The following is a 69,713-nucleotide window of genomic DNA, read 5'->3' on the forward strand; positions in this document are numbered from 1 at the left end:
TGTTTGTTGTTCTGAGATTAACCTTTACTTTTTCCTTTGTCTTCCCCACCAGTTCTCTTTATAGTCCTTACGCTCAGAGTGAGTCCAACATGAGGCTTGTGGATCGACTGTTGAACTGCAGAGAAGTGAGAGACGCCCCCAATATCTTGGTCCTTCATGTGTCTTCCTTTCCCTATGAACACAAGGATCAGTCCATACAATGAAAACCACTGGCCTTCTTCGCACAGTCATGTATGTATTGGTTATGTTAATACCTATATATCTCCTCTTAGGCTGGGGCTTGGCTCACCTGGAAATCCTCAGATGCTGTGGTAGGTTAGTCCAACCCTGAGAAAGAAAACATGGGTGTAACAGCTTAGTTTATGCTGATGTATGTATTCAGGCAGGGCTGGTCCTATCACATGTGGGGCCCAATTGGGACCATGTTGGCGGGGCCCCTAGACAAAGTGTTGCTGGCTACTGACACACCAAGTATTTAGGAAAATAAGGGCATACAGGCACAAAATAGAAAGGAAAGGGGCAGACAAGGTAACATAATAGGGGCACACAGGGTAAGAGAGAGAGGGAGGAAATAGGAGAGTGGACTGGGCCAATTAGTTTGGGGCTGGGCCGATTCAGCTTGGGAGCAGGCTTGGTTGGATTGGGGGCAGGCAGGGCCTATCAATGTTGGAGGAAAGCTGGGCCTATGAGAGTTGGGGGCAGGCTAGACCTATGGATTTGGGGATGGGCTGGACTCTCAAAGTTGGGGGCAGGCCAGGCAGCATCATGTGCTGAGGGAAATATTATCTGTGGTGCCCTGTGGTGCGGGGCCCCCCAGAGGTGCGGGGCCCAATTGGGCCCAATTGGTCCAATTGGCCTAAGGCCGGCCCTGTATTCAGGGCCGCCATCAGGGGGGCACAGGGGCTACAAGTGTACTGGGCATGCGCCTGAAGGGGGGCCCAGCAGTGCTGAACTTTTTGAAAGAGCCGGGCCCCCCTTGACAGCCCTGAAGCCGCGCTGCCTCCTTCCAAAGTCCCAAACCGACGAAATGCCAAAAAAGCAGAACAGCCCAAGTCCCGAAGCTGCAATAAGACCTGAAGCCACGAAAACAGCCGTAATTGAAGTCCTGAAGCGCCAAAAAGACCCAAAGTCACAAAAACAGCTGAAATTGAAGTCCTGAAGCGGCGAAAAGACCCAAAGTCATGAAAGGAGGCGAAATTGAAGTCCTGAAGCCGAGAAAGGACCCAAAGCCATGAAAACAGCCGAAACTGAAGTCCTGAAGCAGTGAAAAGACCTAAAGTCATGAAAGGAGGCGAAATTGAAGTCCTGAAGCGGCGAAAAGAACCAAAGTCACGAAAGGAGGTGAAATTGGGGGGCCGTGTTGTACGGGGCCCCGTGGTTTCTAATGGCGGCCCTGTATGTATTTCAAGGGAATACAGTATCTAATTTTTCAAACTTTAATGCAGTTGCTTGCCCTTAAATTCTTGTTGTAGAGGATGGAGTTTTACCACGAGAGCAGGAAATACTTTGGTCTGCCTGAGTTTATTGAATCAACTGTTTCCGGTCACAGCCTTCCTCTGATCCGCCATGACAGCTGTTTGAAGCCATCGTAGTGGCACTAGGAAAAAAGTAAAGTGTCAAATTTACTGTATTTGTGGATTTCAATTTATACCAGGACTCATTTGCTAATGAATGTATCACTGCAGTGATGTTTATTTGAGTTTGGATCTGTGGCAGGAACCTCTGCTTACTGCTTGGATTAATGGTGATTATAATCTTAATTAGCCCACTAATAAGTGCTTAGCTGCTAATTTAGTCCGCTAATGTGTACTTATATAGTTGGTAATTTAGGCCTCTGAAATGTACTTATATAGTGGGTAATTAGGCATTTCAGCCTTTAAGACTCTTGTCGTTTGACATTGCTTCTTAGCAACATCTCTAGGATATTCAGCATTTGCAGATGGTGAATTAATTAGTCCCGCTGTGATTTATATAACTAAAATAGATACAGGGTCTTTGAAAACTTGTGTTAGTCAAGTGTCTTTCCTTGAAGGAATAGTGCTGCATATTTGCTAAGCTTTCTAAGGAACAGAAATGTATATGTCAGGCCTATGGTGCCCAACTTAATTGGACTACAACTGCCATCGTCCACTGGCAGCCGGGGGGGGGGGGTATGTTGGGTGAATGCAATTACCCTTGTGCCTTTTTTATTTAAGGGGAACTATCGTGAAAATTAAAATGTAATATAAGCTTCATAATACAGAAATAAGAAACTTTCTAAAATTCTGTACTGTTTCCGAAAAAATCAAGTTTATGTTCACTATTCCTCTCTCAATATCTGTTTCTCTTCATTCTGTTTTAAGAAGTTAAGTTAAGTCTCAGATATTCATTGACAGTTAGATCCAATATATATCTTATAGGGGGTTTTCCTTTCCTAGCAGATGAATTAGAGCTCACTCAAATAACTGATTCCAGTACAAACAAAATCTAACAAAATAACTGCCTTTTGCACAAATTCTGCATGTAGAGAGACAGGATTTCTGGTGATTTTAATAGAGTGAGCTCTAATACATCTTCTAGGCAAAATGAGCCCCCTATAAGATATATTGGATCTAACTGTCAATTAATATCTGACACCCAAAATTTTCATGTTCGTGATAGTTCCCCTTTAAATAAATCTCCACTCTCCACCGAAGGGATGATAAAAGTCATGGGGGATTACATCTAAATAACCCAACTGGTATGATACTAGGGATGCACCAAATCCAGGATTCGGCCGAATCCTCCGAACCGAATCCAAATCTGCATATGCAAATTAGGGGTGGGGGAGGAAATCACATGAATTTTTGTCACAAAACAAGGAAGTAAAAAATGTTTTCCCCTTCCCACTCCTAATTTGCATATGCAAATTAGGATTTGGTTCGGTTCGGTATTCAGCCAAATCTTTCATGAAGGATTCGGGGGTTCGGCTGAATTCAAAATAGTGGATTTGTTGCATCCCTATCTGATACATTTGGCAAGTGTACTCCAAAAACACACCACTGGGAGGCAGTGCTTTGTAAATAGACACCCTATCATTGATATATCCCATGTGGGTGCAAAAGGAACTCCATTGATGGAGCAGCTTCTGAGTAAGCCCGTCCAGCAGGTTATTTTTTACCCAGGAAAATGGTATTCCTTTAATTGATATGGAGTCCTTGCACGCTGGGAACAGTCCTTGACTTATATACAACCTCGACAGGTCTGATTCAGACTTTTCCATCCTCTGGGTTTAATAAATTCCGGAAAAAAATGTAAAAGTCAGATTTTATAAAAAAAAAAAGAAATCACAAATTTTTCGTGATTTTTGCATTCGGAGTTTAGTAAATAATCCCCATAATGTTCATTTTCACAATAGTTTCCATTTAAAAAATATTTCCTTTTTCGCTGTAATAATAAAACAGTTTCTTGAACTGTAATATATTTAATCCTTATTGGGTTTATTTAATATTGAAACGATTTTCTGGCACGTTGAGGGGATTATTTACTAAAACCCAAATATTTCTCATTATTTTTTTAAAACGACTTTGACCAAACTCCCATCCACAATTTTACCTTATTTATCAATAAAATAATTCAAAAAATTCGGAAAAGACTCTGTAAATGTTAAAATCATGAAAAAAATGGAAACGTGCGTTTTTTTTCGGTAATATTGCTCGTAAAGCACAATTTTCTTGTATTGTCATACGAAACCCAGCGCAGCTCATTATATCGTCAATTTGTAAAAGCGACATCTGCCATTGACTTCTACAAGACCTCAGCAGGTTTGAGATGGAATATTTTTTGGATTCTGAATTATTCTTATGGAGAAAAATGTAAAACTAATGGCAGAAACTGCAGCGGGGCACAGGAATGGCAGCCTGTAAACAGACATTCAGTCAATATACTTGGTCAGGGTCGGACTGGCGCTTTTGGGGCCCAGCGGGTTCTAAACCTCGGGGGTCCTATGCGCATGCGCAAAAACTTGCGCTGTGTCCACATGCAAAAGAAACAGCGCTCCACGTGCATGCGCAAACGCCTGCGCACCGCGCTACACAAAAATTTTTCCTCCCAAACGGGGAGCTGGTCCGGGCCGGCGGGGTGCATTAAATACATTTGCTTTGTCTTTTCTCTGACCCCATCACCCCAGTTGTAAATTTTTAATGATATTGCTGGGCACCTGCTAGTTAAATCTGGGCCTGAAGACGCAAAAATGGATCCTCGAGCTACATAGGGTAGATCTCTATGAACCCCTTAAAGGACAAGGAAAGTCTAAAATAGAATAAGGCTAGAAATACTGTATTTTGTATACTAAACATAAGCATGAACTTACTGCACCACAAGCCTAATCAAACAAATGATTTATACTTTTAAAGTTGGCCACTGGGGGCTGTCATCTTGTAACTTTGTTAAACATCTTGGCCTGACCCTGACCTTGCACATGCTCAGTGTGGTCTGGGCTGCTTAGGGATCATCATAAACAAAGCTGCTTGAGTTCTGCATGGCTGGGAAGTAAGGCGGGGGCTCCCCCTGCTGTTCATAAGTATGATTGTTTCCCTGCAGAGCAGTTAGGGACCGTCTGACAATTCCTATCCACAGCAGTAAATGAAGGAATAATTTCACTACATACAGTCAGGTTTCTTATAAAAACGGTACACATTTTTTAATTAAAGTATATTGGAGATAGGTTTCTTTTTCATTAAAGAAAGTAAAAATGGGATTTCACTTTTTTGCCTTTCCTTGTCCTTTAATAAAGTAAAATGCCTTCCTTCAGTAAAGAAATACTGAAAATTGGAATAGTAACAAGGTTCTAAACCATTTTTAGGGCCACAGAACTGTTTATACAACTTCATTTGGGTTCCCTTGAGGATAACCTTAATAAAATGATTGAAGGCGACAACTACCAAAGACTCAGCTTGCTGAAACTTCAAAATCTAAAATGTTACATTAGCATGATTCCAATTATCTCCATGACAGACCATTTATATAGTGGGAACAGACACCTTTATGGCAACGGTTTATTTACCAGGTGTAAGTATGTCTAACAAGATGCTAACTGGCGCATTGTAGCGATGCACTTATACTGTAGAAATCAAATGCAGCATAGAGTTTTTACTAGCAATTTGATATTGTCAGGTCTGTGCTTTTATGCAATAAGAGCTGGCCAATTAAACTTACAATTAAATGAGGTATAAACTACTGAAAATACTTTTTTACAGAAGCCCAACTTCTGCAACTTTCTGTTTTAGGGCAGAGACACACACTCAGATTCGGGGAGATTTTGTCTCCCCGAATTGCCTCCCGCTGGCTAGAATGTAAATCGCTGGCGGGATGGCACTCGGATCGCTTCGTTTTCCGAAGTTGCCCGAAGTTTCCTCGTGAGGCGATTTTGGGCGACTTCGGAAAAACGAAGCGCAGTGCTGCCATCCCACCAGCGATTTACATTCTAGCCAACGGGAGGCAGTTCGGGGAGATTAGTCGCCCCGAAGAAGTGGAGATTTGTCGCTGGGCGACTTATCTCCCCGAATCTGAGCGTGTGTCTGCCCTTAGGTGTCCTTAATTACCCCTAGAAGTGGAAAGAGGGAGAGAGAACAAACCAGCTAAAACTAATGGCATTAGGAACATTAAGCGTATTATAGAACAATAGGAGGTGAAAAGGAAGGCTGTGGAGAGTTTGCTCGAGACAATGACTGCTGCTTAGTAAAAAATAGGGCTGTGTAGAAGCAACAAAAAAAATATACTGTCAATATTTGGTATTAATTGAATTACCCTGCATACCACATGTTGCTAGTGGTTTAAATTTCTCTGACCGAAGGCATAAAGCACAGTGCTCAGTAATGTAGTGCGTGAGCCTTGTTCTCTCTCCTGTTCTTCTGTATCCAACATATGTGACGCTTAGTTATGTGATGTACATGAGGACACATGATGCAGACGTGCTAAGTGCTATAAAGGCACAGCAAAGTACATTTATGGCTTCCAGTTAATAGGACACAACACATTTTCCTGATCAACTGGAACACATCATCACCTATACTGTATTAGCAGTGACAATTGTGTGAATAGTAACAGTGGGATAATAAACTTTGGTAAGGGAGTGTGACTGTCAGATAGCAGGTATAGTAGGGAGAGATGGTGCCTATAGTAACAGTGGGATAATAGTCTCTGGGAAGGGAGTGTGACTGTGGGATAGCAGGTATAGTAGGGAGAGATGGTGCCTATAGTAACAGTGGGATAATAGTCTCTGGGAAGGGAGTGTGACTGTGGGACAGCAGGTATAGTAGGGAGAGATGGTGCCTATAGTAACAGTGGATAATAGTCTCTGGGAAGGGAGTGTGACTGTGGGATAGCAGGTATAGTAGGGAGAGATGGTGCCTATAGTAACAGTGGGGATAATAGTCTCTGGGAAGGGAGTGTGACTGTGGGATAGCAGGTATAGTAGGGAGAGATGGTGCCTATAGTAACAGTGGGATAATAGTCTCTGGGAAGGGAGTGTGACTGTGGGATAGCAGGTATAGTAGGGAGAGATGGTGCCTATAGTAACAGTGGGGATAATAGTCTCTGGGAAGGGAGTGTGACTGTGGGATAGCAGGTATAGTAGGGAGAGATGGTGCCTATAGTAACAGTGGGGATAATAGTCTCTGGGAAAGGGAGTGTGACTGTGGGATAGCAGGTATAGTAGGGAGAGATGGTGCCTATAGTAACAGTGGGATAATAGTCTCTGGGAAGGGAGTGTGACTGTGGGATAGCAGGTATAGTAGGGAGAGATGGTGCCTATAGTAACAGTGGGATAATAGTCTCTGGGAAGGGAGTGGGACTGTGGGATAGCAGGTATAGTAGGGAGAGATGGTGCCTATAGTAACAGTGGGATAATAGTCTCTGGGAAGGGAGTGTGACTGTGGGATAGCAGGTATAGTAGGGAGAGATGGTGCCTATAGTAACAGTGGGGATAATAGTCTCTGGGAAGGGAGTGTGACTGTGGGATAGCAGGTATAGTAGGGAGAGATGGTGCCTATAGTAACAGTGGGGATAATAGTCTCTGGGAAGGGAGTGTGGACTGTGGGATAGCAGGTATAGTAGGGAGAGATGGTGCCTATAGTAACAGTGGGATAATAGTCTCTGGGAAGGGAGTGTGACTGTGGGATAGCAGGTATAGTAGGGAGAGATGGTGCCTATAGTAACAGTGGGATAATAGTCTCTGGGAAGGGAGTGGGACTGTGGGATAGCAGGTATAGTAGGGAGAGATGGTGCCTATAGTAACAGTGGATAATAGTCTCTGGGAAGGGAGTGTGACTGTGGGATAGCAGGTATAGTAGGGAGCAGGGCCGCCATTAGAAATCACGGGGCCCCGTACAACAAAATTTTTGGGGCCCCCTGGGCCCCGCCCACACTGACGACCAAGCTCCGCCCCATATCCCGCCCACATCGCAGTTAAAGACCACAGAGACATCAGCGCTAAAAAAGTAACCCCCCCCCACACAAGTTGTAAAAAGCTATTGATGGTCAGGGCCCCCTTATAAAAAAAATTGGGGCCCCAAAAAAAAAAAATTAAAATTTTTTTTTTTTAAAAACATTGGTGGCAGGGGCCCCCTGTTAAAAAAAAACTTGGGGCCCCAACAAAAAAAAATGTAAAAAAAACGAAAAAATAAACAAACATTGGTGGCAGGGGCCCCCTTCTAAGTTAAAAACAAATTGGGGCCCCAAAAAGAAATGTGAAAAAAAATAAATTTTTTTTTGAAAAAAAAAAAAAACATTGGCGGCAGGGGCCCCCTTATAAGTTAAAAACAAATTGGGGCCCCAAAAAAAATTTGAAAAAAAAATTTTTTTTTTGAAAAAAAAAAAAAACATTGGCGGCAGGGGCCCCCTTATAAGTTTAAAAACAAATTGGGGCCCCAAAAAAAAAATTTGGAGAAAAAAAAAAATTTTTTTGAAAAAAAAAAAATGGTGGCAGGGGCCCCCTTACAAGTTAAAAACAAATTGGGGCCCCAAAAAAATTTTTAAAAAAAAATAATTTTTTTTTGAAAAAAAAAAAAAACTGGTGGCAGGGGCCCCCTTACAAGTTAAAAAAATTTGGGGCCACCAAAAAGAAAATTAATTTTTTTTTAAAAAAAAAACCCAAAAAAAAACAATGGTGGCAAGGGGCCCCTTACGAGTTAAAAAAAAAATTGGGGCCCCAAAAACAAAAGTTTTAAAAAAAAGATTGGTGGCAGGGGCCTATAGAATATTAAAATAATACATTGGTGGCCAGGGGATTAAAAAAAAAAAAAAACACAAACTGGTGTTCAGTAGAATTGAACTCATGGCTTCAGTACTTCAACTTCGCCTCCTTTCGTGACCTCGGGTCTTTTCACCGCTTCAGGACTTCGGCTTCGGCTGTTTTCGTGACTTCGGGTCTTTGCGCTGCTTCAGGACTTCGGCTTCGGCTGTTTTCGTGACTTCGGGTCTTTTCGGCGCTTCGTGACTTCGGGACTTCGGCTTTTTCCGTGACTTCGGGTCTTTTCGTCGCATCGGCTTCGGCTTTTCGGCACTTCCGCATTCGGCACTGAAGAGGCAAGACGTACGGCTCGGGCGCTCGTAAGGGGGGCCCGGATCTTCAAAAAAATGCAGCGCTGCCGGGCCCCCCTTCATGCCCGGGCCCGGTACGCTTGTCCCCCCTGTCCCCCCCTGATGGCGGCCCTGGTAGGGAGAGATGGTGCCTATAGTAACATCAAATCATCAGATTCGGCCGAATCCTTCTGCCCTGTCAAAACGAATCCGAATTTGCATATGCAAATTGGAGGCAGGGAGGGAAATCTCATGAGTTTTTGTCACAAAACAAGGAAGTAAAAAATGTTTTCCCCTTCCCATCCCTAATTTGCATATGTAAATTAGGATTCGGTTTGGTATTCCGCCAAATCTTTTGAATCCCTAATTTTTACCGACCAGTGGTGGGGTCGGGAACACAAGGGGTGGGGGTGGGACGTAAAGGGGGTGTGCCCTGACCCAAAAAGGGGCACACGATTGGCAGAAGACAGAGAAGAGGTAAGTTTCCAGCGGAGGGTCAAGGGCTTTTGTTAACTGTAGTACAAATTTACCGGTAATGTAGTTGTAATTTGTAGCCCTGGCCTTGGCAGGTGTTTTACCGGCTAGGCCGGTAAAATACCGGCCGGGTGGCAACCCTAGGTACTATCACACATATACACATATGTTGGAATAAATATACTCATGATATAGCTTATTTAGTAGGACAATGTTATAGCTGCCTACATGGTATGATCAGTGATGGGCGTCAATTTTTGAGTAACACATTTTTCACTGTTTAGCGAATTTCGCTGGAAATTTGCTCATTTTCCCTTGAAGCGAAACGGGATAAATTTGCCCATCACTAGATATGATACATAGTAGCAGTTAGAGTTGGAGGAAAGCCATTCCATCTCTACATCAGCTAATGTTCCATATGCAAATTATATCATTACTGAAGAAGCCTAATTGTTAAGCTACTATAGCACTGAATACTATTACCTTGCTGTTTCAGAGTTTTCTACATGAGCTCCCACCCTCAGTCTACCAACATTAACTGCCCAGGAGAGCTGTTCAGAGGGCTCCTCCTGCACCTCTCGGACTCGTTTGTGGTTGCTGGGTTCTTGAAAAGATTTCAGTTTTTTTGAAAGGTAAAAATACTAGTCTATGGGTTGTCTATGGGTGATACCTTGGAGGAACACTGTGTGCCCTACTCAGAGGCTTGGATCCACTCCACTGGGAATATTCTCCTCTGGTAGAACAAAAATGTCATTCTAAATCTTTTGGAGGCACATTTATCAAAGGTCAAATTTTGAATTCATGCAAATTTTTTTAAATCTATTAAATTCGAATATACTCGAAATTCAATCGGGCGGTTATTTAATAAAAAAAATCTAATATCTAAAACTTGAACGAATATTACCGACTCGAAAACTCGAATCGAGTTTTTTCTCCAATAAAAAACTTGAATATCAGGAAGGCTAATAACATCTTAAATTCGTTCACTGGACCACTTATACGTGAACTCGGCAGGTTTTAGGTGGCGAATAGTCGAATTTAAATTTTTAAAGGGGCAAGGTTTGATAAATCTCGAAATTTGAATTCAAATGAAAATTCTAATTGAGTTTGGATTATTCACCATTTGAATTTGAGAGTTTTGACCATAAAAAAAAATTGAGAATTTGAATTCAAATTTAATTCGACCTTTAATAAATCTGCCCCCTAGTGTTGAAGCTGAAAACTCTGATACACTGTTAATATGTTCTACTTACTGTATTATTCACGGGCTTATTCACATTGTGTGTGACATGTCAGGACCGCAATTCTCTGTGCCAGACTTTTGTTCGACTGGAACTGGAAGAAGAATGGCAAGTTCAGTTTGCGAGATGAGTTCCAAACAGCCAGTGCTAAAGAAGTCAAGCCTCTGTTCATCATTACTGGCCGCCACGTTTAAAGATCTCTTAAAGGGGAACTATCGCGAAAATGATAATTTAATATAAGCTTCAGCATACTGAAATAATAATTTAGAAATATTCAATTTATAAACATAATCAATTAAGTATTCTGTACCATTTGTGAAATAATCAAGTTCATCTTCACTATTCCTCTCTCAGTATCTGTCTTCATGCAGGAGTTGGGTGTCAGATAATCATTGTTCACAATCACAGTTAGATCCAATATATCTTATAGGGGGCTCCTTTTGCCTAGAAGATGTATTAGAGCTCACTCTATTTAACTCACCAGACATCATGTCTCTCTACATGAAGAATTTGTGCAAAAGGCAGTTATTTTGTTAGATTTTGTTTGTACTGGAATCAGTTATTTTAATGAGCTCTAATACATCTTCTAGGCAAAAGGCCCCCTAAAAGATATATTGGATCTAACTGTCAATCAATATATGACTCCCAACTTCTGCATGAAGAGAGAATGAAGAGAAACAGAAGCTGAGAGAGGAATAGTGAAGCTAAACTTGATTATTTCAGAAACAATGCAGAATATTTTATTGATTGTATTTAGAAAGTTTCTTATTTCAGTATGAGGAAACTTACATTAAATTGTAGTTTTCGCAATAGTTCCCCTTTAAACTTACAGACTAATGCTCTTTTCCTCCGGGATTTATTCCTACATCCTAACTTTCCAACTTTATAGGGATTCATCTTTTGCATTGAATGTTACATTGCTATGAAAGCAAAAACATTTCCTCCTCTTGCGATATTTTATATCCACAAAATACTACACAACGGGAGGAAGCGCTGTAAACAGCTTTATAGCTTATCCATACCTCCCAACATTTTGGAAATAAAAAGAGGGACAAAAAAGATGGTGCGCGTAGCGTGTCAAATTATTTTGAACATGCCAATTTTTGTGGCTACACCTCCTAGTTACCATGTTCATTTTACAAAATTTGGCAGGTTATGAAAGTTTGAACACATTTCTGTGTTTTTTCCCAGTTATTTCAGTTTTGCTAATGAAGGTGAATTGCCCTTTAAGCTGTGAGTCTAACTTCTCCCAAGGGACCTGTTATCTAATATTGTTACAATTACTTATTTGCTTATCTGGAATTGTTACAAAAGTTTTCAAGTGCACCTGGTGGCAGTTCTGGGCTCTCTGCCAAAAGCCAATTAAGTTAGAAACATTGTTTATTTTTCTGGCTGTTCAGTGCAGAGAATAACTGGACTTTCCAGTACAAACGAGGGACTGCAGGTTGAGCTGTCAAATGAGGGACTGTCCCTCTAAAAATGGGACAGTTGGGAGTTATGGCTTATCTCTTATTTAATATATATATATTTATATATATATATATTTATAAGCGCTATAAAAGGAGGACTTTTGTAATTTTGTTTTTATATATAGATGCAGTAGGTCCCAGCCTACGATGTGTTAATTACTGGTAACTGAAATATTTGAATTATTTTCTTTGTCCATAAAGTAAGCCATAAGAGTGCTCTTAAAGGAGAAGGAAACCCCAGGGCGCTAAAACCCCTCCCCCCCTCCCCTGTGCTGCCCCCCCTCCCTCCTCCCCCCTGGCCTACCTGTCCCCCTGGGCAAATGCCCCTAACTTTTTACTCACCCCTCTGCGCAGGTCCTGTCCACGGAGTACGCAGTCGCCATCTTCTCCCACGCGCGTCTTCTTCCTGCTCTGATCGGCGTTTTCTGGCGCATGCGCAGTAGGAACAGGTACCGGTACGGCTCTACTGCGCATGCGCCGAATGTCACGAAGTTTTCCGATTTCACTTCGTGACATTCGGCGCATGCGCAGTAGAGCCGTACCGGTACCTGTTCCTACTGCGCATGCGCCAGAAAACGCCGATCAGAGCAGGAAGAAGACGCGCGTGGGAGAAGATGGCGACTGCGTACTCCGTGGACAGGACCTGCGCAGAGGGGTGAGTAAAAAGTTAGGGCATTTGCCCAGGGGGGACAGGTAGGCCAGGGGGGAGGAGGGAGGGGGGCAGCACAGGGGAGGGGGGGAGGGGTTTAGCGCCCTGGGGGTTTCCTTCTCCTTTAAATATTGTTAGTATTGCCATATGGTAATCATAAATAACAATATAATTATTTTATGATGGAGGTGTCAGAGGAGACTCTCCTTCTGGCCTCCCCCTGCTAGTGTAGGGTTAACCCAATGCAAGGCTGTCTTTATGGTGGTCCCGGCATGGGTGATTGCCCTCAGGTCTGTACCAAAGAAAAATGGATGGATGTAGAGTCCTGCAGCGGGTCGGGTACTCGCGGGTTACCCGCAAAAACCTGCGGTACCCTGTGGGTAGTGTTTAGATGTTCCTGGTGCGGGTATCGACATGGGACGGTGGTTCAGCGGATCGCAGGTCGGGCTGCGGGTCTTCTCAATAGCGATTTTTACTCCTTTTTTTCTGATCACGCCTACTTCCGATGATGTCACTTCCGGTTTACAATGACAGCACTTCCTAATTCTTGATGGTCAGCAGGTTCGGGTTGCGGATAAGGTATTTGCGGGTTGGGTCGGGTAGCGGGTCCAAGCGGGTAAGAATGCGGGTTGCGGGTCCGGGTTGCGGATTGCAGGTTGAGGGTACAGGTCGGGTACGGGTTCCAAAAAATGGACCCGCAGAGGACTCTAGATGGAGGTAGAAAGAATATGTCAAAGCTGCAATATATAGTCCACATAATTAGCTCCTAATACCAGTAGGATAACAGCCTCTGGGAACGATATCTAAGATCTCCACCTATTACAAGTATTACAAGGATACCCAACTTTCATTCCTCCAGCTGTTGGGCGGGTACTTGTTATGGTAGGTTGCACATCCCTGGTAAACATTCAAGTAATTTGCAAGATTAAAGTAAACTGGATATTATTAGTTTTAATTATGTCAGTATGCAATGAAAGACAATAAATGCCAATTACATGTTTGGTTAAAAAAAAAATCATCAAAATGGGTTTTCACTATAAGAGAGAGCAGTATTCAAAGACAACTGACATTTACTTCTGCAACTGTCAGTTTAGTTTATGCCTTACTCTTAATTTAATCGTTACCTTTATAAAGTACTGTCTTGTCTGAATTGTGTGATCTTTCATTCTGGCAGATTCCAGTAGTTGGAAATGTTTATAATCTCCTTATAAATAGTACTCCAACAGCTTTAATCATCACATGACTCTCCCATAGACTCCGTTTTATCCAAATAATTCAAATTTTTAAAAATGATTTCCTTTTTCTCTGTAATAATAAAACAGTAGCTTGTACTTGATCCCAACTAAGATATAATTAATACTCATTGGAAACAAAACCAGCCTATTAGGCTTATTTAGGGGGATATTTAGTAAAGCCCAAATGCCAAAAACTCGAAAAGTGTTAGTTATTTTTACTATAAAATCTGATTTTTTTGGTGAAAAAAAATGAAATTTTTTCAAAATGTATTATCTCCGAGGATGGAAAGAGTCTGAATCCGAGAATCTGGCATCTCAGACCTACAAAGTTGTATATAAGACAATGGGAGCGGTTTATCCAATTTTAAAGTTTCTGTGGTCTGCGGTGGAATTAGCCGAAAATCTGACTATTTTAGAATTTTTGGGCAAAAATCTGAAAAATTTGGGCTTTGCGGGAAAAAGCGATCCGGGGAAAAAAAAAAGAATTTGGATTTTTGTTCGATTTTATCGAGTTTGTCCCCATTTATTGTGCTTTTTTATTAATAAGTACGGTCAAATCGTGGATTCTACTTTGGTCAGACTTTTTAAAATAAAATACTGAAAAATTCATATTTTGATAAATATGTCCCTTAATGTCTAAATAATTTTTTAGTGGACTTAAGGTAAGAAGATCAAAATTACGGAAAAATCCCTTATCTGAAAACCCCCCCAGATCCCGAGCATTCTGGTTAGCAGGTCCTATACCTGTAATATGTTGTAAAATGTGAGGATATTAGTATTAATAGTATTAGTGATTATTTACATTACTCAGTCCCTTTGGAGATCCATGGCCGGTAAAAGAGATTCAACCATGTCCCCAAAAATCCAGGGGGTATTGGACAGGCTTCAGATATAATTCTGCTTGAATGGATCTCTGACCAAGGACCAGTCCATAGAATTACAGGGCAGTCCTATTGTTTGCTGATATATCCTACGATCACTTATTTTTTAAAATGGCAATTTTCTATTTATGATTACCCAATGGCACATACTACTAAAAAAGTATATTTTTATGAAAATGGTTTATTTACACTAAGCAGGGTTTTACATATGAGCTGTTTTATGCAATATCTTTTTATAGAGACCTACATTGTTTGGGGGTATAGTTTTCCTTTAATGAATGACCTATATAAATATGACCTTCATAAATAACCCCTCCAGTTTCAGCCAGTGCAGGGTAACAGTACATTATATTTAAATACACACAAACCCCTTTGCTTTGATGGTGTTACTGGTCCTTTAATGACATTAGGGTCCTATATCATCACAGCATCACAAACCATTTGCTTCAACTGAAAACTCTAAATGGGCCGCCTGTTGTTCTTTATTCCTTTCTGTCATGCCCTCTAACATATTTGATACAGAGTAATCATATTGCACTGCAGGCTCCTCTTCTCTATATATAAAAAAAGAAAAAATTGTTCCATTTCGCTTATTGGTTTAGTCGCACGTCTCTGTAATTTTTCCATTCTTTTGGAATGGCTCCGGATGCCTCCCTGCATATTCCAGATGAGTCTGTATTAGGGTTTGAGAAGCAACATGATGGTTTTGTGAAACCCCTTTGCTTTATTAGCTTTCAAAAATTCAAATTAAAAAAACATCAAGTTTTTGAGCTAATTTTTGTGTACTTCAACTAGGGAATAGTCCAAATTGGATTTGAACTTGAAAATCCAGATCCCGAGCATTCTGGTTAGCAGGTCCTATACCTGTAATATGTTGTAAAATGTGAGGATATTAGTATTAATAGTATTAGTGATTATTTACATTACTCAGTCCCTTTGGAGATCCATGGCCGGTAAAAGAGATTCAACCATGTCCCCAAAAATCCAGGGGGTATTGGACAGGCTTCAGATATAATTCTGCTTGAATGGATCTCTGACCAAGGACCAGTCCATAGAATTACAGGGCAGTCCTATTGTTTGCTGATATATCCTACGATCACTTATTTTTTAAAATGGCAATTTTCTATTTATGATTACCCAATGGCACATACTACTAAAAAAGTATATTTTTATGAAAATGGTTTATTTACACTAAGCAGGGTTTTACATATGAGCTGTTTTATGCAATATCTTTTTATAGAGACCTACATTGTTTGGGGGTATAGTTTTCCTTTAATGAATGACCTATATAAATATGACCTTCATAAATAACCCCTCCAGTTTCAGCCAGTGCAGGGTAACAGTACATTATATTTAAATACACACAAACCCCTTTGCTTTGATGGTGTTACTGGTCCTTTAATGACATTAGGGTCCTATATCATCACAGCATCACAAACCATTTGCTTCAACTGAAAACTCTAAATGGGCCGCCTGTTGTTCTTTATTCCTTTCTGTCATGCCCTCTAACATATTTGATACAGAGTAATCATATTGCACTGCAGGCTCCTCTTCTCTATATATAAAAAAAGAAAAAATTGTTCCATTTCGCTTATTGGTTTAGTCGCACGTCTCTGTAATTTTTCCATTCTTTTGGAATGGCTCCGGATGCCTCCCTGCATATTCCAGATGAGTCTGTATTAGGGTTTGAGAAGCAACATGATGGTTTTGTGAAACCCCTTTGCTTTATTAGCTTTCAAAAATTCAAATTAAAAAAACATCAAGTTTTTGAGCTAATTTTTGTGTACTTCAACTAGGGAATAGTCCAAATTGGATTTGAACTTGAAAAAAAATGTAATATTTGAATATCAAAATTTATCATCTACTCTCACTTTAAAGATTCAACTTTGACCATTCGCCATCTAAAACCTGCCGAATTGATGTTTTAGCCTTTTTAACCCATTTGGAGTCAATTGGTGGACTTTGAAAAATCAAAGGTTTTTTTGGGGAAAAACTTTGATTTGTACTATTCGAATGCGCTATTACTTTGATTAGTACAATTCGAATTTGGACGAATTCAAACGAATATGGACTATTCACCTGCAAAATTATAAATTTCGGTTGGTCGAATTTTTTAAATTCGAGATTCAACCCTTGATAAATCTGCCCCCTATTGTTTTGCACAGTTTAGTATAATAGGAAGACAAAGAGACATGGCTATGCCAACCTCGAGGTGATTTATAAATGATTGAATGAAAGAGCAAAGGGTCCTACAAAATCCTGCTTCAAATTTTAAAATATCGATATATTTAAAAAGATTTTGTCAGTCACATAACATGTTTTTTTTTCAAAACACATCAGTTAATAGTGCTGTTCCAGCAGAATCCTTCACTGAAATCCAAACAGATTTTTTTTTAAGTTTAATTTTGAAATCTGATGTGTGGATAGACATGTTCTTAGGTTCCCAGGTGCCCTCAGTCACGTGGACATAATTCTAGAAAGAATTTGGGATTAGCTTTATTCTTCTGAGCAATTCCCTTTTAATTTTTTTGTACCTTTTTGGTTTTTGGACTAGTGATGGGCGAATCTGGGCTGTCAATGAGTGTCAAAATAATTTTGTCAATTTTTATATGCACGACTTTTTGGTCCAAAATGAAAGTCAATGGGTGTCCGAATAATTTTGACGCACGGCAATTTCGACGCGAGCGACAATTATTTTTTGCTAGTGAATTTGCGCCTGGTGAATTTATTCGCCCATCACTATTAATGACTTATATTTGTTCAGTTGGCCTCCTTATAAACAATCTCGATTATAGCCCTAAGACCCTATGGGGCAAATTCACTAAGATGCGAAGTTGCGCCTTCGCCGCACTTCGCCGCACTTCGCCAGGCGTAGTTTCGCCAGCGCTTCGCAAATTCACTAAAATCCGAAGTTGCGCACAGGGGTAGCTTAAGGTTGCGGAGTTGCGCTAGCGTTGTTTCGCTATATAAAGCGAAGTTGCGCTAGCGAAGGCTAATTTGCATACGGCGCAAAATTCAAATTTCAATGGAGGAACACGTATCTGCACTACAAATGCCTAGAAAACCTTCAAATCTGCAAATAAAAATTTTATTTTGCCCTACACATGTGCCCACTGTCTAGGTAAGTTGCCATGAGTCAGGAAATGTAGGGGGGAGGAAGGGGAGCCCCAAAAATTTTTTGATCTTTTTCAGCCTATCAGCCATCATGTAGAAAACACGCCAGCGTTTTTTGGGACTTAGAAAAAATTTTGACTTTTTTTTAAACAATCCCTATCTACTCTATTGCGATTCGCCAGGTCTGAGGTGGCGAAGGAAGTCTAGCGTAAAAGGTAACGTTCACTACACTGCGCAAGTTAGTGAATTTGCGTAGTTTTGTCGCTAGCGAAGATTCGCCTGGCGTAAGGTTGCGAAGTAACACTAGCGAAACTACGCCAGCGTTCGTTAGTGAATTTGCGAAGTAGCGAAAATGCCAAACGCTAGCGAATTAACGCTAGCGTTCTGCGCTTCGCGCCTTAGTGAATTTGCCCCCATATGTTTTATTTTGTTCTTAAGTGGAATATATAGAGATGTGTATTTGTTTATTAGTTAAACACTATTTGCTGTGATGCTTTTTGCTTAAAAAATACTTTTTATCTAGATCAATCTAAAGAACGTGGTCTAGAATGTGCCAGCTCTTTGCATATCATTTGCCTCCCCGAGCTGAAGGTCTGGGGCTTGAGCACCTGGACCCCCCTTTATTCTGGGTAAGTTAACCCCCATCCCTACCACACTCAACACTGAATTCTTCTCCATAAACCATTTTGTCAATTCTTTACACGTCTGCCTCTGTAACACAATCTCGGCTATGAACTGTATTTGCCAAATGCTCGAACACAGACATATTAAAGTTACGTTCAAAAAGCATCTTACCGAGTTGTTTCCATTTCTAGCTCAGACAAAGGGCTGTCATTTAGCACATTCACATACCTACTAGTTTTTTCTGACTTGATACCCAATGACTCCAGTCAATGAAATTGCCCATAATTCCAACCCATGACCCATTTGTGAAGCTTTATGTAACTGCAGCATGGCCTCATGTTCCCTTCTGAAATATATATTTCCATAACTTTCATATCCAGCATTGGAGGAAATCTTGAACTGAAAACAAAACCCAGTGTATAGCTGGAAATAATCTAATATTCCATCAAGACCATTTCACTGTAGACGTCATTTATGAAATGAAGGACAGAGTGTCCTTTTTTTGCACCCTAAGGGACAGTTCTATGAATTCGTCTAACTAGTCTAAATACAGACAATATTCATCATAGATTTAGATTTGGCCAATTACCGAATCCTCAAAATATTTGGTCCTATACCACCCCAAACCTAAGCCCATTTCTGGCTGTCACTGCTCCTTTTGATACGAAACGCGAAAACCTTGACTGACGTATGTGGAGAAGTTTCAGGCCTTAGCACCAAAAAAGACTCCAAGGAGTGCGGTGTTTCTGTGTATCAACCAGGATCCCTTACCATTTTATATCAGAGTCAGACGGACAAGGGCATTTAGGCCTTTGTTGTTTTTACCACTGCAATGGCAGCCCCATTAGACACTGGATACTGGCCATCACCAAATTAATGATCAATGCCACCGGCTGATTGACCAAACAGGTCAGAACAAATATCCCAGACATGAGGCTCTGTATGAAACAAGCAAGTGGGGTAGAACAATAAAGGAAAGGCGTTATTAGGATTACAGTAAATGTGATTTATGATGATAGTTTTGGCTGTGGGGTTGTACAGTTTTCCATAGATAGCAGGATGTTCTTGGCAATATTTGGGGCACAAAGGGATAGGGACATCTATTAAGAGTTCTTGCTCTACCAAAGGCTTGTGATGATGTAGCACAGTATGAATAGCCAGACCTGCCCTTCTGCCCAATCTTTACTTGTCTTGTACACTCAAAATAGGCGGGCTGAAGTCAACATTACAGGGTCTCCTTCTCTGATCCAGTTGTTCGGCGCTTGAGATAAAAAGCTGCCATAGTCTTGCTTGGAAGAGTCCACTGACTCAGTGGTCTTTCCATCCGTGATTCTGGAACCACAGTTATGGAATCAACCAAAAAACAGACCTCAAACAGGTTATTGCAAAGAATAACTCCCGGCCTCCTGAGTTATTGCTGAGAGTTCTGTAAGATAAGGAGAGTTGGAGTGCAGCACTATAGCATTCTGGAGGAAACATGCAAATCTCTTTGCAGGATCAGCCTTACTTGGTGAACCTTTAGTAAGTGTGACCCAGGCAGGAACTCACAGCAGACAGTCCTCTCCTTTCTAATCAGTACATTATTTCATTCAACTAAATTCAGAGGCCGTTTAATAGGTACTTTTCTAGTTAACTGGGTAATAACACAAATATTTTCAGTATTTTCAGTTATGTGCAAAGGTAATTACTATTGAAGGCAGTATCTGTTGTGCCTCTAGTTCCAACTCAGTGTAGCAGAGGCCAGTTCTCCTCCAGCCAAGATTCCAGTTCCCACAGTACCTTGCATTTCTCTTCTCAGATGCCTTCTGATATATTGTTTCAAGACTCAGAACCACCAGTGCAGAGAAAAGAAAGGAAAGGACAGGCAAACACTAGGGCATATTTACAATGCCCCACTTTTGCACTTTGCCGACTGCATGAGGCAAAATGCCGCAAGCCTCTAAGACCTATTTTGAAATGCAGAGACCCATAACTTCCTTCACTGGTGATGATGAGAGGCATGTCGGCATCCTCCCATCCTGCCCCCTCCCCACCCCTGCCATGTATATCATTAGAATTTGCAAAAAGACTGGATACAGTTCCCCTTTAACCAAAACCATTTCTATGTCCTTACTTGGCCCCCTGCAGTCATGGGGTCTCCATCTCCTGTAGTAACACCACTGGCTCATTTCACACACCTCAGACACAGGATTCTAAATAACGTAACACTTATAGATCATTAGTGCACATGAAGTTGCCCTTTGATGAGCTTCCCTACATCTTTCCATTGGCAGTCTCTTTTCTGCCAGCTAATCGGTGATTGGCCGGAGTGTTGAGAGAGCACGTATCACTCCTGAGACTGGTTTGTACTGATAAAGAGGCATTCAGGTTCTGCTCTTTGCGTTGGCGGGAGAAGCCAAGTGTATCCAGGAAGAGTTCCCGGAAGGAAGAGGACACCATGTTGTATAGGATGGGGTTGACCGCAGAGCTAACATAGAAAAGGGTGTTGGTCAGCATGTAGAAGTAGTGGTAGAAGGTGTACAGAAAGCTGCAAAAAAGAAGAGAAAACATTAATATTACTAATTGGCTAAAGATTATGGACTGTGCCTTCTACACAGGTTCATCCCCATAGTCCTTACTATTATATGTCTCACCAAAAGCTTACCTCCCATCATGCCTTTACAACATATGTTCCCTTATCTCCCCAGTACTAGTGATTAGACAGTTCATTGAGTAAATCAGGACTGCAGGGAGAGTAACAATGTCTAGAGGTGATGGAAATCAGAAGAGGGTGCGCTCACAGAAAAATGGCACAAATAATAGTTACCAGCCTTGTTAAGTCCTCTCTGGGTTTTCATTTGGAGGGGTTGAACTTGACTTTGTCTTTTTTCAACCCAATTTAACTATGTAACTATGTAACAAGTATCAGATATATAGTGAATAAAGTACCCCCTCTTGTAAAATATAAGGATATTATAAGTTACCGAGGAGTTTCATGACCATATAAAAACACAAGGCCGAAGGCCGAGTGTTTTTATACAGGTCATGGAACTCTGAGGTAACTTCTAATATCCTCATATTTTACAACTGGGGGTACTTTATTTATTATAATACACAAATTTCATTGAGTCATGTGACTGAAATGACATCAGAACTCACAGTTTATAATTGATGACATCAGAACTCACAGGTTATAAGGATATAATTTACATGAAATGCTCGGCTTTTGTGTATTATAATGAGATCTATATAACTGGGTTTTGTGCAATATACAGTATATATATTATAATCCCTGGCAGACTTACCCAGTCCAGTAATCATCTGGGATGTAACAGAACATGAGTCTCCTCGCATGGTACGGCAACCAGCACACCACATAGGCAATCACAACTGCTCCTGCGTGGGCAGAAATGAATCCCTTTAAAATGACCATTCATAGCATGAATAATAACCAGCAGTAACATTCACATTCAGTGGGACCCTTGGACTCAGCTTCAGACTTTGCTTTTCTTATTGTATTATTATCCTTTATTTATAGAACCCACAATATATCAACAGAGATGCAGAGACTGCTCATCATTCGCATCAGTTTCTTGCCCACCGGAGCTGACAATTTATACACCTCCCCACCCACCCCACACACTACAGTGAATCTTCAGTAGCCAATGAACCTGCCAGTCTGTGATTGGATTATGGGAGAGACAGGGAGAACATACCAACTCTATGCTGATACTGGTCAAAACAAGGACCCCCGAGGCAGCAATTCTAACCACTTTTGCCAGAAATGGGAGGGAAGACTAGAAGGATTATGGGAAAAGGAACGGACCTCTTATATTTTAGGTCCTACCCATGTTTTTCTGATTTTCATGGTTTATATTAGAGAAGAACGCTCGTGCACAGTCCACACTCTCCATTAATGTGGCACTCTGTATAAAAGCACTCAACCCACAGACAGACCAAGGAGTTCTGACCTTCCTCTCCTACAGTGGTGCCACCACACCATTTCCCCCTGCCTGGCAAAGTTCATGTAAGACACAGAGCAGCTGGCACAGGTAAGGCCATAATAGACAATGATGTACCTCTCAGATGATATGGAGCTGTGCTGGGTGTCAGAACATGGCAGGCTAGACAAGAGTGTAAGGTGGGTAAGAGAAGGGTCACAAGAGACAGGTGTTGGTGCTTTAGTCCAAATCACTGGATTTGGAGTAAAACTCCAATAAAATGCAATTAACTCTTCCCAAAATTGTTGCAACTTAGACATGTGCCTTTCTTACCCAACCTCTAGTTCTAGCTCTAATTCTAACCTCTTCTTAGTTGTACCTAGAACATGAGAATGCATATGGTAGACATATAATTATATTATCTTAATCTATCGATCTATCATCTATCTATCATCCATCCATTATCTATCTATCTACTGTATCTGTCTACTGTATCTGTCTGTCTATCTATCTATCTATCTATCTATCTATTATCTATCTATCTATCTATCTATCTATCTATCTATCTATCTATCTATCATCTATATATCATCTATCTATCTATCTATCTATCTATCTATCTATCTATCTATCTGTCTGTCTGTCTGTCTGTCTGTCTATCTATCTATCATCTATCTATCTATCTATCTATCTATCTATCTATCTATCTATCTATCTATCTATCTATCTATCTATCTATCTATCTATCTATCTATCTATCTTTCTACTGTATCTATCTATCTTACATCCTTAGTGTTGGACCAAGGAGCCAGGGGCCCACTGGAAGTCCTTAGACCACAGGCCCAGTCATAAATCTTAAACATGTCCTTGTTGAGGTTTTGGTCACTTAAGGACATTTAATGCTGAGAATTCCAATAACAATTTTTTTCATGTTTTATTTTCAGCATTTTCTTTTCAGCACATCTGACAGCTCTTACAGCTAGGAATGCCTCATTAAATGCTAATTGCATGGAATCTGGAATAAATACAGGTAGCTGTGCCGGGTAATAATGGTACTAATGTTGTTAAGAACAAAAGGAATGAGCGACCCTATTAAACACTCAACTGTAATCATTCTGTAGGTATTGTGGCTAATACAGCCTAGGAACAAAGCTGCTCCCATTAAAAGCACATATAATTATTACAGCCCCTCTGTCAATCTAAAGAATGTTCATTGTACTACAAAGGTTTAATCTCTATATAGAAGGCAACCATTGGTGTCCTGTCCTTAGTTGATGGCTATGTGCCCAAGGAGCTGTGGGCCAATAGTAGGATATTAGTGCTAAAAAAACTTTCGCTGCTGCGCCTCCGTGCAGGCACTCTGCACAACGGCGTTCACGCAGGTGCTCACCACACCGTCATTCGCGCAGAGGGCACAAAGGGAAGCCGGGAGGGGGCCCCCGGTGACTGCCTGGAGGGGCCTTCATGTGGTCCTGGTGGGCCCTCATTACTTCAGTCTGACCCTGGGTCTGTGGAAGGAAAGTCCATGATTAAGTCCATGGAGCTTATTTTAACTGGGGATTCACCAAATCCAGGATTCAGTTTAAGATTTTGTCTGGATTCAGACGAATCCAAGTGCCTGGCCAAACCGAATCCTTTGAATCAAATTTAGTAAAAACATTTTGACTCCGCACTGCGCACACGGATCTCTTTCACCCTTCCAGGCTTCCAATTCAGTATTCGGCGAAATCTTTCACAAAAGATTTGGGATTCGAGCGACTACCAAAATAATGAATTTGGTGCTTTCCTTGTGGTGCAGATAATTCCGATAGTTTACACACAAATATAAACCAGAGTGTTACCTTATAACTTTTTCTAACTCTCTAAAACAAACCTGGATTTTGTGTCTTTCTTTTCTCTCCTTTATGTGGGGATAATGCACATAAAAAAAAGAAAGACAGAAAATGAACTATACAAAATAAACATGCACTGTTTACTACAAGTTTTCTCTTTCCATGAATTTGCCCAGTTTCAGACCTTTGAAACCCTGGATTAGAGTCCTGCGCGGAACCAATTTCTAAGACCCGGACCCGACTCGAACCCACAGCCCGCGACCCGAACCGCAACCCGCATATTTACCCACTTTGATCCGCTACCCGACCCGGACCCGCAACTGACTTATCCGCAACCCGACCCGTAACCCGCTGACCACCATCAAACAGGAAGTGATGGTGCCGAAACTGGAAGTGACATCATCAAAAGTGTCCAGGGACAGAAACAGGTTTTGTAAAACTTTAAAAGGAGTAAAATATAGACAATATTACATAAGAAAAGAAATTTAGATGAGACCCACAACCCAACCCGTGACCCGCGGCTATACCCGCACCTGAAAATCCTTCCCTCATTCCGCAGGGTGCATGCTTTTTTGCGGGTAAACCGCGGGTACCCGATCCGCTGCAGGTCTCTACCCTGGATGGGTAGTTTTGATGTGACGCTCACTGGAACTGGACAGGTGGTAGCTCTAGTGCTGCCTGTATTAGGCAGTGCTGTATTTGTGAGGACGGAGGCACATAGGTGTCACCTCCTAACCTCTATCCCACCCTCTACCTTCCCCTTACTTATATGGCATTACATTTAGAGAACCCCGGCAGGCATGGTCAGATTGGGCCGGCAGAACACGGGTAAAAAACCCGGTGGGCCACGGCTCGTGGGCCCTGCTGGCACAGACCCGCTCCCTGAATCATCTTCCTACGGTTACCTCCCTTCTCTGGGTGTTCCCTAGGTGCTCTAGTGATTGTGTCCTGGTTGTAACTCTGTTACCCAAGTAGTGGATCTGAGCACAAGTGAGAGGTTGCTACACCTCATCCATCCACCAAGAGTGGGCAGTCTCAAATTGGACAGAGTTACTGTTATCCAGTTTGCGGCAATATCACTTCCTGTTTGATGGTGGTCAGCAGGTTGCGGGTTGAGGATAAGGCAGTTGCGGGTCTGGGTCGGGTAGCGGATCAAAGTGGGTAAATATGTGGGTTGCAGTTCGGGTCGCGGGCTGCGGGTTCGAGTCGGGTCTTAGAAATTGGTTCCGCGCAGGACTTCACTGCCCCCCCGGAGTCTTACCCCAGACAGTTGTTACCAAAGTCAAGAAATGGCCAAACAGCCGGATCATATAGGGGCATTTATTTACAAGCAAAACATGGCTGAGCAAAAGTGTTTAGTATCGTCTATTTAAATTCTCTTCAGCTTTTCTAAAGATTGATTTTTATCATTTATTTGGTGTAAATCTCTTTATTAAATGTACTCGGCGGGAAGTAATCTCCATCTCTAAGTTCAGTTTTTTTGTTCTTAAGACACCGCAATGCATATTTTCCTGCCAGAGGGGAAAGTGATTATCATTATTATCATCATTCCTTCAGCAATTATTTTACTGTGATTATCATAATTCCCCACGTAATTATTTTTACGGCCGGATTTAATATGAGCTGTTCTAGGTCAGGGCCTGTTCTTCACAAATATAGATTTACACAGATAATCCTTTCTTTATGAAGAGAGGACACAACAGTGAAATCAAATAACTATTGTGGGAAATATACCAAATATAATGGCAAATTAAATGCATCCTGCAGGGCAGTTATCTTGCCGCCGTATCACATGACTCGAAGCAGAATCATTATAACATAGTGAGATCACTGGGTAACATTATGGTATAATTAAAATTATGTTATAATTACGGTATAATTAAAAAGCAGGAGAGTTGGTGTCGCCCTGTTTAGGTGATTGGAATCAATGTGGGACTTGGACCCTTGGCCAGGCATAGGCAGATGAGGCACGTGCTTAGGGTGCAATGGTGGGGGATTTAGATCTTAGTCATGTACCTCTGATACCTCCTGAATGATGATCAGGTAGTGGTGGAGACAAGTAGCAGTGAACAGGAGTAGGGAGGGAGAGAGAGGGGTTGCCAGGAAAGTGCTGCCCAGCATGGCGGCTGGTTACTTAGAGGATCTTGCCCTGGGTGCCCTTCTGCGTTGGCCCAGTTCTAACACCAAAAGTTTTCACTGCTGCACAAACCCTTATATTATACTGTGGTGCAAGGTGCCTTACACATATGGTGACAGTCCAAGGTACACGTAAAACAGAAAAAAAAGACGATTTTCGGCTGGGGAGCTTTACTCCATTTATTATGCAAGTACAACCACGCAGATCAACATTTTGGGATGGCACATCCTAATGAAGGGAGGTAATGCCCCCTACCCGAAATGTCGATCTGTGTGTTTGCGCTGGCCTAATAAATGGGGTGATCTGCCTAGTCGAAAACCTATGGGGAACAGTGTCAGACTGGTCCACCGGGATACCAGCAAAACTCATGGGCCCTCATGCTCAGGGCCGCTTTAAGGCCTTGGTGGGCCCTGGGCAAAGAGCTGACTGGTGGGCTCCAAAACCTGTGCGCGCCAACATTTTTGTGAGGCCACACCCACTTTTGGCCACACCCTCAAATACCACACCCATTTTACAAAACATAATTCAGTCATGCCAGTATTAAATGAATAATCGGAATATTAAACGCAGATCTGACAGTATACTACATATAAATGGATAATGAGCATATTAACCCTAGCTGTGCCAGTACAATCACTGTAGAAATGCCCAATGAGCACTCCATTGATCCCTGACAAGCAAGATGACTAAAACATGGCCAATGAACAGAAAGTCTCTGTGACCTTGTCTGTGCTTGTGATTGGCAGTAAGGCAGAGCCAAGAGAAGCAATTCTGAGAAAACATAAATCTGGTGAAGTAGTGAAACTGTGGAAGTGGAGTTCCCTGCTCATTAAAGGGGTTGTTCACCTTTAAAATAACTGTTAGTATGATGTTGAAAGTGATATTCAGAGACAATTTGCAATTGGTTTTCATTTTTAATTATTTAGCTTTTTATTCAGCAGCTCTCCAGTTTGAGATTTTAACAGGGTCCAAATTACCCTACAAACCAGGTAGTGATTTCAATGAGAATTGCAGGGGAGACCTTAGCAGAATCTTATTAATAAATACCAATAACAACAAAATTTAGTCTCTTAACAATACAGCCCGTAGCACAATAGTTTATGGGCTGCTGGGGGTCTACTCTGTGACCTCCATTTGAAAGCCAGGTCAGAAGGAAAAGTCAAATAAATGAAAAACTATAAAAACTGAAGGATGAACACAGTAGCAGTTCTGTGTATAAATACCCACATCATTTATAGTATGATAGCACAGGGGTAATTCCATGTATAAATACCTCCCAGAACTCACATCAGTAAAGAAAGGGGCAATTCCATGTATAAATACCCCCAGATCCCACAGCAGGATGGCAACATTGGCACTTTGGCAGCAGGGACTGTCAGTGTCACCTAGGAGGAGATTGTCCACTTACTTGTCAAATCAATCAGGAATGGTCCTGGATGGTGTGGAATATGGATGTGCGTCATGCCTTCCTGTGCCAGACCTGGCTAACTTAGCTGGCTGGGACCCGGCCGTCTGGGAGGACCAGGGACCGGACAGACTGGCCACTCGCTGGAACAAGGTGGGTGACCCTGAGTCCCTACATAACAGGCCTGGTGGTGGTGAGGCGTTGGTTGGACCTGGACCATCCGTGACGGGCCGAGAGAGAGGTGTCTGTGTGTGACCACAGTGAGGCTCAGCCGGGCCGGCCCGGTACTAGTAGCGCCGGGGCAGGCAAGGAATAAAGAAATTGCAATTTTTGAGTCGAGCAGGTGACAACACAGCACAGCAGCCACAGGCCCGCAGACACACACAGACGCTCCTGAACACAGTCTCAGGTCAACGCTTGTAAAAAAGCCACAAAGTGGCTAAATAGATGGAATAATAGATTATAGTATTATAGTATGTAAAGAAAAAAGACTAGGAGAATAGAGGTTGAGTGAGGAGAGGAAGAATAATAGTACTGAGAGGGGCCCCTGGTCTATGGTTTTTGTGTGGCCATTCCCTATTTCTAGGAAAAAAAGAGGCTAAATAGATGGAATAATAGATTATAGTATGTAAAGAAAAGAGACTAGGAGAATAGAGGTTGAGTGAGGAGAGGAAGGAAAGTACTGAGAGTGAGGCCCTGGTCTAAGGTTTTTTGGTGGCCCCTGGTGTCCCAGTCCCATGCTGATAGTGAATGTGATCTCTTAGCCCAGTTCTGCCCACTGCCACTGATCAGTATGACTGTTGATAACATCCACCTGCCCCCCCAGCTCTGTCTCTTTCCCCCACACATGCAAACCTATATGAAGCACACAAAGCGGGGGATTTCTTTTGGTATCACAGTGGGTTAGTCCATTAAAAGGGAAGATCTGTGATTCTCCCAATTCTGGCAAAGAACAATCACGTGGGCATAAAGCAGTATTCTCATTGGACAATCCCTCTGAATCTCTAATTAGCTCTGAACCACTGGCAGTTTAGAGCTAGAGAGTGTACATGGATATTGATACAAACTGACAGTCAGCTGTCAGGGTGATGGCAGGTAATGTAGCCCTACTTGACAGGGGGCTTTAACATGAAAGACCTAAAGGTGACTGAAGCTATATAAGTATTAAATGACAAATTGAAATGCAAATAAAGTATTCAATCCCTGTTGGGGAATAAATGCTGTACTACAAGGATCTGGGGTGTCCAATTAAATAATCTGTATTAAACACCACCACTCTGTTGAGGATTTAAACCCCCAGATACTTGACCAGAATTCTATCAAATTTATTCATCAATTTATTGCTTTTGACCAGCATCATTACAAAAGTACCAATTGTCAAAAGCAATAAATTGATGAATACATTTGCTAAAATTTAGAATTCCGGTCAAGTATCTGGGGGTTTAAGTCCTCAGCAGAGTGGTGGTGTTTAATATAAATGACAAATTGCTATTGATTTAATCTCAGAACAAACACTAGCAAGTCAATGGCGCAATCTACTCTATTTATATCTGATTACAGGTTTCCCGAGCTGATATCACAGCACTATTTTGGGACGTTCCCTATTTAGTGTAGGTTTTTTTCCTGGATCAATATAAAATAGCAGGAAAAACACCTGAAACGTGCCGTCTGCATGCAAATGCCAATCAAGGAGATTCCATCAGAAACCCATTGGGACATCAGGGTCTCTCCAGGCCGCAGGGCACAGATTGTGGCTGGGGTGATTTATAAATACAAATACAATGAGTGTTCTGCCGACACATAGGAAATGGATTGCGTAAAGGCACTATACTATGGAAACCAGTGTCCATCCGACTCATATCTAGAGCTTGAGATAAAAAAAGCATCTCTTTTACTATAATGTAGTCAATGAGATTCTAAGAACGTTTGTAATTTCCTTTTAATTTGTTGCCTTGTCTCCACTATGTTATCTTTACCTCTTTTTTTTAGAATTTGAACCCAGTTACTCAATCCTCCTGACTGGCACCCTCCACTGGGTGCAATACCACCCTCTTCACTCCTGGTAGTTAGACCACTGCTCAGCCTTTCCTATATTGCTAAAATGGCTCTTTGTTGCTCTTCTACATATTGTTTTATTGTTACCAAAATTAGAGTATAGGTGTCACGGCCGGCACCCAATACCAGAACAAATGCCAAGGACCCTGGTCTCGGCTCGGCTTCACCAGTAGTGTGACCACCTTTGGGCTTCGGGAGGAGCCCTCAGCTTAATTGGGTGCCACCTGGACTTAACGAGGGGTACAAGGTGAGGAGTTCTTGCTGGCAAAGGGGCACGACCGGATAGCAAGAGTCTTTGGGCAGAAGGTCAAGGACAAGGCGTCAGGTGGAAACGGAACAGACCGGATCAGGACAGGCAGATAACAGAATCGTCAGGCAGGCAAGGGGTCAAAACCAGATAATCAGACAGACTGGATTAGGCAGAAGGATGGTCAGACAGGCTGGGTCGAGGCAGGCGGATATCAGAATCGTCAGGCAGGCAAGGGTCAAACCAGGTTGTCAATCAAAGGGTTAAGCAAGAATCATTGTCGTAGGCAGGCAAGGGTCAGAATACAGAATGCAGAGTAGTCAGGAACAGGCAGGGTCAAACACGGATAATCAGTCAGGATAGCAAATTCAGGAACAGGTAGCAAAAAGCTCAGGAAACCTCAGGATATGATCCTATAACGGGCACTAGCTACAGGTCTGAATGGGCCTTAAATAGGGATCCAATTGGCGCCAAAACGTGTGCAATTTCGCACTGCTGCGCGCTGGTGCAATCACGCCAGCGTGCCTGCGCAATGAGAGACGCACAGGCGTGCCGCGCGAGCCCTAGGGATCCAAAAATGGTGCCAGCAAGGACAGGAGCGGTGCAGCGGGCGTCCACGCCAGGGACGCGGCGTGGACCCCGCTGCCCACTAGACCACCAGGGTAAGTTTCTTACATTAGGATAGTTGCGTTTCAAACACCTGCGGGTTACACATTGTTATTAGAAACAGAGAGAGTCCAGGATTTGGTGGATCTCATCAATCACAGCCGCCCATTTATTCATATATATTTATGGGACTTGTAGAAAGGTGAGCAGAACATTATGGTCAGAGCTGCTTGAAGGGTTTGTTCCCCTTTAAATTTACTTTTAGTATAATATAGAGATGGATATTCTGAGACAATTTGCAAGTGGTTTTTATTTTAGATTTTGAGTTATTTAGCTTTTTATTCAGCAGCTGTCCAGTTTGCAATTCCAGCAATCTCATTGCTAGGCTCCAAATTATCCTAACAACCATGCATTGATTTGAATAAGAGACTGAATTATGAATAGGTGAGGCCTGTACCAAAAGGTGTGTAATAAAAAATAGCAATAACAAAAAGGGGGTTATTTAACAAAATCCGAATTTTTCAGATTTTTTAAAAAATAAAAAAGTCCAACCAAACTAGAATCCACGATTTGACCTTATTTATTAATAATAAAGCACGATTTAATCACATTGGGGAAAACTCTATAAAATAGAGCAAAAACCCGAATCGTTCCATTTTTCTGAGGTTTTTTGCTCAAAATAGTTGGATATTCGGGCTAATTCCAGCGCAGACGACATAAACTTCCAAATAGGATAGGGACCTCTCCCACTGACTTATATACAACCTCGGCAGGTCCAAGATTTCAGATTTTTGGATTCAAACTTTTTGCAGCATCCGAAAAATTTGAGTATGAAAAAAAGCACAAAATCTCAAGTTTTGCACCAAAAAGCCAGAGCGGACTATAGTAAATAACCCCCCTGAATGTGTAGCTTTACAGAGCATTTGTTTTTTGATGGGGTCAGTGACCCCAATTGGAAAGCTGGAAAGAGTCAGAAGAAGAAGGCGAAGCGTTAAAAAATTATAAAAAGATTCAAAAATTAAGTCCAATTAAAAAGTTTCTTAGAATTAGCCATTCTATTACAAACTAAAAGTTAGCAGAAATGGGAAGCACCTCTTTAAGGTTCCCCTGTTCTCCTTATTCTGTGCTCCTTGCTGGAAAATAAAAACACAAAGAGCCTCACAACCCACACTGGGCATGGCAAACAAAAATACATCTTCACTAAGGGTACCAGATTTTTGATTACTAATTATGTTATCCTGCGGAGCATTGGCCATTCCAGCATTGAGTTGGTTTGGTCAAGAAGTCTGGTTGTATGGGGCAGGACACAACTACTCCAAAAATGTGCCAATTTGGGCTGATATAATTCTGTTTAATAAGGAGAAAGTATTTCTATACGACTCTGTGACTCTGAGAAAATGTGCAGAACAATATACCAGATATATATTCTCTTGTACATATATTCAACTGTACAGCTCCCCGCGGAGTCGTTATTAAGTCGATAGCTTCCATTTATAAAAGCCCAGTGACTTCATAACCTATCATTATTAATATCATTATAAAATGCTGATTTCTCCTATATAAAGTCTCTAAATGACTCATAATGATATAGTATTTGAACGCTGCTGCTTTATAACCCATAAATGATTGGGTGCCGAATAATAACATACCAAGAAAAGTAATTTTTCCCCTTTCGGAGGAAATTAATTTAATCTCTATGCACACAAATTAAAAGGTGCATAATTTAAAGTTTCTGTCCTGAGATTTCAAATAAAAAGGCTTGGATTGATTAATATAAAAAAAAGGAGTTTTTGAATTTTAAAGGAGTATGCACAAACACGGGATATGTCATCTCTGCATGGGTACACGGGCATAGGGTCTGCTGCTACGTGAATTCAATCACAAAAATTTGCATAAATGCATGATTATTTCAGATATGAATGCACATTATTCCTGGGCCTCTACAAGGATCTACAGGATTTGTATACTGTTTATTAATAGTCTGACAGACCTCAAAATGCATTGTCGGACTGGGGCTCATATGGCTCATCCGTAGGGATGCTGAATCCACTATTTTGGATTCGGCCGAACCCCCGAATCCATCATGAAAGATTCGGCCGAATACTGAACCGAGTCCAAATCCTAATTTGCATATGCAAATTAGTGTTCGGAAGGGGGACATTTTTTTTGGTTTTGTGACAAAAAGTAACGTGATTTCCCTCCCCACCCCTAATTTGCATATGCAAATTAGGATTCGGATTTGGTTCGGCCGGACAGAAGGATTTGGCCGAATCCGAATCCTGCTGAAAAAGGAAGAATCCTGGCCAAATCCCAAACCGAATCCTGGATTCAGTGTATCCCTACTCATCAGAGAACCTACCTGATATCATCGGCCCACTCTCAATTAGATGTAGACACTGCTAAAAGTTATATAGTCCTATGGATAAAACAATAAATGGCTGTTGGGTATCTGATATTCTTGTAGGCCAGTCTAACCCTGCCAATATTTATTTCTAAACAATTAATTTCTGCAATGTAACAGTAAAGAGTTATACGTACTGTATAGAAGGGCAATTAAATTACTAGGGGGTGGAGTATATATATATATATATATATATATATATATATATTATTAACATGTATTTATATAGCGCCAACATATTGCGTAGCACTGTATATATATATGGTTGAATTGACTTAACTGAGCATGTAAATGCTGTGCTGGAGAGGCTGTATGCGGTTTGGTTCACTGGATACGGTGAGACTACTCTTGAAGGTTGCTCCACTAGCAAAAGGCTTTTTGACTCCAGACGATGAAGAAATCGGCTTGAGGGACCCGTGTGCTCTGTAGGAAGCCCAAGGAGCTTTGCTGGAGGAATGCAAGGACAAGAAGCAGCGAGAGCGCAAGGACTCCAGCTGATTCACAGTCACACAGTTCAAGCAGGAGATCAGGGCCAGAGGAAGAAGGAAAGACACAAACACATTTACCTGAAAGAAAGAGACCACAAGGTTATATTGAGTCATCTACTATGTATTTGTTATTTTCAGCAATTCTCTTAAACACTGTAATAGTACAAGACTGCCCTCAATGTGACATTTGCCAATCAGCTATTTGGTCAAGAATTAATTGACAGCTATAACTCTGGCTGGGATTGAACCCGGGAACTCAGTGCTGCGAGGCAGCTATACATTTAAATAAACACATTCAGCTTTGCCATAATGTGAAGAGCTAGGTAAAAAAGAACAGACACACAAATAATGCCATTACCACTACATTTCGGCTTTTCCAAAATAAGCCACACTGGGCATTGTAGACTCTGCAGATAATTTTGAGCCTGTGATTCTAATTTAGAGGCTGTATAAACTTAATGAACAAACCTTGCTGTTTGTTTATTCATTGTTCGTTCAGTGGTAGTTTGGGAGTTCCTCTACTTTTCATCTGCTTTATGATGTGTTTTTCTTAGCTCTTCCCTTGGCTTCTTGTAAACTTGCCTATCTACCTGCTATGATGATGCCTGGTCACCATAAAATTTATTGCAACAGGATTACTGGAATAGGATTAATTTGAGATCCCAGCATGGATTTTCTTTAATCCCTCCCATATACCACAGTTCCACCAGTTGCCACACCCTCACATTTTGGCAGCCTATATACTTCGAGTAATTTGCACTAGAAAAGGATGCAGAACAAACCTCAGACTACAAAAGTCACTACAAATGCCCCCCAAAAAACTGGTATTAGCTATTTTGTTCTTTAAACCCCTAGAAGTAGTCCTTTGAATAATGACTATGAAGATTTTTATTCATCCAGGTCATGGTATATCTAGTATAGGTAAATCTAAGAACAACAATGGGCCATTGTGATTGGATTAGTGGAAGAGTTTATATGCCGAGAACTTCCCACTCCAGTCAGTTGAACTGAAGAAGCTGCTCGGATGAGTAGTGAAACGTCTTCAATGATTATTCAGCAAGTCCAGTTGTTTTTAGATTTACCTATACTAGATATCCCTTGAATATTTTTTTTACAAACATCTGAAGAGGTCCATCTAAAGGGTACAGCGTCAAACTGGGATACAAGGTGTCCACTAAGTACCCGACTTAAGGGCCCACCATCCAGCCAATGAAGGGCCCACCAACCATCCACTGATACTCACCACTCTCACTCTGCCCCCAGCAGTGGAGCCGGGAGTGGTGGTGGCTGGGGCAGCTGGCAGGCCCAATAGGGTTGGGCGCATTGGGATTTTTGCAGGTGTCCCAGTGGCCAGTGCAACCTGAGAGAGTATCAAATTGTATTTAAAGCAAAAACCAGTTCCATTTTGCAGTAGTTGCTCATAATTGTGCAATGCATCATCTATTCTTCTCTACTATTTCTGTTAAGTGTGGTCCCCCTCCCCAATTAAAGTGACCTCCATTGTTTATCTGGAATTAAGAACACTTATGCAGAATTCATGCAAATTCAGGGTTCAGACAAAGGCAATGGTATTTTGTGCTTCAATATTTTTACTTAAGGTGGCCACACCTGGTAAATGAACTGACCTGGACCTGATTTAGCTACTCATATGCAAGGCCAAATCAGGTTGATCTGATAGTTGACCCTGGGACCAATGATGCACTGGTGCTTATGGAAGCCCATGAGATGCGGACTGCATCATTGTGCTGATACGCTCCTCATCCAATTGGATTTTCAAACCTATCTGATTGATATTTAGTAAATTTTCGGTCAGATATTGGTTAGGTAGGCCCTTTGGGGAGGTCCCATAACAAGGGTCCCTCCAGAGGAGGTAGAAAACTTTTAATGGCCACCTTTAGATAGTTGCCTTGTAAGTTATTTCCAATGTACCTTGGGGCAAACCTAACTCATGTAATCAGAAAGAAGATCACAGAATATACGGTAATAAGGGATAGTCATAGAGCACCTTACAGCCATTCTGCATTGCTCAACTGCCCTGTATCCAGCTTGATGGATACCGAACAGAAATTGCAAACTGGTGGCACTAACGCATCTGTTAGAGGTTGTTTTTCTCTTGATAAAAGGTCTAGCTGATGACAACATATAATAAAAACATAATGTATGAGAAAAGAATGAATAGTTAGAATTTGTCCCAGCTCTCTTTCTATGGCAATAGGCTAATTGCATTCCTTTATGCATTCTTAATTACTGTCAGAGGGGCTTTTCATTTCCGTTTTTGTTTTCTAAATTACAAATCTTGAATTTTGAAGGAAATCAAATTCTATAGTTCTGCATGACTTAAACACACCAATCAAAGGCATAATTCACTAAGTACTGCAAAGTAAGACCTCTAGCCCTGAATGCTGTAGCCATGGAGATGAAGGACATATAAATGCACTAATGAGCCGTCATGCTGAAATGAGTATGGGCCCAACTGTACACAACAGTTCTGTACACCTCTGCTCTAGGTGTGCTGCTTTCCTTCTTCCTAAGCCTGTAACACAACATAATCATATTTTTGAGAGATAAACCCACAATTAACCCTATTGACAAAATTGTAAAGTCTTTACAAAGGAGTAAAAAAATAAAAAAAAAATTGAAGTTTGACATTTATAAAAATATTTTTGTATTTTTTAGGTTTCCATGAAGCTGTCATTGACTATTTTCTAGCCCCGTAGAGCTCTATTCCCAAAGCTGAATTGAGGAAGGCAGGAGAGTCATGTGTTTTGGACATAACTATGTGAGGGTGGTAATTGGATGTGATGCAAGTGAGTGGCGGCTGGCAGTTGGGAGTGTCACCAGTATGGACCAAGCAGTAAGGGTGGACACAGTTTGGTGTGTGGACCAAGCAGTTGGGATTGTGTAGACGGAGTAACATTTAGAGGGATGAGCAAGTAGGTGGGGGGCTCTATGGCAGGGCACCAGGTCAAGATATGTCATGGGTGCCCATTCTACTTTAACTGGCTCTGTCCAGCCAACTGATGCTGAGGGAACCCTAAATCTACCCCCATCCTGAACATGATGGTTCCCACAGAGGCTTGCGTCAATAGGCATAGCAGAATTGAGCTAAAAAATCTCACTCATTTAAAAGCCGAGAGCCGCAAAGCTGGAGAAAAAAAAAGCTGCCCTTTGGGTAAAAATATTTGAGTCCAAAATTGTATTTGTGGTTGTAAATGACCCATTACATCTCTGCATGTGGGTAACAAACTTTAAAATGGGTAGGGTTGAACATGTCCTCTGCTGTGGAAGCCAAGCAGAGCATTATGACGTACAAAAATCTAGACAACCTGGTCATTTAACTATAGCTGCAACTTCTATTCCCAAATTCCCACAGAGAAGAATTGTAGTGGAATATGCTGATAGACTGGGTAGAGCCCTTGGTAGAACTTGACAGAGGGGAACTATTGCGGTAATGAAAATTTTATATAAGTTTTTATATAAATTTATATAAATTTTATATACTGTATATACTTGAGTATAAGCCGACCCGGGTATAAGCCGAGGTACCTAATTTTACCTACGAAAACTGGGAAAACTTATTGACTCTAGTATAAGCCTAGACACAACTACAGCCCTGTCTCCCAGCAGCGCACATTCTGCCAAAGCGACCCCCCCAGCGATCAACCGGACTTCTTTGCAAAGCTGATGGTGACAGAGAATTGCCAAATGGATTACTGTGTGCATTGTCCCACTGTCCCACTACCATGTGCAGAGGGCGCTGTGTGATATTGCCATCACTGTTAATCTTTCATATAACCAACAGAGGGCACTGTGTGATATTGCAGTCACTGTTATTCTTCCATATAACCAACAGATGGCGCTGTGTAATATTGCAGTCACTGTTATTCTTTCATATAACCAACAAAGGGGGAAATGTTATTCTTTCATTTAACCAACAGAGGGTGCTGTGTGATATTGCAGTCACTGTTAATCTTTCATATAACCAACAGAGGGCACTGTGTGATATTGCAGTCACTGTTATTCTTCCATATAACCAACAGATGGCGCTGTGTGATATTGCAGTCACTGTTATTCTTTAATATAACCAACAGAGGGCGCTGTGTGATATTGCAGTCACTGGTAATCTTTCATATAACCAACAAAGGGCGCACTGTTATTCTTTCATACAACCAACAGATGGCGCTGTGTGATATTGCAGTCACTGTTAATCTTTCATATAACCAACAGAGGGCGCACTGTTATTCTTTCATATAACCAACAGAGGGCATTGTGGGATATTGCAATCTCTCCCCAAGTGAACTGTTGGTATAGGAATGATTAAAAATGACTGCAATCTCAACTACTTGGGTCGGGTACCGCTGACCCAAGTATAAGCCGAGGTAGACTTTTTCAGCACATTTTGGATGCTGAAAAACTCGGCTTATACTCGGGTATATACGGTAAATTTCATCGTACTGAAATAAGAAACTTTCTAAATACAATCAATTAAATATTCTGCCTCATTTCTGAAATAATCAAGTTTATCTTCACTATTCCTCTCTCAGCATCTGTTTCTCTTCATTCTGTCTTCATGCAGCAGTTGGGTGTCAGATGAATGATCCAATATATCTTATAGGGGGGCTCCTTTCCTAGCAGATGTATTAGAGCTCAGGAGGCATGCATAGTTTTATAGAAAGTCTATGCACAGGTTATGGGAGAAATTATGGAATGGTCCTTGCTTTAAAGGACACGTAACATCAAATTTAAAAAAAAAAAAAAAAAACATTAGTATACCACGAAAAAACCTACCAAGACTAATTAAACTTTAAAGTCGCACAGCCTTTATTAAGAAATAACTTACCGAAACTTCGCTTGTGCTCCTCTTCAGAAAAGGCGAACCGGGGATCCATCGCGCAACGCTTGATTTCCCCTCCCTGCCTTCCTTATAGGAGAAATCGAGTGCTGCATAATGGATTGTCACCGTGTCGCCTTTTCTGAAAAGTGCAAGCAGAGTTTCGGTCAGTTATTTCTTAATAAAGGCTTTGCGATTTAAAAGTTTAATCAGTCTTGGTGTTTTTTTTTTTCGTGGTATACTAATGAATTTTTAAACATTTTTTTTTTGATGTTACTGGTCCTTTAATTGGGACAGAACTAGAGCTGCTGTTGATTATGCTCTCTGGTACAACAGCAGCCAAAATGCCCTTAATTGATTCCCATAGAAAAACCTGGAAAATCCTTGCTTCTTGCCCACGTGTGTCTGCCATGAGCAGTGTGGTCTTTCCATTCTCTTGTATTGGCAACATGTGCCATTATCCTTAACCCCAATGAGGTCAGTCCACGTCCATCAAGGGGCAGCTGTATTAAGTGGAGTAAGAAACAGCACCTCTGTGTAAAAAACAGCCTACTAATGGAGTAAGTTGTAATGCATTTTTTTAGCAACTTCCGTTGGGACTTCCTGAAGCAGTGTCTGAAGCAGTGTACAATAACAACGGCAAATCTGGTGTTCTCATGGCATAAAATAACACACACCTTGATAAATTCACCATTTATTTTACACAGCTTTTTACACCGTTTTTGCAGCAAATTTTTTTTTTTTTTAACTTCAAACCACTTTTTTCAGTTCAGTTGTTTTCAGATTGTTCACTATGAACAAAGACTTTTTTCTATTACTTTACATTTTTTAGTTTTTACCATTTTCCACAATAGAAGTTTAACGTTTAATGTTTGGGTCTCTGGTGTTTCAGTCTGGCAGCTCAGTGATCCAGGAGCATCTGAACTGTTACACTTTGCTATATTTAATTTATACAATTAATTTATACATTTAGTTGATACAATTAGTTGATACATTTATCAGCAGCAACTGTGGAATATTAGCAATTATTGTATCAATTCTAACGATTCTGCTCAGCAGGGACAAACATAACAAATGTATCAACTAAATGTATCAACTTGAACAGTTAAAGAGTCGGCGACCCCCCCCCCCCCGAGCTGCTTTAGAAGGTGAAAAATTAAATTTTCCACTTCAATATTATAAAAACAGTCACAAATAGAAATAGAAAGTCATTGGAAAAAGTCTTTATTTCTGGTGATCTATCGGAAACCAACTGAACTGAAAACATTTTTTGAAGGTGAACAACCCTTTTTAAGAAATTTAAATATAATATAATGTTGCCCTGCACTGGTAAAAACTGGTGTGTTTGCTTCAGAAACTCTTTTATAGTTTATATAAACAAGCTGCTGTGTAGCCATGGGGGCAGCCATTCAAAGCTGAAAAAGAAGAAAAGACATAGGATACACAGCAGATAAATAAGATCTTTAGTACACAATGGGATTCTTCAGAACTTATCTGTTATCTACTGTGTATCCTGTGCTTGAATTGCTGCCCCATGGCTACACAGCAGCTTGTTTATATAAACTATAGTAGTGCTTATCTGTTATCTACTGTGTATCCTGTGCTTGAATGGCTGCCCCCATGGCTACACAGCAGCTTGTTTATATAAACTATAGTAGTACTTATCTGTTATCTACTGTGTATCCTGTGCTTGAATGGCTGCCCCCATGGCTACACAGCAGCTTGTTTAGATAAACTATAGTAGTACTTATCTGTTATCTACTGTGTATCCTGTGCTTGAATGGCTGCCCCCATGGCTACACAGCAGCTTGTTTATATAAACTATAGTAGTACTGATCTGTTATCTACTGTGTATCCTGTGCTTGAATGACTGCCCCCATGGCTACACAGCAGCTTGTTTAGATAAACTATAGTTGTATTTCTGAAGCAAACACACCTGTTCTACCAGTGAAGAGTACCAGTACATTAGACAGCTATTTCTTTAAAGGTGAATCAGCACAGAGCTACTTGTAGCCCTTGCTAAAACACACATAGCGTCTTTGCAAAGCCAATCATCACTATTGTCTATTTTGTAGCGGTGACTAATAGCTGATACTAGTAGCCCTGTGTGTCTTTTCTCTAAAACAATTTTATTTTTAGATATTACTGCTCCTTTAACACATTAACAGTCATAAACAATGTCCTATATATGTATATAATTATTCTGTACTACACTGTACTGCATGCTGTATCTAATTATCTTTTATTCCCCTATACACATGAACTTTTTCGTGCCATATTTCTAGGCTGTAGGAACTGTGCAGCTACAAATGGACAAATGCACTTCTCTAGACAGTGCTCCCTCAAGCCCTTTAATTATAAGATTTAAATTCATTTTATATAAGCCTGAAGTGTCTCCTGATTTCTAATAATTTAGCAATTACATGTATACTATAGTATGGAAAGTAGCACTTGATCTCACAGGTAAATGATTCCTCTGTTTCTTTACATATCATCTATCTATGTACAGTATCTATCTGTATCTATCTATCTATCTATCTATCTATCTATCTATCTATCTATCTATCTATCTGTCTGTCTGTCTGTCTGTCTGTCTGTCTGTCTGTCTGTCTGTCTGTCTGTCTGGCTGTCTGTCTGTCTATCTGTCTATCTATCTACTTCTCTTTCTATATATATTTCTATCTATCTATCTATCTATCTATCTATCTATCTATCTATCTATCTATCTATCTATCTATCTATCTGTCTATCTCTTTCTCTCTCTATATATACAGTATATATATATATATATATATATATATATATCTATCTATCTATCTATCTATCTCTCTCTCTATCATCTATCTGTCATCTATCCATCCATCGATCATGTCTCTATCTCTCTTTCTCTACCTTTCTATCGCTATCTATATTTCTATCTATCTATCTATCTATCTATCTATCTATCTATCTATCTATCTATCTATCTATCTATCTATCTATCTATCTATCTCTCTCTCTCTCTCTTTCTCTCTCTCTCTCTCTCTCTCTCTCTCTCTCTCTCTCTCTCTCTCTCTCTATCTATCTATCTACCTATCTATTTCTCTTTCTCTATCTATATTTCTATCTATCTATTCTCTCTCTCTCTCTCTCTCTCTCTCTCTCTCTCTCTCTCTCTCTCTCTCTCTCTCTCTTTATCATTCTCTCAATCCATCCATCCATCCATCTATGTATGTCCATCTGTCTACAGGATGGAATGATGCCTGACATGTCTACTGCTCAAAAACTAAAACACAAAGCTGCAGAAATAAAAAAGCTCATAATACTGTCCGGTCCATGCAAGCCTTGTCACCCACCCTCAGAGACTTCAACTAACCCCATCTCATTAGGGTTATAATGAACCATTTTTGGACTTTTAAACCTAATTCTTCTTCAGTCTGAATGGTTGAATGAAGATCTCAAATAAGCCCTGAATGTACCATTATCCCATTAATGATATGGCATTAGATGATGTCTCTGCACCCCTGAACATATGGTAATACTTCCCCTTATAAGTACACACACATAAGCAATGCCAGTTTTGCAGATTTGTATATATTATTCATGTCAGCTAGAAATGCAGGTGTAGCACAGTGGTTATAGCAACACTGAATCACACAGGTAATGCACAAGGCTTACACACTGTGCCTATATGTGGAGCTGCATATATTTCTTCTTAAAGGAACAGTAACACAAAAAAATGAAAGTGATTTAAAGCAATGACAATACAATGTAGCATTGCTCTGCATTGGTAAAACTGGTGCCTTTATTTCAGAAACTCTACTATAGTTTATATATGGAATCTCTAATTTAAAATGTTAGATTTATTATTCTACCTCCACAGCACAGAAGGAATTCAGGATATAAGGAAAAGTTTCATATGAATTTCACTAGATATTGTGTTACATGTAATATGGAGTGAGCTCCTAGAGCTCCACTAGATGGGACTCCCAACCTATTGCACTCCAGCTGCTGTTTGGGTTAAAGCTTCCAGGATCCCCCTACAAAGTTGAAAAGGCTGAACATGCCAATAATAATAATGCCCAGGAGATATGTGTATTTGCAAGTACCTGTATAAAGACTTTCAGGGTGGCAGTAGAAACCAGGTTGGTGCATATTAGGGAGGATGGGTCCTCTTCTCCCTCTGGGGTGGTGTTCTCATATTTGACCCCCATGATAAAAGCCATAGGCATGGCAAAGAGTACCGAAGAGAACCATATCACTGAGAGGATCTTCTTGGTCCTCATCTTGGACATGATCCTCTTGGCAGTCATTGGGTGGCAGATGGCCAGGTATCTCTCGCAACTCAGACTGGTGATGTTCAACACTGTGGCGTAGGAGCAGATGTCCCTCAGAAAGTAATAGCTCCTGCACACGGTGTCCCCGAAAATCCAGGGGTAGTGGACCCATATGAAGTTGTAGAGCTCGATGGGGATGCTGATGAGGAGGATGAGGATGTCGGACAGGGCCATGCTGACCAGGTGGTAATGTACTGTGCCCTGCAGCTTGTGTCGGTTGTGTTTTTTCAGCACCAGCCTCATGGTCAACACGTTGCCGATGGTTCCCACCAAGAAGATGAGGATGTAGAAGACTGTGATGAAAACTTTGGAGGAGAAGTCGGTGCCCACATCCAGCTGGTGGGACAGGTCGCTGGTGTTGGAGTTGGACTCAACCACTGGGACACTCAGGTTCCTCACAGTCCACATCTCTCCCATCAATCTTCTGACAACTTGGGTGCTGTAGAGAGGCTTAGGTGCTAGAGAGAGGCTTGGGAGCTGTAGAGAGGCTTGGGTGCTAGACAGAGGCTTGTGTGCTAGAAAGAGGTTTTGGAGCTGTAGAGAGGCTTGGGTGCTGTAGAGAGGCTTGGGTGCTGTAGAGAGGTTTGGGTGCTAGAGAGAGGCTTGGGTGCTAGACAGAGGCTTGGGTACTGTAGAAAGGCTTGGGCGCTAGACAGAGGCTTGTGTGCTAGAAAGAGGCTTGGGTGCTGTAGAGAGTCTTGGCTGCTGTAGAGAGCCGTGGGTGCTGTAGAGAGGTTTGGGTGCTGTAGAGAGGCTTGGGTGCTAGAAAGAGGCTTGGGTACTGTAAAAAGGCTTGGGTGCTAGACAGAGGCTTGTGTGCTAGAAAGAGGCTTGGGAGCTGTAGAGAGGTTTGGGTGCTGTAGAGAGGCTTGGGTGCTGTAGAGAGGTTTGGGTGCTGTAGAGAGGTTTGGGTGCTGTAGAGAGGCTTGGTTGCTGTAGAGAGGTTTGGGTGCTGTAGAAAGCCTTGGGTGCTGTAGAGAGGTTTGGGTGCTGTAGAGAGCCTTGGGTGCTGTAGAGAGGCTTGGGTGCTAGACAGAAGCTTGGGTGCTGTAGAAAGGCTTGGGTGCTAGATAGAGCCACTTACCTCCATCGGGGATCCCCTCCCTCAGCACGGGGCAGGGATAGACCCTCGGTGCAGCCAGCAGGTAGAAAATTCCAGGTGCGTCCGCGCTAATCTTATTAAATACCCAACACCTGCCGACTTTAGCATTCGCTTTCTACTGTCCATTGTTATCTCTGCTCCTCCTGAATGTGTATTTGTTTAACCCACAGGCTGGTTGTATTTATTCACTCCCAGTGCTATTTCATGTTTTACAGAAATCCCTTATTGGGTTGGACATCTGTTGTGTGTGTGAAAATTGCCGGCAATCAATCAACACTCTGTTGCATCAAAGGACGAGCCCGAGCCCAGTCGACTGCACAGCACTGCCTATTGGCTGAGACGCTTGTGATTGAGAAGGAGGGGCAGCGGGATCTTCACTCGCTGGAGCGCACCGACTTCTCAGAACTTGCGACACAATCGCTGCTGGTTACAGTATCGCACGTCAGTTATCCTGGGCTCTCATATTCAACCAACAAGGAATCCTACCTACAGATGGTGGGCTGTGTCTGTGAGTCTGTCTGGGCGTATGTGTCATATCTGTCCTCAAATTTAACACAATTGCTCAGACTTTTTAGGTACAGAGCTGCCAGACTGACAGAATAGGGGACTGAATATATCAGAATCAATGGGATTAAACTGAGATAATGAGCAGCTCATAAAAGACAGAGTGTAGATCACTGGACACACAGAGGCAGGAGGACATCAGGCAGCTCAGGAGCAGTTTATATATTTCTGCAAATCATAAGGTGCTTGGTACAATAACTGATATTTCAAGAGCAGCAATTTTTATCATTACATAGAAAGTGCTGTAAATGCTTTAAGGTTATTTTTTTTATTTCCACTTGAAAGACACAGTTATACCTAAATGGTAGGAGAGCTTTTAGAAAGATATGAGGGACCATTAGAGGTGCAAGTGCAGTGCATTTGTCATGTTTATTATCAACAGTGTTTTCCTCTACAATTTCAGTGTGAATTGGACACAAATGTGCTGGGAAATCTTCAGTATTTGGACGGTGTCACTTAAATTTAGGGCATCAAAATGATGTCTGTGCCAGATTAGGTGCAGTATTGGACTTGGAGTCCAGGGCCCACCAGGGTTGTCATGTCAAGGGCCCCCCCTCCCACTGCATCTGCAACCCCCACCCCAGCCCCTTGCCCCAGCAGCATCCCTCCTCCACCAGCTTCCCCCATCTTTACTTTGTTTTTTCTTCTTGTGGCCAAATTAAGGTCAGTGCTGGAGTTCAGGGACTAGTGCCCGGGGTCTCAGGCAGGGAGAGGGTCTGGGTCAACAGGGCCCACTGGGTTTGTTCTCTGAGTCCTGCTGTCCAATCCTGGTTAGGTGCAAGTTTGTAGTGTCAGTTGAGGCAGTTGAATCTACCATCAAGTTTTCCAGGGTTCTCAGTATCTCTTAAAGGAGAAGGAAAGTCGTCTTACACTTGGGGGTGCCAAATGTTACACACCCCCAAGTGATTGTATTTACTTACCTGAAACCCCGGGCTGGTGCTCCTATCAGCAGAAAACTGCACCGGCCGGGATTATTCCAGTGAGCACCACAGAGTGATCCTCTTCCGGCTTCTTCTTTCTTCAAATTTCCCAGGGCAGACACATGCGCAGTAGAACAAAATAGCGACTTTATAGTTAAAGTTTGGCTGCAAGTAGTACTGCGCATTCGCAGCCGCGCGAAGAAAGAGGAAGACGGAAGAGGATTGCTCCGTGGTGCTCAGTGGAAGAACCCTGGGCCGGTGCTCCTATCAGCAGAAAACTGCATCGGCCCGGGGTTTCAGGTAAGTAACTGCAATCACTTGGGGGTGCCTAACATTTGACACCCCCAAGTGCAAGAAGACTTTTCTTCTCCTTTAACACACGGTGTGACTTTCAAGTGGAGACAAGAGGGAATCAGCGCAACTGAGTACAATTATGTGGAGGTGCAAGGAGCATTTTTGGATGCAAAGAGTTGCATGAGCATTCAGCAGGCTGAAAATTATATTATTTTTAGACTAAATATATCCCTTATATTTTACATGCGCCTCTTTCACAATCAACTCTGTGTACAGGGAAACCTCAATTTTACATCACCTGATTTTAGGTAATCACTCATTTTACACCATTTTTTTGTGGTCTGACCTATATATCATGCATAATACCTTTCCCTAATTTTAAATTTTCCAAGATTTGACACCATACTTTACTGCTCCCCTGAAAAAAAAGTAAAATGGGGGTTCTACTGTATATGGGTATATTCCATCTATATGGGTATATTGTAGGCTTATGGTTATAATCTTTATGGCTATATTCTGTGCATATGGCTATAGTCTGTGTATGTGTTCCAGCATTTGTCACATATGTAACATTAAGTTGCTTGCTGTTACAAGTGCACAATAGAGAAGTGTACCTTGAAAAGAGCAGTGATACAGTGTAGCATTCTCTGCCTGTTACACATTGACCTCAGGAATGTCCTGCTAAATCTCATTCTGCTCCATCCAAGGGCAAATAAACAGGTGGCTATGGCCAGGGCCGGCCGAAAGGTGGCCATAGACGTAACAATTACGATCTTTCTTGGAAAAGATCTTTCCAAGAAAGATCGTTCGTTTCAATACACACGTGTAGAGCTGAATCGTCAGATATACAGGTAGATATATGGGAAGAAACAATAGAATTCTACCTGTATCTGACGATTCAGCACTAACAATGGGCGATGTTTGGGTCAATTCAAAGGCACCCGATCAAAATTTTCCATCCAGCCCGATCGACGAGCCGACCGATATCCAAGTCTTCTGCCGATATCGGTCGGCTCTTTTTCCACCATACACGCAAAGAATATCGGACGAAAATTCGTTTCGTACGATATTATCTGTGCGTCTATGGCCACCATTAGGCCTATTGGACCAATTGGGCCCCGCACCTCTGGGGGCCCCGCACCACAGATAATATTTCCCTCAGCACATGATGCTGCCTGGCCTGCCCGCAACTTTGTCCAGCCCATCCCCAAATCCATAGGTCCAGCCCACCCCCAACTCTGATAAGCCAGCCTATCCCCCAACTCCATAGGTCTAGCCTGCCCCCAACTCTCATAGGCCCAGCTTTCCTCCAACCTTGATAGGCCCTGCCTGCCCCCAATCCAACCAAGCCTGCTCCCAAGCTGAATCGGCCCAGCCTGCCCCAAACTAATTGGCCCAGTCCACTCTCCTATTTCCTCCCTCTCTCTCTCTTACCCTGTGTGCCCCTATTATGTGCCCCTATTTCATCCCTCTCACTCTCTTACCTTGTCTGCCCCTTTCCTTTCTATTTTGTGCCTGTATGCCCTTATTTTCCTAAATACTTGGTGTGTCAGTAGCCAGCAACACTTTGTCTAGGGGCCCTGCCAACATGGTCCCAATTGGGCCCCACATTTGATAGGATCAGCCCTGGCTATGGCAGCCCTTTATATACATTCAAAGCACTGAACACGCATAAATGGTTTCTCAATGAATAACTCAGTGTACAGTTATCTTCTACATCCAGCCGGTACCTGTGCAGATATAGAATATAATATATATATTGGTATAGAAATTGTCATACTGTAGGTAGCCGTTTAAATTGTAAAAATGTAGCAAGTTTTACATTAACACAAGCGGTGGGCGTATCAGTGAAATGAATGAATATGGGAGATAATTACAGTTGTTTCCCCAACTCTAGATTATATCTCCAGCTGAAGCTTTGCATATAGTTTTATATGTACCATTTCATGCAGTTACTGTAAATGGAGCAAATTGCAATGTGGCCTCATTAACAGCTAAATGTGAAATATGAGCACCGTCTGTCATGTTCAGTTGCTCCAATACAACAATTTTCCCCAAAGATGCCAACATCATTACACTAAAGTGTTGCAGCTATATCACCGAAAATTTCTCAAAGAGCAACAGTCACATTTTGTCTAATTGAATAGCTAAGTTGTGGACCATATCAGGTCATAGAGCCAGCAATGGAGCGTGGTCGGGCACCCCATTTACCAACAAATGCACAGATTGCCTAAAGCATTTACTTACTGGCAGCTTATACTGTGTTTAGTCAGTTTACTGAAAATGCAACATTGCTAAATGAATTCCCTCAGCCTCTGAAAGTACAGCATTGCCAGAATTACGTATCATGCAAGAAATTAAATCTTTTACAAACATACATAGCGCTGATGCTACAACATGCAATGTGACAATTGTGGGATAAGTAACAGTGGATAATAGTCTCTGGGAAGAGAGTGTGACTGTAGGATAGCAGGTATAGTAGGGAGAGATGGTGCCTATAGTAACAGTGGATAATAGTCTCTGGGAAGGGAGTGTCACTGTGGGATAGCAGGTATAGTAGGGAGAGATGGTGCCTATAGTAACAGTGGATAATAGTCTCTGGGAAGAGAGTGTGACTGTAGGATAGCAGGTATAGTAGGGAGAGATGGTGCCTATAGTAACAGTGGATAATAGTCTCTGGGAAGAGAGTGTGACTGTAGGATAGCAGGTATAGTAGGGAGAGATGGTGCCTATAGTAACAGTGGATAATAGTCTCTGGGAAGGGAGTGTGACTGTAGGATAGCAGGTATAGTAGGGAGAGATGGTGCCTATAGTAACAGTGGATAATAGTCTCTGGGGAGGGAGTGTAACTGTGGGATAGCAGGTATAGTAGGGAGAGATGGTGCCTATAGTAACAGTGGATAATAGTCTCTGGGAAGGGAGTGTAACTGTGGGATAGCAGGTATAGTAGGGAGAGATGGTGCCTATAGTAACAGTGGGATAATAGTCTCTGGGAAGGGAGTGTGACTGTGGGATAGCGGGTATAGTAGGGAGAGATGGTGCCTATAGTAACAGTGGATAATAGTCTCTGGGAAGGGAGTGTGACTGTAGGATAGCAGGTATAGTAGGGAGAGATGGTGCCTATAGTAACAGTGGATAATAGTCTCTGGGAAGGGAGTGTGACTGTGGGATAGCAGGTATAGTAGGGAGAGATGGTGCCTATAGTAACAGTGGGATAATAGTCTCTGGGAAGGGAGTGTGACTGTGGGATAGCAGGTATAGTAGGGAGAGATGGCGCCTATAGTAACAGTGGATAATAGTCTCTGGGAAGGGAGTGTAACTGTGGGATAACAGGTATAGTAGGGAGAGATGGTGCCTATAGTAACAGTGGGATAATAGTCTCTGGGAAGGGAGTGTGACTGTGGGATAGCAGGTATAGTAGGGAGAGATGGTGCCTATAGTAACAGTGGGATAATAGTCTCTGGGAAGGGCGTGTGACTGTGAGATAGCAGGTATAGTAGGGAGAGATGGTGTCTATAGTAACAGTGGGATAATAGTCTCTGGGAAAGGAGTGTGACTGTGGGATAGCAGGTATAGTAGGGAGAGATGGTGCCTATAGTAACAGTGGGATAATAGTCTCTGGGAAGGGAGTGTGGCTGTGGGATAGCAGGTATAGTAGGGAGAGCTGGTGCCTATAGTAACAGTGGATAATAGTCTCTGGGAAGGGAGTGTGACTGTGGGATAGCAGGTATAGTAGGGAGAGCTGGTGCCTATAGTAACAGTGGGATAATAGTCTCTGGGAAGGGAGTGTGACTGTGGGATAGCGGGTATAGTAGGGAGAGATGGTGCCTATAGTAACAGTGGGATAATAGTCTCTGGGAAGGGAGTGTGACTGTGGGATAGCGGGTATAGTAGGGAGAGATGGTGCCTATAGTAACAGTGGATAATAGTCTCTGGGAAGGGAGTGTGACTGTGGGATAGCAGGTATAGTAGGGAGAGATGGTGTCTATAGTAACAGTGGGATAATAGTCTCTGGGAAAGGAGTGTGACTGTGGGATAGCAGGTATAGTAGGGAGAGATGGTGCCTATAGTAACAGTGGGATAATAGTCTCTGGGAAGGGAGTGTGGCTGTGGGATAGCAGGTATAGTAGGGAGAGATGGTGCCTATAGTAACAGTGGATAATAGTCTCTGGGAAGGGAGTGTGACTGTAGGATAGCAGGTATAGTAGGGAGAGATGGTGCCTATAGTAACAGTGGATAATAGTCTCTGGGAAGGGAGTGTGACTGTAGGATAGCAGGTATAGTAGGGAGAGATGGTGCCTATAGTAACAGTGGGATAATAGTCTCTGGGAAGGGAGTGTGACTGTGGGATAGCAGGTATAGTAGGGAGAGATGGTGCCTATAGTAAGACTATATCATAGTGTGCTTTTTAGATGTTTATGAAATACACTTCCAGAACCTGACAGCTGTACGGCCACAAATTGCTGATTTATACGGTATAAATAACAAGAAGTCTGTCTTGCGTTGTGGTATCATTGCGCCAGTTTGCTACATTGTTCAGTGAAAAGCTGTTAATTAGCAGAAAGCAAAACCCTCTGTTTGCACTTGGTTTTAACCGACTTGCCCCCATTTTCTTCCTACCTCTAAATGGGCAGAGGCTACACTGATGGAGCTGCCTTCCCTGTGTCCCAACAGTAGACAGTACCTGTGTCTGTGCCAATTTCATGTTCACACTTTCAGCGTCTCTGCTGTGCTGCTGCATTACACAATTCCCAGCTGTATTCAATGTTTGCTTATCTTACAATGCAGCACATTAAGTACTTGACACGTTGCTCTCCCCTTTTACTACGTGACTGGTCGGAAACAAGAATAATATGTAAAACGTGAAATGTTTGCAAAAAGGAAACAAATTGTCAGTAGACCACTTCCCATAGAATCTCATTTAAACAAATAATTACAATTTTTAAAATTGATTTCCTTTTTCTCTGTAATAATAAAACAGTACATTGTACTTGATCCCAACTAAGATATAATTAATCCTTATTGGAGGCAAAACAATCCTATTGGGTTTAATTATTGTTTAAATTAATTTAAAATAGACTTATTGTTGGATATTTAAATTATGGAAAGATTCCTTATCTGGAGAACCTCAGGTTCTGAGTATTCTGAATAATAGGTCCTATACCTGTAGTCAAACTGCTTGAGTATTCTAATTTAGAAAAATGTGTTTTTCATTCTGAATCAAAATCCTTTTACAGCTTTTCTGGCAATGGGTTGGTGTTAATGAAGGTAAGTGGTATATATATATAGATATATGTACTTACGTGATAAAGCGTCTCCAGGGTCGGACTGGTGGGACTGGGGCTGCCACCCCATGGGCCCCTGCATTCGCCAAGGGGGCCCTGCCGCGCCCCCACACCAGCTTACAGATAGCCACAAAGATGCCTTTTCTATGCATATTACTCTCAAATTTAGCCAAGATTTTGTACTTAACGTTTCCTACTGTGAAGTAGAAGGAGATAGTTATTGTACACTCTGAGCAAGAATACTTTAAGAGCTTCTCATAGGCATATCAGTTGTGTAAAGTCTATCCAGCAAGCTGTTCAGGCTCCATTTATAACTTTAGTTGCAGCTGATAAATAATGATAAATAATACACATTGCTCAGCTTAAAAGTACAGCATAAAAAGGGTGATTTCAAACATTATGAAGGCAAAAAAATAAAACCCCATTTTTACTTTCTTTAATGAAAAAGAAACCTATCTCCGATATACTTTAATTAGAAAATATGTACTGTTTTATAAGAAACCTGACTGTATGGAGTGAAATTCTCCCTTCATTTACTGCTGTGGATAGGAATTGTCAGATGGTCCCTAACTGCTGAGCAGGGAAACAATCATACTTATGAACAGCAGGGGGAGCCCCCGCCTTACTTCCCAGCCATGCAGAACTCAAGCAGCTTTGTTTGTTTCCCTGTAGAGCAGTCTGTGGTTGAGATTTGTATTGGATTTTATTTTTGCCTTTACATCCCCCTTACTGTTTCCAACTCCAGCTGCAGGCACAAAGATCATGGAGCCAGATTTAAACAGATAAACTGGGATTCTATTTGGAGGATTATTTTGCTGCAACCACTGGTTCTGCGTTGGATAAAGTTGGATGAGTTGGAGAAAGTTTGTATTAAACAATACAACAGCTATAAAATCCACATTAGATTACATGACAACACAGGACCCAGTGCAGTCTGTTTATTCTGATTATTATTGCTGTATCGGCTTCTGGCAGATATTATTTGACTTGTGCTCTTTTGATCATTTTGATGATCCCTAAGCAGCCCAGACCACACTGAGCATGTGCACAGTCTTAGTCTTGCAAAGATGTATAACAAAATTACAAGATGGTGACCCGCTGTAGCCAACTTTGAAAGCATAAATTACCGTATATACTCGAGTATAAGCCGACCCAAGTATAAGCCGAGGTACCTAATTTTACCTACGAAAACTCGGAAAACTTATTGACTTGAGTATAAGCCTAGACACAACTACAGCCCTGTCTCCCAGCAGCGCACATTCCGCCAAAGCGACCCCCCCATCGATCAACCGGACTTCTTTGCAAAGTTGATGGTGACAGAGAATTGCCAAATGGATTCTCTGGAGGGTGCTGTGTGATATTGCCATCACTGTTAATCTTTTGTATAACCAACAGAGGGCGCACTGTTATTCTTTCATATAACCAACAGAGGGCGCTGTGTGATATTGCAGTCCCTGTTATTCTTTAATATAACCAACAGATGGCGCTGTGTGATATTGCAGTCACTGTTATTCTTTCATATAACCAACAGAGGGCGCTGTGTGATATTGCAGTCCCTGTTATTCTTTAATATAACCAACAGAGGGCGCTGTGTGATATTGCAGTCCCTGTTATTCTTTCATATAACCAACAGAGGGTGCTGTGTGATATTGCAGTCTCTCCCCAAGCGAACTGTTGGTATAGGGATGATTAAAAGTGACTGCAATCTCAGCTACTGCCCGCTGACTCGAGTATAAGCCGAGGTAGACTTTTTCAGCACATTTTGGATGCTGAACAACTCGGCTTATACTCGAGTATATATGGTATTTGTTTGATTAGGCTTGTGGTGCAGTAAGTTCATGTTTATGTTTACTATACAAAATACAGCATTTCTAGCCTCATTCTGTTTTAGACTTTACTTCACCTTGAAGCACTCCTTTGCCAATGGAATTTTCAAACCTGCCTGATTTATATCTGGCTGAAAAAAGACCTGGTATCAGTCAGGCAGGGCCCCATGGTTAGTGGTGTAACTATAGAGGAAGCAGAACCCTCGGGAAGAGGAGTCTGGGCTGTGGGATATTTTTCCTCTATAGTTGATCTCTAACCCTCGAAAATGTGTACACCCTCTGCAAACTGTTTGCAACGGCAAGTGCTAGGGGGCATCCAGGTACAGTAAGAGGCGGGTGGGTATGCCACTATTGGCCACATTATTACGTGCTTCCCCACGGTCCTTCTTGACCGGCACAAGCAGATAGGCTGCTGACTTGCTCTAAAGGGGCAAAGCCTTCAGCTGAAATCTGCCCGTGTATGGCCACCTTTACACTTTTGAAGGTTCATTTACACAAACAAGCACATGTGCAAAGTACTAACATGGACATAAAATGCTCATTTGCAACTGATGGCAAGCGTCAATGCAGAACATTCAATTTTTTGGCTGGACAAACGAAATATTGATGTGGCAACAGGAATCATTGAATTCCCAGACTTGACACTTACTCCAGCAAAAGTCAAAGATCAAAATGCCCAGCTGGCAGATAGTACAAGGCATTTGTTTGCACCAGTGAAAATACATCATCGTTTTGTTCATAAAGACACACTGAAATAGAAACAATATCAACTAATGAATGCAAACCTGACATTAAACAAGCCGCAATGATGGATATAATTAATTACCAGCTAATTATGCAGATGAACATAGGAAGCCTTCTACTAATCTTATTGGAGGAAATATGTTCATTAGCATTAATGTCAGCACAAAATGCCATAATACTTTTCTTTCTGTTTGTGTCTGTTTTTTTGTTGTGTTTAATAGCAACATAGCGAAAGCCAGTAAGCACATAAATAATTATGTATGTGTGCGGCTTCATCAGAGCATTTTATCAATCTATAAGGAACCTCATCTTACTGGAGTAAATCCTGCTCAATTACTAAATTACTTATTTTCTCCCTGTGCTTGGTCTCTCTGATGTATTGTCAGGCTCTGACTGTTGTGTAAAAAAATGTTGTCTTCTGTTACTTACATCATATTTTAGTGGAAAAAGTTTCTAAGTCCCAATTCCCGCCGTATGCAAATTAGCCTGAGTGAAGACCTCTAATGAAGTTTCGTTAGGCATAATTGATCGCTAGCGCATATTTGCTTTGATTGCCGAATTAACGCTAGTGAAAATTCACCACCGTTCAGCGACTTGGACGCAACTATGCATTTTAGTAAATTAGCATTGCCTGAGCGAATTTTCGCCTGGCAAAGTGTAGCGATGGGTGCAAAGCCGTCTCTGGCTAATTTTCGCAGGTTACTAAATTAGACTCCAATTGTGATTCTTGGTGTTGGCACCCAACTGAGATGCACATGTTTATAAGCCAGAAAAGAAACAAGTAATGTTGGATTCTTGTAGGAGTTTTTTTATGGTTATTAGAGTATACATGAGTCAGGTACAGGCCTTGATACAGTTATCCTTTTCCCATTCCATATATCTAACTATTGATCGGTATAATAGAAGAGTAACACCTTTAGTTGCTGGCTTGCTGCTGAGAGCTAGGCTTTGCATCATATATCTTTGCATTGATAAACATTGCCCAGGGACAGAATACTACGATTTTTGGGGACTTACAGAGCATTACAGCATGCAGCAAGTCTGTCTTGCACCGAAATGCAGAAATATTAACTAATGTGCGGACGCAGAAAGAATGAACGCAAACCCTATGGAGGAACTGAATCAGTAAACAGGTTGACTAAATACGCTTTAATAGGAGCCATACGCGAGCCAAAACATGCAGAGGACAAAGTCAATTAACATTCTGTACTGGTTTTATCAGGAAACCCAGGGCATCAGATATAATGTAGCCCTGTGTAAATATATCTTATGGGCCAAACAAGAGGGCCATGAGAGAGAATGAATTTAGTCTATTATATATCTTTACTTTCTTTAACACTAATATTATTATTAGATAACATTGGGGGTGGGGGGATACAAACAAGCAGCATTTTAAACAAAGGCAAACCAAAACAATTGTAGAAAGATAAATGTGCACACCCGGGCCCCTCAATTAGTTGTACCACCTGGTGCACAGACCTTTTTAGAAGACGGCACTTCCAAAGTAGCTACAAGAAAATAAATAGGTACCAGTAGTCAAAGCGATTCAAACAGGGGACAAGCCCCTTGTGTGTTTATTACGTCACAACGTTTTGGGGGCTTCCCCCTTCGTCGATCACCTGACGAAGGGGGAATGCCCCTGAAACGTTGTGACGTAATAAACACACACACGGGGCTTGTCCCCTGTTTGAATCGCTTTGAGTGCTGGTACCTATTTCTTTTCTTGAATCCAAAACAATTGGACAGAGAACCTAGTTTTAATTGTTTTCCAGACTAGAGAAAAGATAAAAGTACATGGCCCCCTGCACAATACCGACCTGCACCCAACAACTTGACCTACTCTATTTGCACATCCCCTGCCCCAAACTTGCAAAATCCCTGCTCTTACAGCCTCACTCCTCACTACCCTCACTCCTTCACCTTTGCATCATCCCATTTGTTGGCACAGGGGACTGGGTTTACTGGCGATTCAACAACTGTCAATCTTCCACCCAATCTCCAAGTCAGATGGGACCAGCAGGTCATATGCAGCCCCCAGCTCTCTGCCACCCTAAGCCCAGGTCTTTGTGGCTTGCCCAAAAATCCGGATCTCAACACTGTCCTCCTCATGTGTTTTAACCACAATGCAGTATTTTCCTCCTACAATTCCAGTATAATTGTGGTCCCAAGGTGGAGATGCACCTGAGTATAATTCTAAATATGGGGTAACTCACCACATCAAGGAAGAGGCTCAGGTGCACCGACCTGAGCCCTCAATGCGGGGAGCGGACAAACCAAAAAATTTTTACAGCCTTATGCGTTTTGTGTTGCAAACAAAGAGCCTATGACTAAGTGTTTGAAACACAAAACGGGTAAGGCTGTGGACACAATAAATTATTTCACTTTGATTCAAGTGCCTGGTGGAAGATTGCCTTTATTGAGTGCCTGCTCCAAAGAATTTTTGGAGATGCACCTGACACAATTTCAGCCAATCCATTTAAAGGAGCAGCATCGGACTGAAGGGTCTGAGGCCCACCGGGGTTTTTGATACCCCCCCCACCACGGGTACCTGTTCCCTTGATTGGGGCCAGTGAAGGGCAAGATCAGAGGGGAGCGCGGGCTGTGTGCTACCAGAAACAGCGCCAGGGCCCACCTGGTTTTAACCCAGTGTCCTGCTTGCTCAATCCGACCCTGTAAAGGAAGCAGGAGGAAGGCACCAGTAAAATGCCACTGTATTCAAACTGTAGAGAGGTTACACACTTCTATTTCACCTCATTTGTATGGTTCTTTCAGTGTTGGTGATGATTCCTAGCGATGACAGCATCAGCATTCAAGTCCACTAAGCTTTGCACCCAGTGTTATGGCAAGATAAAGTCTTCAAGCAGTTTCCAGCACCTTCTAGCTGGAGAATACCCAGAAACAGGAATATAATTTAATTAGCCACAAGGAAAACGTAAAGGGCTGTTATTTATGAGTCTCATTATTGTACGGTTTCCTTGTAGGAACAAAGTTTCCCTATGGCAAATGTTAATTACTTGTATATTTCTGTTGTGCTCTCGGCTGTTAATGATAACAAATTGTGACATATACGAACAATTTAGTTCCCGTGAAAAAAACCTGAAAGTGTAATTATAAAAATGCTAATTGAAACATGCGAATCAAGCAGCAATTTACACATTGTTTAAAAATAATGATATTTTTCAAGGGTCAAAGAAAGAGAGCAATACAATAAAATAATGGGGATAAGGAGTGGACCCCTCTTTTCTTTGTGCAAATTTATATTCCCCCCCAGCGAGCACCAGTTTTCTAATCTCTGCCCCTTTCCACTTTTATCCATCATGCCCTGTTTGTGGCACTAGGAGTTGGTCCAACTAACCTAGAATTATTTTCTTTTTTTTTTGTTGTTGTAAAAACCAAATTCTTTGTGCCATGTTATTCCTTAGTCTTTGATTCTAGATCTTCTGCACTTTATAACTACCTATTCTTTATTTGCACTGCTCTTTCTCAGCTTTGTGTACTGTCTTCCACTTCCAGCATCAGACTGTGAGCCTTGGACACACACCGGGATTGCCACCTCAGTGGCCCCCACATACCCCCGGCCCTCCACCTCAGTCATGGAGCCCTACGATGCCTCGACTCCCGCTCCTCCCTCCCACGTTTACCTTGTTCTTTTACCTTGAGGCTGCAATCAGGGGGGAGGTAAAGGAGAGCTATCTTCTTGCAGGTCTGGATTGGTGGGTCCCACCAGGTATTTTCCCCGTCTCCCACTAGCCCAGACCAATCCTGTCCACGTCTGATTCGCCCCATCCAGAGGGGAATCTATGCTATAGGGGTTTTATGTTTTTTTTATTGAAAACTTTTCCAGGGCATTTGTATCATTTGGATCTATATTTCAGATGTAGGGGACTGGTAAATTAGTCTCCCAGTTTTATTTAACAGGCAGCCCCCTAGTGCTATAGACTCCTAAACTGGTTACTAAAATACAGTTAGGAGGGGGGACCAATAAGTGTCCAGAAGATGTCACTGTGCTAAAGTATAAAGTCCTGAAGAGCCATGTGCTCAGAGTCCATTTTGTGTAAGTCCTGGTCTCAGCAGGCAGGAAGGATAAAGTGCAACCTAGACAGGTCAGGTCTAGTGAGAATAGGCCTTAATAGGTCACTCTAGGAGTGACAGACAGTCAGGTTATTTAGCTGAACAGCCTGAGGCTCCAACGAGGAGTGTGAATGGGATTAAGGTCCCAAGTACTAATTGCCCAGAGTAGGGACTAAGTGTACAGATTTAGGGATGTGGATATTCCGCTGGGTTCCAATTGAGAAAAGGCTGCTGTGTATGTTCTCTTCCCTGCGGGGACTAATACTGACCCCTGGTGCTTGAGAGTATGTGCCTATCCACTGTTGTTATATGGTCCTGCTGGATCTTTATGTACACGGTAGATTACTGTGTTCAATAAACACATTCTCTGGTAAGATTGCAAGAACCACTGGCACCCAATTATTGTGCACTGTATCTATTTACAGTTGTACTACACCCTGTCTCCACACCATTGCAAGGGCTTACCAGCTGAGAATTGAAGTCTTATCCAGAGCAAAGTATTGGGATAAAGCTTATATTTAGAGAATGGTGCCACTCAATTTACTTTAGCGTTACACAAAATAATTGCAAAACCACCTAATATGTGTCGTGATCTCAAGTTGTCCCTTATAAAGTCTCCATGCACCTTCACCTTCTGCATTGGTATTAGTCCTGTTCCTCCACCCTCTTTTAAATGACCCTTTTCTGCCTCATTCCTGTTGTCCTTCATCTCACTTATTCTCTCAACTCCTCTACTCCCCCTTTCTGTTGTACTCCATCCTCCTTGTGCCTGCTATTAGGCCTGATTGCCATACCGATGTGCTTGCAGTTTAAATGGGCAAGACACATAGTAAACAGCCTCGTTGGCTGTTAATAAATGAGGCCCAGTCTCGCAAACAATTGTTATCTATTCTAAATTGAAGCCTGCATAACTGCTGATCATTGCAGACAAGTTAATAGGACTCAAGGATCCAAGACGCAGTAATTGCACAAGGGAGGGAAACCTGACATCAAGACAAAGAGAAATGAACAGTAGACACTAAATGGTGAGCAGCTTTTTCTATGGAGAAAAGCGATAGCTAATAATTGAATGATTAGAAACAGAAAAGGTGAAATAACATGGGATTTGTACAGAGTAACAGGGTTTAACAGATAGATTGTCTTGAAGGTAATGTCAGACTAAAGTACATTTCCAAGTCTTGGAATCTCCCCTAATCCTTCCACATCTTTTGTCTATGATCCTTTGCAGCCCTCATATCTCATCCATCTACACCAGCGTATATTACTTTGAAAGTGAAAATCCCCAGTGATAGCAATGATATGTATCACTTGCTGGAGCCCAGCTCAGTGCTGGACTTGGTTTTTTACCCAATGTGGGGAATGTATAACTGTGTATTGGTCATTCAAGTGCTTTGACCTTATAGATCAGAGGTCCTCAACTGTTTTTACTCATGAGCAAAATTAAAAATGTAAAAAGAGTTGAGAAACAACACAAGCATGAAAATGTTCCTGGGGATGCCAAACAAGTGCCGTTATTTGGTAGCCCCTATATGGACTGACTGGATGGTTTGGCTGTTGAACTTTCACTATTCATCCTGAAGCTAATAAATACTAAGCCCTGATTGGTTGCTGAGGGTTACTGCCCAGGTGCAAATTTGCCCACTGTTTCATTCACACTTGGTGCCAGTGGTTCTTAATAACAATTTATAAATTGCTGAAATTGACAGAATTTCAGCAACAAATCGTAATGAAAAACAATTTGCACCATGGTTATGGTGTGAAAGGCCAGAGTTTTTCTCCAATGCCTTGGCAAGGCACTAGAGTGAATGGAAACTTTCCTATATGAACATAATGTTCTTCTACTGCTCATGTTGCAGCACTCGCAGGTACCGGCTCCTGATTGATAATGATCAGTATTGAAAGAAATGAAGGTTACCAGAATATGGAAAAAAAATGTGGACACTAGAAAATCCAACCGAAATTGCTTTAATGCCATTCACAAAGGTCTGCCTGGAGAAGGAGCTGAAAATAATTGGTTTTACTTATGGCAATTAAATGTTTTGTGCTGAAATATTGTTGTCACGGTAACCAGACGATTTTTTTAATTTGTATGTGTCTATTTATATTTATATCACATACTTTTTGAGAAATGTATTTTTCTTGGGTTTTTAACTTCATTGTTATGAGATACATCCAAGGTGAGCAGATCTAGAATCAAAACAAACTACATTCCCCATAATGTAGTCGAACAGACTTTCTAGACAACCCGACAACTGCTGTTGAAATAGCAATGGAAAAGAATAGACGCCAGGTAGGATTGTCTAGAGGCAGGTGAACCCACCAAGGTTCATCTAATGAAGTGCTGGACCTATTTAAATACTGACAACGGCAGGTCTAGTGATCCCTTTTGTAAAAAAAAGGGCTAGTTAAGCGATTAGCAAGCTAGCAAGTCTTTGGATCTTGGGAGAATGTTTCAGAGGCCTATTTTGTTTAATTCAAAATACTAATCCAAGCAGAAATATAGCTATTCCCAGTAGAGAACTCACAGAGAAGAATAGTGCTCATGCCCCAGGCCCTCAGCTCAGTGGGGTGGTCAATCAGGGTCACCTGTCCAGTTTTGACGTGGACAACCCGGTATTTTGAAGGGCTGCCCGGGTCAAAACTTCCAACCAGTTTTCCAAATAAGGAAAACCGGCCAGGATTCCCCATGATTGACACGGGTAATCTGAGATCACGGCGTCATAGCACCGCCCCTCCGTGTCAAGCCATGTGCCTATATGTCACGTTTCCGCCTCCTCTGTGTTACTGCCCCGCCCCCTGCCTGGTCTTTACTGGGGGAAAAGGTGGCAACCCTATGGTCAATCTGTATAGAACAATAAGTTATGGGGCACTTTGGATCCAACATGCAGATCAGACCAAAAAATATTTGTTAAAAAGTAGAAAAAAATCTTTATTTAGACCATCATTTCAAGCTTTACGCATTGTGTGTTCATCTGACACTTAATCATAAGCTTCAAGCTACATATTGTTTCATGCCTATGATTACATGTGCAAAAATAAAAGTCAGACGTGAACTCTGCGCGAAGTCCAAATTTATAGGTATGTAGCAGCACCAATTAAATACTTATGGACCCACTTGCAGTGCTGCAACTACTGGGGGAGCAGGGGGTACAATTGGGCCAGGGTCCATACCCCCTCAGGGCTCCCAGGCAGCTCACGCACCATGGAGGGGGGTGGGGGGTCCGGCTGCATGTCCCGCACCCCGCTAGTTACGTTACTACCCACTTGTCCACAGATCAAACGGATAAGTTTAGATTTAGTGCGCTTGCCAACTAAAAAACAGATTTTCCAGTCCTTAGAAAAAAAGAATACGCTCAATGGTGTGTTAAATCTTTTTTACAGGGATAACAGACAGAATCGGATCTACTCACAAGCCAGTTTCTTGATTTTTGTGCCTGTTGCAGACAGCCGGAACTGTCGAAGGCCCCACATGCGGTCAAATCTACCAAACCATTCTAACGTTCTAGAGGAGTTTCGCAGAAATGAACGCTAGTGAAACTTCGATATGAAATTCTCGTACTGCAAAAATAATGCTAGTGAAAATTAACCTGCGTTTGGCTGCTGAGACGCAACCTCGTATTTTAGTGAATTAGCGTAATGGTAACTAATTTGCGCCTGGTGAAGTGGCATGAAGTATGGCGAAGCAGTCGCTGGTGAAAATTCGCCCTTTAGTGAATTTGCCCCATAGAATTCTGGAGTCTGTCTCAGGGTTGGGGAAGGCAAGAAAATATTTTTAAAGGGAAAAATGTCTATGAATAAAGCGACAGTGACACATTCTAAAGCTGCAGTCACAGCCAAAAAGCAGCCTTATATTAAAATATAGATTAAAAACAAAACCATGTCAAGGACATGTCAGCATTACTTTATTCCCACATGTTTAGCCTTGTTATAAACAGTATCACATTCCCCTTCCCTCCAGGCTTGGGATCATATAAATATTGTATGTAAGTAATATGTTTGGCAACACTTATTGTTCTAAGGATCCAATTTGTTATTCTGCATATAAAGCAGAAAGGGAAAAAAAAAACATATAATAATTCATTCATAACATGGCACTCCTAGTAAAGAGAGTGTCATTATATCAAATATCTGTTATTATCTAGCTGCTCTCACCTTAATATAATCTGTTTTCTAGCTGTGCTAATATAAATGGAAATGTTCTAAAATACAAACTTATATTTAATGCAAATGACAAGTTATTTGTTTCCGTGTCATATCATCCTTTATTGGGTACAGCAAATCTTTTTTCTTCATATCTACGCTTAGAACTATGAATAGGAGCTTATTGCTTGAATGTGCGCAGACGTTCCTTATAGACCTCAGTGGTTTTGTTTACATAGAATAACAAGCCTTTTTCCATGGGTGCCTATGGAGCATTCCTCAGCGGAATTACATCTGTGTATTAAAAACGAAGATCCGCCTGAATGTATATATTGCTTTATATTAAAAAGGCTTCATTGATCTACAGATTAGGCTTGATCCTGGATAAGTGATCATTATGAAGAATTGATATTAGGAAGCTAACACAAATCCTCATTATGGGCGATGGAAGAGCTGCTTCCGTGCAGAACAGTTCTTTTTCACAACTGCCAAACCCGGGAGAATCTGTTCTACCAGATCTGAACCAGACTGGACCCTATGTTGTTTTTGACAAACCCTGATTCACTCTACTGTAGATCTGCAGAGAGAACCTGTGGAGCAGCTGAGATTTCTTTGCAGAGAATGCATATTCTGAAGATGGGAGACCAGAAAAGCATGCATTTTCCAAGACCTTCAGTGTGTGAGTGAACTTATTGCTCTAGCAGGGTCCTGAAACGGCAAAACCTGTCTCCAAGTCCCACCTCTCCCCAACCATGCAGAGAAAAAAACTTGTTTCAGGTGCTCCGATACCAGATAGGGCTTAGGGACCCATCTGAGATTTCCAAGCCCCACTTATCCTCCAACCCTATATGGTACCTGAGCGCCTGAAATAATTTGGGAATGGTCAGTTCAAGGGTGATCACTTGGGGCATATGCTATTTTTTTATGCATGCACTTTCATTGACCCATTTTGCACCTCTGTCACACCATTCAGTGTGCTTTGATGTCTGTGTTGTACTTTGTACATGTACAGTCGTAAATATAGACTTGTGTGTAATGTGCCCCTATGGCTTTAAATCCCTACACTTCCTGATCTCCCTAGTTGCTGGGCAGATGCCCATGTATCTAGTTGTAATTTTCATAGTCCAGTTATGGGCCAAGAGGTGTTGTGACCACTTCCTGTCACACTTTGAGTGAGTGAGAAGGGGTGGATCTTCCTCTTTGTCTCCTGGTGTCTGATCCAGCTGGATGTTTCCAGGGAGCCTGAGTACAATAAGGCCCAGTAAAGCCAGTTTGCCCTAGAGGGACCTGAACCTCTAGTGTGGAAGTTGGGGAGCAGGGACCCCGTGAATGAGGCTAGTGAGTGGCAGAAATATAATTTTTATAGACTCTATAGGAGGGTAAGATAGTGAGGGAAGAGAGAAAGAGCAGCTTTGTGCTCCATCAAGGAGGTGTAACTGGGAATAGCTTCCCAGGCTGTAAAATTTGCCTACAGTGAAGGAACACAGTGGATAGAGTGTCAGGCTTTAGGTTCTCTTCCCTGACTACTTCAGTGGGTGAGATCCAGACCATGTGTGAGGTATTTCTGCCTGGAGGTGCTGTACTGCCTTGACTACATCCTCAGGGAATGCACCTGCCTCTGATATACTGTCTGACACATGTGCCTATATAATCTGCAAATGCCTCTTTATTGATGTAAGTTACCTGTGTATCATTTGACTCTGACAAATAAACTATTTGTTCTGTTTGATTTGCAAGAACCTCCTGGCGCCCTCGTTTGGGAGACCTTAGAAAATGAATAGCTCTGAGTGCCATCCCGCCGGCGATTTTCATTCTAGCCGACTGGAAGGCAGGGAAGGCAGTTAGGGGAGATTAGTCGCCCCGAAGAAGAGCAGTTTTGTCACTGGGCGAGTAATCTCCCCAGATCTGACCGTGTATCTCTGCCCTAAGGGGTCAGAATCAGTAGTGCAGACAATGATAATGTAAAAAAAAACATTTGGGTGACATTCCCTTTGAAGGGGACCTGACACCCAAAAAAATATTCCAAATCCTATTTTATCACATTAGTCAAGCAGAATTTACTTTAATTACACTATATAAATTATTTGAATCTTGTTTCCTTCAGTCTGGGAATTCATAATTATAACAAGCAGGCAGGAGCCATTTTGGGGACACTGTTATTAAGGCAAGTCTTGTATCATCTCAGAATCTTGTTTGTGCACCAGAATGGGGGACCTGATGTCCATCCCCATGCCCTGGTTACACAATTAAACAGTGAAGAGAACGGGGGAATGTGGGGAGAGCAGTGACAATTAGGAAGTGCTGAATGGAAAGTGAAAGTAACTGCCTGCCCCGCTTTTATGTCTAAGGCATAGAGGAGAGGCAGGCAATATTTGATTGACAGCTGACATTTTCAAATGTGTTTACAACAGCTATGAATGCATTAATAAGAAATAGAATTTGGATTTCATGTTTAATTTGAAAAGCACTTTTATTCTACAGTTTTTTTTATGTCTGGATGGCATTCCCTTTAAATGAATGCATCTTCTGAATCCCAGTTAATTTGGCTGTTTCCTTACTATGACGACTGCTAATACACCAACAATACATTAGGTTTACAAATTCTAGTCTTTCCTGAGTGTTGCTGTCACTTATATCCGGCTCTCTGGCAATACACACGCTCTTATGCATACTCTAAGTCTCATCAATGGAGGGGGGAGAGATACTTCATTGCATCCTCAGAAGCTAAAAATATGAGTCTGCCGGAAGAGAACTATCTTCTATGGAATGCCTGGATACGGCAACAAGGGCCGGGGAGATAGAGCAGGTGCGTGATTAAAGCCACTGAAGAATAAATATATTAGTGCACTGACTGTGTATCTGCCTGGAAAAATAGACTTAGGGGCAAATTCACTAAGATTCGTAGTTGCGCCAGGCGTAACTTCGCCGCACTTCGCCGCACTTCGCCAGGCGTAGTTTCGCCAGCGCTCCGCAAATTCCCTAAAATCCGAAGTTGCGCTATGGGGTAGCGTAAGGTTGCGAAGTTGCGCTAACGTTGATTCGCTAAGTGAAGCGAAGTTACGCTAGCGATGGTTAATTTGCATACGGCGCCAAATTCAAATTTCAATGGAGGAATACGTAGCAGCACTACAAATGCCTGGGAAACCTTCAAAACATCAAGTAAAAATTTTTTTTTGCCCTACACATGTGCCCACTGTATAGTTAAGTTGCCATGAGTTAGGAAATGTAGGGGGGGGGAGGGGAGCCCCAAAAAAAGTTTCGATCTTTTTCAGCCTATCACCCATAATATAGAAAAAAACGCCAGCAATCCCTATCTACTCTATTGCGATTCGCCTGGTCTGAGGTGGCGAAGGAAGTCTGGTGTAAAAGGTAGCGTTCAGTACACTGCGTGTGTTAGTGAATTTGCGTAGTTACGTCCATTGCGCAAATTCGCTAGGCGAAAGGGTGTGAAGTAACACTAGCGAATTTACGCTAGTGAATTTGTGAAGTAACGAAAATGACCAACGCTAGCGAATTGACGCTAGCGTTAGGCGCTTCGGCACATAGTGAATTTGCCCCTTAAAGTAAATGAACCCATGTTACGTTTATATGTATACATTTGGGGTTGCTGTCAATTTAATTTATCTTAAATGATCAGTGAAACATATTGGCAAGGCAACATGTATTGTTGTTTTAATTCATTTGCACTTTTCATAAACTGCCAACAAAGTACAGTAATTTACTGAATGGAATACAAATATCCTCAGCAAAACCAAAAATGGGCAGAATCTAGAACAGTGCTCCAGATACCCAGGACAGTGGGTAAGGCACTCCCAGCCTAAAGAATATCAAAACCCTAAAAGTGAATATGGTTAAAAAATGCCATGTTTTTAATACTGAACTTATTGCACGAGGCTAAAGTTTCAGCTTGTCAATAGCAGCAATGATCCAGGACTTCAAACTTGTCACAGGGGGTCACCATCTTGGAAAGTGTCTGTGACACTCACATGCTCAGTGGGCTCTGATTGGCTGTTGAGAAGCTAAGCTTAGGGCTCGTCACTAATTATCCAGCAGAAAATGAGGTTGGTCTGTAATATAAGCTGATGCTACAGGTTTGCTGATTATTAAATTCTGATGCTAATTGCACTGGTTTCTGTGCTGCCATGTAGTAAATATCTGTATTAATTACTAATCAGCCTTATATTGTGACATTTCTATTCTATGTGTACTGTATATTGTGAGTGGCTCCCTAAGCTCAGTAAGTGACAGCAGCACAGAGCATGTGCAGTGAATCAGCAGAAAAGAAGATGGGGAGCTACTGGGGCATCTTTGGAGACACAGATCTTTACCGCTAAAGGGCTGTGGTTGCCTTGGGCTGGTACAGAAGCACAAAACATAGACTCCATTTTATCCAAATAATCAGCAAAAAAAAATTATTCCGATTTTTCTCTGTAATAATAAAACAGTAGCTCGTACTTGATCCCAACTAAGATATAATTAATCCTTATTGGAAGCAAAACCAGCTAATTGGTATAATTTAATGTTTAAATTATTTTCTAGTAGACTTCAGGTATGAAGATCCAAATTATGGAAAGACCCATTATCTGGAGCATTCTGGATAATAGGTCCCACACCTGAATTCACCATCTCATCAAGGCAGATTTTAAGTACAGGACACCCTTGTGGTTCAAATTATTTCACTTTTTCACTGCAACCAAGATTCAAGGAGTATTGTGTTATAATGGGTGAAGTTTTGTTCCCAGTACTGCCCTTTCATAATTAAGTCCTACATCACTTTGCTGGTTTATGTAAAGGACAAAATCTTTTGGCAGAAAGGACAAGTTTGCACATATTTTTCCTTCACGGATCCAGATATTTGACCTTTCTCTCAGATCTCCAACAATGCAAAGTTGTTCCTTTATCAAATCCCCTACACAGTCTGTATTTAATTTGCATCTTCCCTTCATCATTGTCTGGCGGAGGTGGTGTGTTATCACGTCTATCTTCATTATGAATTAATCACATGCTTTACATCATTGTACTAACCAAACAGATAATGAGATTTTATTTTAGTTTAACCACAGGTAATGGCATGACTATAGTGTTAATTCTGCCATTAATACACCTAATCACTTACTATATATTTTCTATAAAAGATAACGCATGGCAATATTAAATTGCTATCCAGCAGTGACTCGGTGCTGGCCCCAGACAACTTGCACCCAGTTGGCCCTAACTGACTCTTTCAAATTTGCGACCAAGCAAACAACCATGTTAAAGGAGATCTATACCCTAAAAGTTTATATACCTAGACATAACATATTTTATATAGTGGATTTATTGCACCAGCCTAAAGGTTCTCTATAGTATTAATGAGACTTTTATAATTGCCACAGGAGCTCCCCATCTTGGATTTTGTTAGGACTGTCTGTGGCACTGCACATGCTCAGTGGGCTCTGAGCAGCTGAGAAGTTAAGCTTAAGGGTCGTCGCAAATCATGAAGCAGAAAATCAGGTTCATATGGCGTAATGTCACGACCGGCACCCAATACCAGAACAAGTGCCAAGGACCCTGGTCTCGGCTCAGCTTCACCAGTAGTGTGACCAGCGTTGGGCTTTGGGAGGAGCCCTCAGCTTACTTGGGTGCCACCTGGACTTAACGAAGGGTACAAGGCGAGATGTTCTGGCTGGCAAAGGGGCACTGCTGTTAGCAGAGTCTTTTGGGCCGAAGGTCACGGTACAAAAGGATTAGGCAGAAGGATGGTCAGACAGGCTGGGTCGAGGCAGGTGGATATCAGAATTGTCAGGCAGGCAAGGGTCAAACCGAGTTGTCAATCAAGTGGTTAAGCAGGAAGAGTTGTCGTAGGCAGGCAAGGGTCAGGATACAGAATGCAGAGTAGTCAAGAACAGGCTGGGTCAAACACGGGTAATCAAACAGACAGGATACAGATCAAATGCACAAGGCTCAGGAAACCACTAAAAAACAAGCTAGGCCACATAGGCCCGGGCCTAGGGCGGCACATTTTTGGGGGCGGCGTGCCGCCCAGCCGCTCTGTGGGGAGCCTGTGCTCCCCAGTGCTCCGGCGCTTGCACGCTGGCGCTTTTGCCTAGGGGCGCCCGCCCAGCGAAACAAGTTCTATCATGGGCATCTGTCTGCAGTCAGAATGGGCCTTTTATAGGGGAAGGAATTCGCGTGCACATTAGCGCCAAAACGCACTGGCGTAAACAGAGTGCCTATAAACAACACGCAGGCGCGCCGCGCGCACCCTAAGGAAGGCAAGATGTCGCAGGAAGTGAACCACACGGCGGGCGTCCCCGCCACCCCATTAGACCACCAGGGCAGGTAGGTTTTATTACACATAGAAGCTGATGCTACAGGGCTCACAATTAATTCTGATGTTTCAGAGATGCCATGTAACATTAAGCTGAATTCATTACTAACTACTCCCATTTAGACTTTTTATTGCATTACCCCCCCCCCCCATAGAGTTATTGGCCACAGCTTTAGAGGCCTGGATTTTGCTCCATAGAAAATAATGTCTGCTGTCCCTAAGGAAAAGTATTCTAAAGGTGGCCATAAACGTAACAATTACGATCTTTCTTGGAAAAGATCTTTCCAAGAAAGATCATTCGTTTCAACACACACGTGTAGAGCTGAATAGTCAGATATACAGTAGAAACAATAGAATTGTACCTGTATCTGATGATTCAGCACTAACAATGGCCGACGTTTGGTGCCTTCAAAGGCACCCAATGAAAATTTTCCGTCCAGCTCGTTGACGAGTCGACTGATATCCAAGTCTTCTGCCGATATCCCAGTTATGGTATTTGTAGACCAAGCCTTTGTGTAGCCAAAACTCAGAATGGATGGGGCTTCTAATTCCATGTCTGTATCCACTCAAAGACATACAGTAGAGCAAGAACTGATATCCTACAAGAATTACACATATTATTAGAGGAATGACAGAAAGCAAAGAGATAATATCACATTGGTACCATAGAGCAAGCGGCTTTTGTCACATTTTCCGTTCAAGTAATGTTGCTTCAAAAAATAGAAATCTCCTGGCTTTGAGGAGTTCAGAAAATAGCCTTTTTATCTGAGAGATCAGTCATCTGTGGTTATCCACAGTCAGAACTGCCAGTGAACAAAGGGAGGGTGCACAATAGGCGGAGAGGACACCTTATTAAGATATGAAATCTATACTGATTTGACTGCGTTATCTGTGAACTGCCTGTTGTCTGCACTAATTTCAGTAAATAGCAATATAAATGGGAGCAGCACAACCTTTTATTAGTGGCCCTTTATTGACAGATCTTTACAGGGACATCAGGGAACACACTGGGAATGGATTTGTCGTCAGCCAGTTTTCTGCCAAGCTTGGCCCAGAGCCCAATTGTTTTACGGAAAGCCCAGCGCGAGCATTTAAATGCCTTCCCTAATTAGTCACTGCCTCAAATGGATTGGAAGAGCACTGGTATGTCACTGACATAGGAAAGGTTAGTATATACAAACATAGCAATTATGTTAATATTGCAGCTTTAATTGGGCAGAAAGTTAAACCTTCGTCTGGTTTAAGTTCTTCATGTGAAGAACAGCGGGTTGGGTAATTCACAGTGGTGTAACTAGATATTACTGGACCCCACAGCAAATAATTTTTCAGGTCCCCAAAATGTCTAGCGGTTGACCTGTTTTATCAATATTTATTGAAATTGTATATTTGGGCATTGTGGGCCCCTATACCTCCTGGGCCCCCCTAAGGCCACAGGGTCTGCTTTCCCAAATCCTACATGAAAGATTCGGCAGAATCCCAAGTCCAATCTGAACCCAAATTGGCATATGCAAATAAAAAGAGCCACAAATTCAGCATGCGGGAAAAAAACCCCTAAATTTTCTTCTTTGTATAATGAAAAGACACTATATAGATTTGGTCAAGCCAGAAACGGGGGATAGGCAGAAGAGGCTTGTGTCTAGAGCAAAATCGCCTACCAGAGAAGGAACTGGTGCGGGCCGTGTAGCCGGGCCCCGCCCCCCACCCTCGTCCGTGCGGAGCTGCAGCCGACTCCAGCCAGCGTGACTGACGGGGGGCCCTGCGGGGGTTGTGGGCCCTGGTCCAATTGCACGTCCTGCTCCCCCGGCAGTTACGCCTACTCCTTCTCCGAGCCCTCATCCCCTCACTGCTGCTTATCGGATATCACTGTCCCCCAGTGTGCTGCACAGCTCATGTGTAAGGGGGCCAGTAAACCAGCCGGGTTGCCTAGGGAGCCTGACCGGCTATGCCCAGCACTGGGTCAAGTATCTGGATTAATCCATATCCTGTTTAAATAG

The 69,713-nt window shown here is 42.0% G+C and overlaps 1 protein-coding gene across 1 annotated transcript; it reads right to left on the reverse strand.

Annotated features, from left to right (window-relative positions):
* Positions 1 to 18,128: 18,128 nt before the first annotated feature.
* On the reverse strand, positions 18,129 to 43,852 carry ntsr1.S (neurotensin receptor 1 (high affinity) S homeolog). The gene is made up of 4 exons (XM_018265946.2): positions 42,236 to 43,852; positions 33,109 to 33,394; positions 21,510 to 21,600; positions 18,129 to 20,752 (listed from the first exon to the last, which is right to left on the reverse strand). The coding sequence occupies exons 1-4, from the start codon at positions 42,878 to 42,880 to the stop codon at positions 20,479 to 20,481; spliced, it is 1,296 nt and encodes a 431-aa protein (XP_018121435.1). The 5' UTR covers positions 42,881 to 43,852; the 3' UTR covers positions 18,129 to 20,478.
* Between the last annotated feature and the right edge of the window lie 25,861 nt (positions 43,853 to 69,713).

The sequence above is a fragment of the Xenopus laevis genome, chromosome 5S, assembly GCF_017654675.1.
Source record: "Xenopus laevis strain J_2021 chromosome 5S, Xenopus_laevis_v10.1, whole genome shotgun sequence".
Taxonomy (NCBI): Eukaryota; Metazoa; Chordata; class Amphibia; order Anura; family Pipidae; genus Xenopus; species Xenopus laevis.

What these genes read in the sequence shown, in the direction of transcription:
- ntsr1.S (XM_018265946.2), bottom strand. Translation starts at nt 42,880, where the DNA reads ATGGGAGAGATGTGGACTGTGAGGAACCTGAGTGTCCCAGTGGTTGAG. An exon ending in CCCTGAAAGTCTTTATACAG is followed by an intron (nt 33,395 to 42,235) that starts GTACTTGCAAAT and finishes TCTTTCTTTCAG; the next exon opens with GTAAATGTGTTTGTGTCTTT. An exon ending in GCACAGCATTTACATGCTCA is followed by an intron (nt 21,601 to 33,108) that starts GTTAAGTCAATT and finishes CTGCCCACGCAG; the next exon opens with GAGCAGTTGTGATTGCCTAT.